The sequence below is a fragment of the Dryobates pubescens genome, chromosome 40 (assembly GCF_014839835.1).
Source record: "Dryobates pubescens isolate bDryPub1 chromosome 40, bDryPub1.pri, whole genome shotgun sequence".
Lineage (NCBI taxonomy): Eukaryota > Metazoa > Chordata > Aves > Piciformes > Picidae > Dryobates > Dryobates pubescens.
The window spans coordinates 1,715,937-1,781,643 of NC_071651.1; the positions used below are offsets into that span (position 1 = coordinate 1,715,937).

Sequence of the window (65,707 nt, forward strand, 5' to 3'; positions counted from 1 at the left end):
ATGGGTTGGGATGGGATGGGATGGGTTGGGATGGGATGGGCTGGGTTGGGATGGGATGGGTTGGGTTGGGTTGGGATGGGCTGGGTTGGGTTGGGATGGGTTGGGATGGGATGGGATGGGCTGGGTTGGGATGGGATGGGATGGGATGGGATGGGATGGGCAGGGTTGGGTTGGGATGGGTTGGGATGGGCTGGGTTGGGTTGGGATGGGTTGGGATGGGATGGGTTGGGTTGGGTTGGGATGGGTTGGGATGGGTTGGGTTGGGCTGGGCTGGGCTGGGCTGGGTTGGGTTGGGTACCAGAGGGGGGAGGCTGTGGGGGCAGGAGGCACAGCCTGGGCTGGCTTCTGCCCCCTGCCCCTCGGGCTGCAGATGCCAGCAGGGCTCCAGGGCAGGCTGGGGGGGGTGTGGGGGGGCTGGGGGCTCCCCTAGAAGCACTGAGCAGCGGGCAGGGGGCAGGGCCGGGGCCGGGCAGCGGCGCCCAGGGCGGCTCCAGGCGCGGCGGAGCCGGGGCAGAGGCTCCTGGGGGGCAGCTCCAGCCCCTGGGGCTTCACCTCCCCTTCACTGCTTCCTCTGGCAAACAGCTTGGAGCTCCTCAGGGTGCTGGCAGAGGCTGCAGGGGAGGGCAGGAAGAGGAAGAGGAGGGTGAGGAGGGGGGAGGCCGGCAGGCAGCCCCGGGAGCCGCGGCGCAGGGCACCGAGGGAGGCACTTACGGAGCTTGGGCCTGGCCTGCAGGCTGCTGATGGCTGTGGGGATTGGCTGCTCCATGCTGTGGGCACAAGGACAGAGGCTGAGGCACAGGGGGCAGGGGCAGCTGGGCCCTCAGGAGCTGCTTCTGCCCTGCCACAGCGGGGCAGGGCCTGGCCCAGGGCTGCCCAGGGAGGTGCTGGGGGAGTCCCCATGCCTGGAGGGGCTCCAGCCCCCTGTGGCCATGGAGGGGTTGGGTTGAGGTTGGCCTGGGTGACCTGGGAGGTCTCTTCCAACCTTTGTGATTCTCTGCTCCTGAGCTCTGCTGGGCCAGGGCTGGAGCTTGGCCTGGCTGAGCCAAGCCCAGGGCTGAGCCATGGAGGACATCTCAGCAGCATCTGGGCTGCTGGAACCCTCCAAGGTGGGGAGCAGAAGGGAAGCCTCAGAGCAGGAGGCTCCAGAGCAAGGAGCTCCAGAACAAGGAGGCTCCAAAGCAGGAGGCTCCAGAGCAAGGGGGCTCCAGAGTAAGAGGCTCCAGAGGAAGAGGCTCCAGAGGAAGAGGCTTCAGAGCAGGAGGCTCCAGAGCAAGGAGCTCCAGAACAAGGAGGCTCCAGAGCAGGAGGCTCCAAAGCAAGGAGCTCCAGAGCAAGGAGCTCCAGAACAAGGAGGCTCCAGAGCAAGGAGGCTCCAGAGGAAGAGGCTCCAGAGGAAGAGGCTCCAGAGCAAGGGGGCTCCAGAGCAAGGGGGCTCCAGAGCAAGGAGCTCCAGGGCAGGAAGGCTCCAGAGCAGGAGGCTGGAGGAGGCTGCTCTTTGGTCTTTCTTTCACCTGCTTTGACCTCCCCCAGCAGGCTGCCAGCCTGGGGGCTGTGCCCTCTGCAGGGGCCAGGCCTCCTCACCTGCTCTCCTCCCCTTCCACCAGCTTCCTGTAGGTGAGGATCTCCACATCCAGGGCCAGCTTGATGTTCATCAGCTCCTGGTACTCCTTCACCAGGTGAGCCAAGTCCTCCTTGCTCTTCTGGAGGGCCTCCTCCAGCGTGGCCAGCTTGGCCTTGGCATCCTTGAGGGCTCCCTCGCCCTGCTCCCCGGCCTCCCTGATGTGCTCCTCCAGGTACAGGCACTGGGGGGGCAAGAAGGGAGCAAGGGAGGGGGTGGGGGGTGAGGGCTGCTGCAGCTCCTGGCCTGCCTGCCAGGGCTCTCTCAGCACCCCCCAGGACACACCTGGCTCTGCTGGGACACGATGCAGGACCTCAGCTTCTGGATCTGGATGTTGAGGTCTGCGATCTCCCGGCGGCTGTCCAGGAGGTGACCTCCGCAGCTCCCTGCCTGGCAGCTTCCCTCCTTCAGCTGCAGGAGAGGTGCAAGGGGGAGGCAGGGAGGGCTCAGGAGGCCTGGGGCCACCTCTGGGGGACCCCCAGCACAAGAAGGATCCATCCAGAGGGAGCTGGGCAGGCTGCAGAGGTGGCCCCAGGCTGTGTGCTGGGGTTGGGATGCTGCAGCATCAGCACTGCCCACAGGCAGCAGGGGCCAGAGGAGGCCCTCAGGGCTTGAGGGGTTGAGGGGTTGGGATGCTGGAGGGAAGGAAGGGACCCAGAGGGAGCTGGGCAGGCTGCAGAGGTGGCCCCAAGCTGTGTGCTGGGGTTGGGATGCTGGAGGGAGGGAAGGGATCCATCCAGAGGGAGCTGAGCAGGCTGCAGAGGTGGCCCCAAGCTGTGTGCTGGGGTTGGGATGCTGGAGGGAAGGGAGGGATCCATCCAGAGGGAGCTGAGCAGGCTGCAGAGGTGGCCCCAAGCCAGGCTCAGCAGGGCCCAGGGCAAGGTTCCTGCAGCTGGGGCAGGGCAGGGGCAGCACAGAGCCAGGCTGGGGGAGGAGGGGGCTGGGGGCAGCCTGCAGGGGAAGGCCTTGGGGGTGGCAGTGGCTGACAGAGTCCCCAGGAGCCAGCAGTGGTCACTGGCAGCCCAGAAGCCAACCCTGAGCTGGGCTGCAGCAGCAGGAGGCAGAGCAGCAGCACAGGGAGGGGATTCTGCCCTCTGCTCTGCTCTGCCCTCCCCTGCAGCACTGCCCCCAGCCCTGGGACCCCCAGCACAGGGAGGAGCTGCAGCTGCTGGAGAGGCTCCAGAGGAGGCCACCAAGAGCAGCAGAGGCTGCAGAGCCTTCCCCTGTGGGGCCAGGCTGGGAGGCTTGGGGCTGTGGAGCCTGAAGAAGAGAAGGCTGCAGGGAGAGCTCAGAGCAGCTGCCAGGAGCTGCAGAGGCTCCAGGAGAGCTGGGCAGGGACTTGGGATGAGGGCTGGGGAGGGGCAGGGTGAGGGGAGATGGATTGGAGCTGGGAGAGGAGAGATTGAGAGGGGAGAGGAGGAAGTGAGGCTGGGGAGAGCCTGGCACAGGCTGCCCAGGGAGGCTGTGGCTGCCTCCTGCCTAGGGGTGTCCCAAGGACAGGACCTCCACCAGAGATCCCCTCCAGCCCCAGCTCTGCTCTGTGCCTCCAGCCCCAGCTCTGCTCTGTGCCTCCAGCCCCAGCTCTGCTCTCTCCTTCCCTCCAGCCCCAGCTCTGCTCTCTCCCTCCCCACCTTGCTGGCTGCTGGAGCCCCCAGGCTGCTCTCTCTCCCCCTCCTGCCCCAGCTCTGCTCTCTACCTTCCTCCTGGTGAGGGCCTCAGCCTCCTCCCAGCTGCGCAGGGCCAGGGCCTCGTACTGAGCCCTCACTTCCTCCACGATGCTGCTCAGGTCCAGCTTGCAGGAGCTGTCGATGCCCAGCACCACTGAGATGTCCTTGATCTCTGTCAGCAGCTCCTCCAGCTCCTGCAGCAAGAGAGGAGAGCTCTGAGACAGCCCAGCAGAGCTGGGGGCCAGGGGGCAGCAGGAGCCTGGAGGTGCTGAGGAGGCTTCAACCTCTCAACTTGAGGCTGGGCAGAGCCTGGCACAGGCTGCCCAGGGAGGCTGTGGCTGTGCCCTCCCTGGGGGTGCTCAGGGCCAGGCTGGATGAGGCCCTCAGCAGCCTGGGCTGGGGGGAGGGGTCCCTGGGCATGGCAGGGGCTTGGAGCTGGCTGAGCCCTGAGCTCCCTTCCAACCCAGCCCCACTCCAGGAGCTGTCAGAGAAGCCTTGGGAAGAGCCCTTGGAGGGCATCCAGTCCAAACACTTAGGGAAGATGCTCTGAGAGCCCAGGGTGGAATGGCCTGGATGGGAAAGACCAAGGTCTGCTCCCCCAGCCCAGCTCTGCCCTCCCCCAGCCCAGCTCTGCCCTCCCCCCAGCCCAGCTCTGCCCTCCCCCAGCCCAGCTCTGCCCTTCCCCAGCCCAGCTCTGCTCCCCCCAGCCCAGCTCTGCCCTCCCCCAGCCCAGCTCTGCCCTTCCCCAGCCCAGCTCTGCCCTTCCCCCATCCCAGCTCTGCCCTCCCCCAGCCCAGCTCTGCCCTTCCCCAGCCCAGCTCTGCCCTCCCTCCATCCCAGCTCTGCTCCCCCCCAGCCCAGCTCTGCCCTCCCCCAGCCCAGCTCTGCTCCCCCCCAGCCCAGCTCTGCCCTTCCCCAGCCCAGCTCTGCCCTTCCCCCATCCCAGCTCTGCCCTCCCCCAGCCCAGCTCTGCCCTTCCCCAGCCCAGCTCTGCCCTCCCTCCATCCCAGCTCTGCTCCCCCCCAGCCCAGCTCTGCCCTTCCCCAGCCCAGCTCTGCCCTCCCCCAGCCCAGCTCTGCCCTCCCCCAGCCCAGCTCTGCCCTTCCCCAGCCCAGCTCTGCCCTCCCCCAGCCCAGCTCTGCCCTTCCCCAGCCCAAGGACACAAAGTTCCTGGGGGCTCAGGGAGATCTTCTCCCTTTCCACAGCTCCTTCCAAGGAATCTCAGAACCAGAAGGATTTGGCTTGGGGAAGCTCTCTGAGGTCACCCAGGCCAACCTCAGCCCAACCCCTCCATGGCCACAGGGCTCTGGAGCCCCTCCAGGCCTGGGGACTCCACCACCCCCTCCCTGGGCAGCCTGGGCCAGGCTTGCAGAACCCTTCCAGGGCAGAAGTTTCTCCTCAGGGCCAAGCTGAGCCTGCCCTGGGGCAGCCTGAGGCCATCTCCTCTGCTCCTGGCCCTTGTCCCCAGAGCCCAACCCCCCCTGGCTCCAGGCTCCTCTCAGGCACTGGCAGGGAGCCAGGAGGTCTCCCCTCAGCCTCCTCTCCTCCAGCCTCAACCTCCCCCCAGCTCCCTCAGCTGCCTCCTGTCCCCCCAGGCCCCCTCCCCACTGCCTTTCACCTGCTCATAGATGGTTTTCTTCAGCTCCATCAGCTCCTGGAGCCCACTGAGCTTGACCTCCAGCTCTGTCCTGTGCAAGGTGCTGACATCCAAGTCCTGCAGGGGAAGCAAAGGGCAGGAGCCAGGAGCTTGAGGCAGCTGGGAGAAGCCTTCTCCACTGTCCTCCTCTCCCCCTGCTTGCAGCTCAGGACCCTTGGGCAGGAAGGGAGCTCCAAAGCTCCTCCAAGTCCAACCCTCCCTGCAGGCAGCAGGGGTGGCCCCAGCCAGAGCAGGCTGCTCAGAGCTCCTCCAGGACTCACCTTGGAGGTCACAGGATCAACACTTTGGGTTGGAGAAGCTCTCTGAGAGCAGCCAGGCCTGCACCAACCTCAACCCAACCCCTCCATGGCCACCAAACCCTGGCCACAAGAGCCATGGCCACAGGGCTCTGGAGCCCCTCCAGGCCTGGGGACTCCACCAGCACCTCCCTGGGCAGCCTGGGCCAGGCCCTGACCACTCTGCAGGGCAGAAATTGTTCCTCATGGCCAAGCTGAGCCTGCCCTGGGGCAGCCTGAGGCCAGCTCCTCTCCTTCCATCCCCACATCTCTGCCTCTTCCACACCCCTCCAGGCATGGGGATTCCACAGCCTCCCTGGGCAGCCTGTGCCAGGCTCTCCCCAGCCTCACTTCCTCCTCTCCCCTCTCAATCTCTCCTCTCCCAGCTCCAATCCATCTCCCCTCACCCTGCCCCTCCCCAGCCCTCATCCCTGGTCCCTGCCCAGCTCTCCTGGAGCCTCTGCAGCTCCTGGCAGCTGCTCTGAGCTCTCCCTGCAGCCTTCTCCTCTCCAGGCTCCACAGCCCCAAGCCTCCCAGCCTGGCCCCACAGGGGAGGCTCTGCAGCCTCTGCTGCTCTTGGTGGCCTCCTCTGGAGCCTCTCCAGCAGCTCCAGGTCCTCCCTGTGCTGGGGGTCCCAGGGCTGGTTCCAGATTCTATCAACTTCTTCCTGATGCCCAACCTCAGCCTCCCCTGCTCCAGTTTCAAACCCTTGCTCCTTGGCCCTCTTAGCAAGACCTCCCTGGGCAGCTCCCTGGGCACCTCCTGGGCACCTCCTGGGCAGTTCCTGGGCAGCTCTCTGGGCACCCCTTTGGGCAGCTCCTGGGCAGCTCCTGGGCAGCTCCCTGGGCACCTCCTGGGCACCCCTTTGGGCAGCTCTCTGGGCAGCTCCTGGGCACCCCTTTGGGCAGCTCCTGGGCCTCTCCTGGGCACTCCTTTGGGCAGCTCTCTGGGCACCTCCTGGGCACTCCTTTGGGCAGCTCCTGGGCCTCTCCTGGGCACCTCCAGGGCAGCTCCCTGGGCACCTCCTGGGCACCCCTTTGGGCAGCTCCTGGGCAGCTCCCTGGGCAGTTCCTGGGCAGCTCTCTGGGCAGCTCCTGGGCAGCTCCCTGGGCACCTCCTGGGCACTCCTTTGGGCAGCTCCTGGGCAGCTCCCTGGGCACCTCCTGGGCACCCCTTTGGGCAGCTCTCTGGGCAGCTCCTGGGCACCCCTTTGGGCAGCTCCTGGGCCTCTCCTGGGCACTCCTTTGGGCAGCTCTCTGGGCACCTCCTGGGCACTCCTTTGGGCAGCTCCTGGGCCTCTCCTGGGCACCTCCAGGGCAGCTCCCTGGGCACCTCCTGGGCACCCCTTTGGGCAGCTCCTGGGCCTCTCCTGGGCACCCCTTTGGGCAGCTCTCTGGGCAGCTCCTGGGCACTCCTTTGGGCAGCTCCCTGGGCAGCTCCTGGGCACCCCTTTGGGCAGCTCTCTGGGCACCTCCTGGGCACTCCTTTGGGCAGCTCCTGGGCAGCTCCCTGGGCAGTTCCTGGGCACCTCCTGGGCACTCCTTTGGGCAGCTCCTGGGCCTCTCCTGGGCACCTCCTGGGCAGCTCCCTGGGGGGCTCCTTTGGAGACCTTTCTCTTCCCTCCTTCTGCCTCTTGGGCTTTTGTGCTTTGATTGCTTCGGAGCTCCGGTGGAAGCCTCCCGGCCGGGGCAGGACAGAGGAGGGAGCAGGCAGGGCTGGGCCACCCCCACTGCTCTTTTGTTCCCCACAAAGCTCCCTGAATGCTCCTTGAATGCTCCCTGAATGCTCCTTGAAAGCTCCGCTGCAGCCACCGGGGAGCTGCCCTGCGCTGGCTGCCCAGGGTGTGAGGGGCAGAGGCTGCAATCAGCTGCAGCCAGCAGCAGCTCGGGGGGAGGTTTCCTCTCTGCCTCCTGCCCCTCTGCATTCCTCCTGCCCTGGGCTTTTCCTGCCAGGGCACCAAGAGCCTCCCTTGGCCAGGCAGCGGCTGCCAGGCAGCAGAGCAGAGCCAGCTCTGTTACCAGCTCCCAGCCTCTGGTGGCAGCCTGAGGCAGCACAGAGGGAGCCTGGGGTGCAAAGACCTCCAGGTCAGGCCTGGGTGGTGCAGTTGGTGCAGCCAAGGGAGGGTTAGGTTGGACATGAGGAGCAAAGCCCTCAGTGCAGGAGGGGTCAGGGACTGGCTGCCCAGGGAGGTGCTGGGGGAGGCCCCATGCCTGGAGGGGTTTGAAAGAGGCAGAGATGTGGGGATGGAAGGAGAGGAGATGGCCTCAGGCTGCCCCAGGGGAGGCTTGGGTTGGCCATGAGGAACAATTTCTGCCCTGCCAGAGGGATCAGGGCCTGGCCCAGGCTGCCCAGGGAGGTGCTGGTGGAGGCTCCATGCCTGGAGGTGTTCCAGACCCCTGTGGCCATGGCTCTTGTGGCCATGGAGGGGTTGGGGTTGGACTGGATGACCTCAGAGGTCTTCTCCAACCCAAACCATTCCCTGAGAAGAGCTGGGGGACCTCTCAGCAGCCACAAGTGGCCCAGGCTGTGCTGGGGACTCTGAACCACTCTGCTGCCCTCCCACAAGACCACAGAACCTCTCTGGTGCAAGGACTCCACCACCTCAGAGGCCTTGTTCTAACCAGAACAATTCTGCTGAGCAGAGTGGAGCAGAGCTGAGCTGAGCAGAGCTGAGCAGAGCTGAGCTGAGCTGAGCTGAGCTGAGCAGAGCAGAGCAGAGCAGAGCAGAGCAGGGCAGAGCTGAGCTGAGCAGAGCAGAGCAGGGCAGAGCTGAGCTGAGCTGAGCTGAGCTGAGCTGAGCAGAGCTGAGCAGAGCAGGGCAGAGCTGAACAGAGCAGGGCAGGGCAGAGCTGAGCTGAGCTGAGCTGAGCTGAGCAGAGCAGGGCAGAGCAGAGCAGGGCAGAGCTGAGCTGAGCTGAGCTGAGCAGAGCAGGGCAGAGCTGAGCTGAGCTGAGCTGAGCTGAGCAGAGCAGGGCAGAGCTGAGCTGAGCTGAGCTGAGCTGAGCTGAGCAGAGCAGGGCAGAGCAGAGCAGGGCAGAGCTGAGCTGAGCTGAGCTGAGCTGAGCAGAGCAGGGCAGAGCTGAGCTGAGCTGAGCTGAGCTGAGCTGAGCAGAGCTGAGCAGAGCAGGGCAGAGCTGAACAGAGCAGGGCAGGGCAGAGCTGAGCTGAGCTGAGCTGAGCTGAGCAGAGCAGGGCAGAGCAGAGCAGGGCAGAGCTGAGCTGAGCTGAGCTGAGCAGAGCAGGGCAGAGCTGAGCTGAGCTGAGCTGAGCTGAGCAGAGCAGGGCAGAGCTGAGCTGAGCAGAGCTGAGCTGAGCTGAGCAGAGCTGAGCTGAGCTGAGCCGAGCTGAGCTGAGCTGAGCCGAGCTGAGCAGGGCAGAGCTGAGCAGGGCAGAGCTGAGCAGGGCAGGGCAGGGCAGAGCTGAGCTGAGCAGGGCAGAGCAGGGCAGAGCTGGGCAGAGCTGAGCTGAGCAGAGCAGAGCTGAGCAGAGCAGAGCTGAACAGAGCAGAGCTGAACAGAGCAGAGCAGAGCAGAGCAGGGCAGAGCTGAGCAGAGCAGAGCTGAGCTGAGCTGAGCAGAGCAGGGCAGAGCAGAGCAGAGCAGAGCTGAGCTGAGCTGAGCAGAGCAGGGCAGAGCAGGGCAGAGCAGGGCAGAGCTGAGCTGAGCAGAGCAGAGCTGAGCAGAGCAGAGCTGAGCAGAGCAGAGCTGAACAGAGCAGAGCTGAACAGAGCAGAGCAGAGCAGGGCAGAGCTGAGCTGAGCTGAGCTGAGCAGAGCAGGGCAGAGCTGAGCAGAGCAGAGCTGAGCTGAGCTGAGCAGAGCAGGGCAGAGCAGAGCAGAGCTGAGCTGAGCTGAGCAGAGCAGGGCAGAGCAGGGCAGAGCAGGGCAGAGCTGAGCTGAGCCGAGCCAGGCAGAGCAGCACAGAGCCAAGCCGGCTCCTGGCTAGCTCTGGGCTGCCCCAGCTGGGCCTGGGCTCATCCTGGCTCTGCTGTGAGGGCCCAGAGGTGGTGCTGAGCAGTTCTCTGGCCGCTGACCTTCTTGAGCTCCATGAAGGTGTACTCCATGCCACTGCAGAGGCGAATCTCGTCCTCGTACCTAGGGGGGGGAGGAAGAGAGCAGTGAGGAGCTGCAGGGGGAGGAAGCCTCTGGGATGCTGCAGGATGTCCTTCAGCCCCCCCAGAAGGGCTGGAATCGAAGCTCCCTCCTTTGGCTGGGGGGGCTCAGCTCCCTGGCACAGCACAGACAGCCAGGGGCTGGGAGGGTTGGGGCTTGGAAGAGAAGGCTGCAGGGAGAGCTCAGAGCAGCTGCCAGGAGCTGCAGAGGCTCCAGGAGAGCTGGGCAGGGACTTGGGATGAGGGCTGGGGAGGGGCAGGGTGAGGGGAGATGGATTGGAGCTGGGAGAGGAGAGATTGAGAGGGGAGAGGAGGAAGTGAGGCTGGGGAGAGCCTGGCACAGGCTGCCCAGGGAGGCTGTGGCTGCCTCCTGCCTGGGGGTGCTGAGGGCCAGGCTGGATGAGGCCCTGAGCAGCCTGGGCTGGAGGGAGGTGTGGGCTTGGAGCTGGCTGAGCTCTGAGCTCCCTTCCGACCCAGCAGTGTGAGCCAGCAGTGTGCCCAGGTGGCCAAGAAGGCCAAGGGCAGCCTGGGCTGGGTCAGGAGCAGTGTGGGCAGCAGGAGCAGGGAGCTGATCCTGCCCTGTGCTCAGCACTGCTGAGGCCACAGCTGGAGTCCTGTGTCCAGCTCTGGGCTCCTCAGTTCAGGAAGGACATTGAGAGGCTTGAACCTGGCCAGAGAAGGACAACAAAGCTGGGGAGGGGGCTGGGGGAGGGGGCTGGGGAGGGGGCTGGGGCACAGCCCTGTGAGGAGAGGCTGAGGGAGCTGGGGTTGCTTAGCCTGCAGAAGAGGAGGCTCAGGGGAGACCTCATTGCTGTCTCCAGCTCCCTGCAGGGAGGTTGCAGCCAGCTGGGGGTTGGGCTCTTCTCTCTAGCAACCAGCCCCAGAACAAGAGGACACAGTCTCAAGCTGTGCCAGGGGAGGTTTAGGCTGGAGGTGAGGCGAAAGTTCTTCCCAGACAGAGGAATTGGCCATTGGGATGTGCTGCCCAGGGGGGTGGTGGAGTCCCCAGCCCTGGAGGTGCTCAGGAGGGGACTGGATGTGGCACTTGGTGCCACATGAGGTCTGTGGGGACAGCTTGGACTCGATGATCTTTGAGGTCTCTTCCAACCTTGGTGATTCTGTGATACCCAACCCCATTCCATGGCTCTTGGAGTCCTGCAGGGCACTGGGCTGGAATGGTCCAACTGCTGCCCTGCTCCATCCTGCCAGCAGCTGAGGAGGTCCTGTCCTTGGGACACCTCCAGGGAGGAGGCAGCCACAGCCCCCTCAGGGGGGTCACAGCTCTTCCATGGCACCTCAGGCCCCTCCTAGCCCAAGGTGCAGTTGGCATTGCCAGGCTGGGAGTGCAACCCTTCAGAGGTGGCACCAAAGTGACCTGGGGCAGGCTGAGAAGATCAGGGGGGAGCTCAAAGGGGAAGGGACCCCTGAGGCTGCCAGGGGCTGGGAAGGGACCTCTGAGGCTCATCCAGTCCAACCCCCTGCCAGGGCAGGAGCACAGCACCCAGCACAGGGCCCCCAGGCACACATCCAGGTGGTGCTGGGAGGCCTCCAGGGAAGGAGGCTCCACAACCTCCCTGGGCAGCCTGCTCCAGGGCCCCGGGAGCCTCCCGGTGCAGAAGTTCCTCCTGGTGCTGAGGGGAAACCTCCTGCCGGCCCCAGGCTCCCCAGCTGGGCACCGCTGAGGCTCTTCCCCTCCCAGCTGGGCACTGCTGAGGCTCTTCCCCTCCCAGCTGGGCACCACTGAGGCTCTTCCCCTCCCAGCTGGGCACTGCTGAGGCTCTTCCCCTCCCAGCTGGGCACTGCTGAGGCTCTTCCCCTGCCAGCTGGGCACCGCTGAGGCTCTTCCCCTCCCAGCTGGGCACCGCTGAGGCTCTTCACCTCCCAGCTGGGCACTGCTGAGGCTCTTCCCCTCCCAGCTGGGCACCGCTGAGGCTCTTCCCCTCCCAGCTGGGCACCGCTGAGGCTCTTCCCCTCCCAGCTGGGCACCGCTGAGGCTCTTCCCCTCCCAGCTGGGCACTGCTGAGGCTCTTCCCCTCCCAGCTGGGCACTGCTGAGGCTCTTCCCCTGCCAGCTGGGCACCGCTGAGGCTCTTCCCCTCCCAGCTGGGCACCGCTGAGGCTCTTCACCTCCCAGCTGGGCACTGCTGAGGCTCTTCCCCTGCCAGCTGGGCACCGCTGAGGCTCTTCCCCTCCCAGCTGGGCACCGCTGAGGCTCTTCCCCTCCCAGCTGGGCACCGCTGAGGCTCTTCCCCTCCCAGCTGGGCACTGCTGAGGCTCTTCCCCTCCCAGCTGGGCACCGCTGAGGCTCTTCCCCTCCCAGCTGGGCACCGCTGAGGCTCTTCCCCTCCCAGCTGGGCACCGCTGAGGCTCTTCCCCTCCCAGCTGGGCACCGCTGAGGCTCTTCCCCTCCCAGCTGGGCACCGCTGAGGCTCTTCCCCTCCCAGCTGGGCACCACTGAGGCTCTTCCCCTCCCAGCTGGGCACCGCTGAGGCTCTTCCCCTCCCAGCTGGGCACCGCTGAGGCTCTTCCCCTCCCAGCTGGGCACCGCTGAGGCTCTTCCCCTCCCAGCTGGGCACTGCTGAGGCTCTTCCCCTCCCAGCTGGGCACCGCTGAGGCTCTTCCCCTCCCAGCTGGGCACTGCTGAGGCTCTTCCCCTCCCAGCTGGGCACCGCTGAGGCTCTTCACCTCCCAGCTGGGCACTGCTGAGGCTCTTCCCCTCCCAGCTGGGCACCGCTGAGGCTCTTCCCCTCCCAGCTGGGCACCGCTGAGGCTCTTCCCCTCCCAGCTGGGCACTGCTGAGGCTCTTCACCTCCCAGCTCCAGCTGGGCACTGCTGAGGCTCTTCCCCTCCCAGCTGGGCACTGCTGAGGCTCTTCCCCTCCCAGCTGGGCACCGCTGAGGCTCTTCCCCTCCCAGCTGGGCACCGCTGAGGCTCTTCCCCTCCCAGCTCCAGCTGGGCACTGCTGAGGCTCTTCCCCTCCCAGCTGGGCACCGCTGAGGCTCTTCACCTCCCAGCTGGGCACCGCTGAGGCTCTTCCCCTCCCAGCTGGGCACTGCTGAGGCTCTTCACCTCCCAGCTGGGCACCGCTGAGGCTCTTCCCCTCCCAGCTGGGCACCGCTGAGGCTCTTCCCCTCCCAGCTGGGCACTGCTGAGGCTCTTCCCCTCCCAGCTGGGCACCGCTGAGGCTCTTCACCTCCCAGCTGGGCACCGCTGAGGCTCTTCACCTCCCAGCTGGGCACCGCTGAGGCTCTTCCCCTCCCAGCTGGGCACTGCTGAGGCTCTTCACCTCCCAGCTGGGCACCGCTGAGGCTCTTCCCCTCCCAGCTGGGCACTGCTGAGGCTCTTCACCTCCCAGCTGGGCACCGCTGAGGCTCTTCACCTCCCAGCTGGGCACCGCTGAGGCTCTTCCCCTCCCAGCTGGGCACTGCTGAGGCTCTTCCCCTCCCAGCTGGGCACCGCTGAGGCTCTTCCCCTCCCAGCTGGGCACTGCTGAGGCTCTTCACCTCCCAGCTGGGCACTGCTGAGGCTCTTCCCCTCCCAGCTGGGCACCGCTGAGGCTCTTCCCCTCCCAGCTGGGCACTGCTGAGGCTCTTCCCCTCCCAGCTGGGCACTGCTGAGGCTCTTCACCTCCCAGCTGGGCACCGCTGAGGCTCTTCCCCTCCCAGCTGGGCACCGCTGAGGCTCTTCCCCTCCCAGCTGGGCACTGCTGAGGCTCTTCACCTCCCAGCTGGGCACAGCTGAGGCTCTTCCCCTCCCAGCTGGGCACTGCTGAGGCTCTTCCCCTCCCAGCTGGGCACCGCTGAGGCTCTTCCCCTCCCAGCTGGGCACCGCTGAGGCTCTTCCCCTCCCAGCTGGGCACCGCTGAGGCTCTTCCCCTCCCAGCTGGGCACCGCTGAGGCTCTTCCCCTCCCAGCTGGGCACCGCTGAGGCTCTTCACCTCCCAGCTGGGCACTGCTGAGGCTCTTCCCCTCCCAGCTGGGCACCGCTGAGGCTCTTCACCTCCCAGCTGGGCACTGCTGAGGCTCTTCCCCTCCCAGCTGGGCACCGCTGAGGCTCTTCCCCTCCCAGCTGGGCACCGCTGAGGCTCTTCCCCTCCCAGCTGGGCACTGCTGAGGCTCTTCACCTCCCAGCTCCAGCTGGGCACTGCTGAGGCTCTTCCCCTCCCAGCTGGGCACTGCTGAGGCTCTTCCCCTCCCAGCTGGGCACCGCTGAGGCTCTTCACCTCCCAGCTGGGCACCGCTGAGGCTCTTCCCCTCCCAGCTGGGCACTGCTGAGGCTCTTCCCCTCCCAGCTGGGCACCGCTGAGGCTCTTCACCTCCCAGCTGGGCACCGCTGAGGCTCTTCCCCTCCCAGCTGGGCACTGCTGAGGCTCTTCCCCTCCCAGCTGGGCACCGCTGAGGCTCTTCCCCTCCCAGCTGGGCACTGCTGAGGCTCTTCCCCTCCCAGCTGGGCACTGCTGAGGCTCTTCACCTCCCAGCTGGGCACCGCTGAGGCTCTTCCCCTCCCAGCTGGGCACCGCTGAGGCTCTTCCCCTCCCAGCTGGGCACTGCTGAGGCTCTTCACCTCCCAGCTGGGCACCGCTGAGGCTCTTCCCCTCCCAGCTGGGCACCGCTGAGGCTCTTCACCTCCCAGCTGGGCACCGCTGAGGCTCTTCCCCTCCCAGCTGGGCACCGCTGAGGCTCTTCCCCTCCCAGCTGGGCACCGCTGAGGCTCTTCACCTCCCAGCTGGGCACTGCTGAGGCTCTTCCCCTCCCAGCTGGGCACCGCTGAGGCTCTTCACCTCCCAGCTGGGCACTGCTGAGGCTCTTCCCCTCCCAGCTGGGCACTGCTGAGGCTCTTCCCCTCCCAGCTGGGCACCGCTGAGGCTCTTCCCCTCCCAGCTGGGCACTGCTGAGGCTCTTCACCTCCCAGCTGGGCACTGCTGAGGCTCTTCCCCTCCCAGCTGGGCACCGCTGAGGCTCTTCCCCTCCCAGCTGGGCACTGCTGAGGCTCTTCCCCTCCCAGCTGGGCACTGCTGAGGCTCTTCACCTCCCAGCTGGGCACCGCTGAGGCTCTTCCCCTCCCAGCTGGGCACCGCTGAGGCTCTTCCCCTCCCAGCTGGGCACTGCTGAGGCTCTTCACCTCCCAGCTGGGCACCGCTGAGGCTCTTCCCCTCCCAGCTGGGCACCGCTGAGGCTCTTCCCCTCCCAGCTGGGCACCGCTGAGGCTCTTCCCCTCCCAGCTGGGCACCGCTGAGGCTCTTCCCCTCCCAGCTGGGCACCGCTGAGGCTCTTCACCTCCCAGCTGGGCACTGCTGAGGCTCTTCCCCTCCCAGCTGGGCACCGCTGAGGCTCTTCACCTCCCAGCTGGGCACTGCTGAGGCTCTTCCCCTCCCAGCTGGGCACCGCTGAGGCTCTTCCCCCTCCCAGCTGGGCACCGCTGAGGCTCTTCCCCTCCCAGCTGGGCACTGCTGAGGCTCTTCACCTCCCAGCTCCAGCTGGGCACTGCTGAGGCTCTTCCCCTCCCAGCTGGGCACTGCTGAGGCTCTTCCCCTCCCAGCTGGGCACCGCTGAGGCTCTTCACCTCCCAGCTGGGCACCGCTGAGGCTCTTTCCCTCCCAGCTGGGCACTGCTGAGGCTCTTCCCCTCCCAGCTGGGCACCGCTGAGGCTCTTCACCTCCCAGCTGGGCACCGCTGAGGCTCTTCCCCTCCCAGCTGGGCACCGCTGAGGCTCTTCCCCTCCCAGCTGGGCACTGCTGAGGCTCTTCCCCTCCCAGCTGGGCACCGCTGAGGCTCTTCCCCTCCCAGCTGGGCACTGCTGAGGCTCTTCCCCTCCCAGCTGGGCACTGCTGAGGCTCTTCACCTCCCAGCTGGGCACCGCTGAGGCTCTTCCCCTCCCAGCTGGGCACCGCTGAGGCTCTTCCCCTCCCAGCTGGGCACCGCTGAGGCTCTTCCCCTCCCAGCTGGGCACTGCTGAGGCTCTTCACCTCCCAGCTGGGCACCGCTGAGGCTCTTCCCCTCCCAGCTGGGCACCGCTGAGGCTCTTCCCCTCCCAGCTGGGCACCGCTGAGGCTCTTCCCCTCCCAGCTGGGCACCGCTGAGGCTCTTCCCCTCCCAGCTGGGCACCGCTGAGGCTCTTCACCTCCCAGCTGGGCACTGCTGAGGCTCTTCCCCTCCCAGCTGGGCACCGCTGAGGCTCTTCACCTCCCAGCTGGGCACTGCTGAGGCTCTTCCCCTCCCAGCTGGGCACCGCTGAGGCTCTTCCCCTCCCAGCTGGGCACCGCTGAGGCTCTTCCCCTCCCAGCTGGGCACTGCTGAGGCTCTTCCCCTCCCAGCTGGGCACCGCTGAGGCTCTTCACCTCCCAGCTGGGCACCGCTGAGGCTCTTCCCCTCCCAGCTGGGCACCGCTGAGGCTCTTCCCCTCCCAGCTGGGCACCGCTGAGGCTCTTCACCTCCCAGCTGGGCACCGCTGAGGCTCTTCCCCTCCCAGCTGGGCACTGCTGAGGCTCTTCCCCTCCCAGCTGGGCACCGCTGAGGCTCTTCCCCTCCCAGCTGGGCACTGCTGAGGCTCTTCACCTCCCAGCTGGGCACTGCTGAGGCTCTTCCCCTCCCAGCTGGGCACCGCTGAGGCTCTTCCCCTCCCAGCTGGGCACTGCTGAGGCTCTTCCCCTCCCAGCTGGGCACCACTGAGGCTCTTCACCTCCCAGCTGGGCACCGCTGAGGCTCTTCACCTCCCAGCTGGGCACCGCTGAGGCTCTTCCCCTCCCAGCTGGGCACCGCTGAGGCTCTTCCCCTCCCAGCTGGGCACCGCTGAGGCTCTTCCCCTCCCAGCTGGGCACCGCTGAGGCTCTTCCCCTCCCAGCTGGGCACCGCTGAGGCTCTTCCCCTCCCAGCTGGGCACCGCTGAGGCTCTTCCCCTCCCAGCTGGGCACCGCTGAGGCTCTTCACCTCCCAGCTGGGCACCGCTGAGGCTCTTCACCTCCCAGCTGGGCACTGCTGAGGCTCTTCCCCTCCCAGCTGGGCACCGCTGAGGCTCTTCCCCTCCCAGCTGGGCACCGCTGAGGCTCTTCCCCTCCCAGCTGGGCACCGCTGAGGCTCTTCCCCTCCCAGCTGGGCACCGCTGAGGCTCTTCCCCTCCCAGCTGGGCACTGCTGAGGCTCTTCCCCTCCCAGCTGGGCACTGCTGAGGCTCTTCCCCTCCCAGCTGGGCACAGCTGAGGCTCTTCCCCTCCCAGCTGGGCACTGCTGAGGCTCTTCAGCTCCCAGCTGGGCACCGCTGAGGCTCTTCACCTGCCCCTTGCCCTTTGCCTGCTGTCCCAGGCCCTGCAGCAGGGCAGGAGGAGCCTCACCGGGCAGGTTCCTCCGCTCCCCAGCTCCCCAGCTGCCAGCACCTCCCTGCTCGGCTTAATTACAGCCTGCCAGCAGCTCCCTTCCTGCTCCTCAGCCCCAGCCCAGGCTGCCCCAGCCCGCAGGAGCATTGCTGGCCTCTGACATCACCTGGGCTGGTTGACCAAGCCCCCAAACCACCTCTGCTCTGCTGCCTGCAGCCCAGCAGGCTCAGCCAGCCCGACGGCTCCCCGGCGGTGACTCAGCCGAGGCTGCAGCACTCCACAAACACATTGCACCAGCGATCTGCCGGCAGATAAAGGCAGGGGGGTGGCAATCCACCCCAGCGAAGCTCAGCTGCTCCAGGCAGGCTTGGGAGGGCTGTCTGGGCACCTTGGGGCTCTCAGAGAGCTTCTCCAACCCAACCATTTCTCTGATCCTCCTCTCAAGCCACTGGGAGCTCAGCACTGCCCAGTGCCAGTCCCCTTTGCCTCTGAGCAGGGAATGCCTCAGTGGGTAGGGGGATGGAGGGGAGGTCACAGCTCAGGCAAAGCCAGGGGTGTCCCCCCCCTCCCCACCCTGCTCTGGGAGGGCCTCCAAGGCTGCTTGGAGTGCTGGGGATGGAGCTGAGCCTTGGTGGCCTGCAGCTCAAGCAGCTTTCCTCTGCTGGAGCCAGGGAATGGGGCAGGCAGGCAGGAGCTGGCAGCAGGCTGCAGAGCTTGAGCCACAGGCTGGCTTGGGCTGGGAGGGACCTCCAAGAGCAGCCAGTTCCAAGCCCCCTGCCATGCCCAGGGACACCTCCCCCCCAGCCTGGCCCTCAGCACCTCCAGGGATGAGGAGAACTCCTCTGGGGAACCCATTCCAGAGCCTCAGCACCCCCAGAGCAAACAACTTCTGCCCCATGGCCTTAACTCTCGCTCCAAACCTCCTGTGCTACCACCACAGCCCCTGCTAAAGGTTCCTCTCCCAGCCCCAAGCCATCTCCCCTCACCCTGCCACCCCCAGCCCTTGTCCCAAGTCCCTCCCCAGCTCTCCTGCAGCCTCTTCAGCTCCTGGCAGCTGCTCTGAGGTCTCCCTGGAACCTTCTCCCCCAGTCCCAGCTCCCTCAGCCTATCCCTGCAGGACCTTCAGGAGTTTCCCTGCTCCAGGGGGGATGCCCAAGCTCCAAGTCCCTCCCCAGCCCTCCTGGAGCCCTTTCAGCTCCTGGGAGCTGCCCTGAGCTCTCCCTGCAGCCTCTTCAGCTCCTGGCAGCTGCTCTGAGCTCTCCCTGCAGCCTTCTCCCCCAGCCCCAGCTCCCCTTGTAGGACCTTCAAGAGTTTCCCTGCTCCAGGGGGGGCTGTGGGTGCCCAGGCTGCAGGCTGCTCCCCCAGGAGCTTGCTGGGTGTGAGGCACTCAGCTGGGTCCCTGCTCCTCCCAGGAGGGGGTGTGGGTCCCTGCCTCCCTTTGCAGCCACCCTGAGCTGCTGATTCACCCCAGAGCCTCCTGCACAGAGCTGGAAGGTGCTTGGGCTGAGCTCTCTGCAGCTCTCTGTCCCTGGGCAGCAGGGGCAGGTTTGGGCTCCTCCTGCAGCGAGGTCTATCCGAGGCAGCTGGAGAGGACTTCCCTCAGCCTCAGCCCAGCCTTGGCTCTGCTGTGCCACACAGCAGGGGTGGAAGGCTCCAGAGGGCTGTGGAGGCAGCTGGGTGGGACTGGGAGGGGGGAAGGAGCTGCTCTGTGGCCTCACCTGTGGCATGCAGCTGAGCCCTGGAGATGAGAGCAGCTTTGCCTCCTTCCATGGGCCCTGGGCACAGCTCAGGGGCAGCTCCCAGCTGGAGATCTCCAAGCTCTTGGCAAGAGCAGCCCCTGAGCACCTGGCAGCTGGTCCCCAGTGCTGGAGCCATGGAATTGGATGGGTTGGGAGAGACCTCCCAAGGTCATCCAGGCCAAGCAGCAACCCAGCCCCAGCAGGGCCACAGGGTCCTGGAGCCCCTCCAGGCATGGGGACTCCACCAGCACCTCCCTGGGCAGCCTGGGCCAGGCCCTGACCACCCTGGCAGGGCAGAAATTGCTCCTCATGAGCTCTGAGCTCCCTTCCAACCCAGCCCCACTCCAGGAGCTGTCAGAGAAGCCTTGGGAAGAGCCCTTGGAGGGCATCCAGTCCAAACACTTGGGGAAGATGCTCTGAGAGCCCAGGGTGGAATGGCCTGGATGGAAAAGACCAAGGTCTGCTCCCCCCAGCCCAGCTCTGCCCTCCCCCAGCCCAGCTCTGCTCCCCCCCAGCCCAGCTCTGCCCTTCCCCAGCCCAGCTCTGCCCTCCCCCAGCCCAGCTCTGCCCTTCCCCAGCCCAGCTCTGCCCCAAGGACACAGAGCTGCTGGGGGCTCAGGGAGATCTTCTCCCTCTCCACAGCTCCCTCCAAGGAATCACAGAAGGATTGGGGTGGGAAAAGCCCTCCAGGATCACCCAACCCCTCCATGGCCACAGGGCTCTGGAGCCCCTCCAGGCTTGGGCACTCCACCAGCACCTCCCTGGGCAGCCTGGGCCAGGCTTGCAGAACCCTTCCAGGGGAGAAGTTTCTCCTCAGGGTCAACCTGAAGCACTCTGGGTGCACCCTGAGGCCATCTCCTATCCTCCTAATGCTTGTTCTAAGGGAGAAGAGCCCCAGCCCCAGCTGGCTCCAGCCCCCTCGGGCTGCCTGCAGGGGTGGGGGGCAGGCTGGGTGCAGCCCCTGCCCAGAGCCCCCCAGGGAGCAGAGCAGGAGCCACCCTGAGGCCATCTCCTGTCCTGCCCCCTTGTTCCTTGGCACAGGAGCCCCAGCCCCAGCTGGCTCCAGCCCCCTCAGGCTGCCTGCAGGGGTGGGGGGCAGGCTGGGTGCAGCCCCTGCCCAGAGCCCCCCCAGGGAGCAGAGCAGGAGCCACCCTGAGGCCATCTCCTGTCCTGCCCCCTTGTTCCTTGGCACAAGGGCCCCAGCCCCAGCTGGTTCCACCAAGCCCAGGCTGCTCTGTGCTCAGGGCTGGCCTGGAGCCCCTGCAGCCCTCCCCAGCCCCCTCCCTGGGCTGGCCACCTACTTGCTTCTGAAGTCATCCATGGTGTCCAGCACCCTTGTGAGCTCCAGCTCCAGGTTCCCCTGCTCATAGCTGAGAGCCTTCATCTCCTGGCTCATTTTGCTCATGTACTGCTCATAGATGGCTTTGATGTCAGACTCAGAGTGGGAATTGGCTTGGTCCTTCAGGAAGTTCCACCTCGTGGTCAGGACCTTGTTCTGTTGCTCCAAGCATTGCACCTGCAGGAGGAGAAGGGTTCAGAGGTGGCAGCAAGAGCAAGAGCCTCCCCCCAATCCCACCCCCCCAAAAAGCAGGCAGGGCAGGAGGCACTGATCAGTGCTGGGCCCCCAAATCCTGATCAATATCTTCATTGATGATCTGCAGGAGGGGATGGAGTCCATCAGCAGGGAGCTTGCAGAGGGCACCAAGCTGGGGGCAGGAGTGGAGCTGGGAGAGGGTAGCAGAGCTCTGCAGAGGGCCCTGGGCAGGCTGGGCAGAGCCCAACAGGATGGCACTGAGCAGGGCCCAGGGCCAGGGGCTGCACTTTGGCCACAGCAACCCCAGGCAGTGCTGCAGGCTGGGGGCAGAGGGGCTGAGAGCAGCCAGGCAGAGAGGGAGCTGGGGGGAGTGGGGGAGAGCAGCTGAACAGGAGCCAGCAGTGTGGCCAGGGGGCCAAGAAGGCCAAGGGCAGCCTGGGCTGGGTCAGGAGCAGTGTGGCCAGCAGGAGCAGGGAGCTGATCCTGCCCTGTGCTCAGCACTGCTGAGGCCACCCCTGGAGTCCTGTGTCCAGCTCTGGGCTCCTCAGGGTAGGAAGGAGGTTGAGCTGCTGGAAGGGGTCCAGAGAAGGGCAACAAAGCTGGGGAGGGGTCTGGGGCACAGGGCTGGGGAGGGGGCTGGGGCACAGCCCTGTGAGGAGAGGCTGAGGGAGCTGGGGTTGCTTAGCCTGCAGAAGAGGAGGCTCAGGGGAGACCTCATTGCTCTCTCCAGCTCCCTGCAGGGAGGCTGTAGCCAGGTGGGGGTTGGGCTCTTCTCCCAGGCACCCAGCACCAGAACAAGAGGACACAGCCTCAAGCTGTGCCAGGGGAGGTTCAGGCTGGATGGTAGGAAGAAGTTCTTCCCAGCCAGAGGGATTGGCCCTGGGGCTGTGCTGCCCAGGGAGGTGCTGGAGTCCCCATCCCATGCCTGGAGCTGCTCCAGAGCCCTGTGGCCATGGCACTTGGTGGCCATGGCTCTTGGTGGCCATGGAGGGGTTGGGCTGAGGTTGGCCTGGATGCTCTCAGAGAGCTTCTCCAACCCAACCATTTCTCTGATCCTCCTCTCAAGCCACTGGGAGCTCAGCACTGCCCAGTGCCAGTCCCCTTTGCCTCTGAGCAGGGAATGCCTCAGTGGGTAGGGGGATGGAGGGGAGGTCAAAGCTCAGGCAAAGCCAGGGGTGTCCCCCCCCTCCCCACCCTGCTCTGGGAGGGCCTCCAAGGCTGCTTGGAGTGCTGGGCATGGAGCTGAGCCTTGGTGGCCTGCAGCTCAAGCAGCTTTCCTCTGCTGGAGCCAGGGAATGGGGCAGGCAGGCAGGAGCTGGCAGCAGGCTGCAGAGCTTGAGCCACAGGCTGGCTTGGGCTGGGAGGGACCTCCAAGAGCAGCCAGTTCCAAGCCCCCTGCCATGCCCAGGGACACCTCCCCCCCAGCCTGGCCCTCAGCACCTCCAGGGATGAGGAGAACTCCCCTGGGGAACCCATTCCAGAGCCTCAGCACCCCCAGAGCAAACAACTTCTGCCCCATGGCCTTAACTCTTGCTCCAAACCTCCTGTGCTACCACCACAGCCCCTGCTAAAGGTTCCTCTCCCAGCCCCAAGCCATCTCCCCTCACCCTGCCACCCCCAGCCCTTGTCCCAAGTCCCTCCCCAGCTCTCCTGCAGCCTCTTCAGCTCCTGGAAGTTACTCTGAGCTCTCCCTGGAACCTTCTCCCCCAGTCCCAGCTCCCTCAGCCTGTCCCTGCAGGACCTTCAGGAGTTTTCCCTGCTCCAGGGGGGATGCCCAAGCTCCAAGTCCCTCCCCAGCCCTCCTGGAGCCCTTTCAGCTCCTGGGAGCTGCCCTGAGCTCTCCCTGCAGCCTCTTCAGCTCCTGGGAGCTGCTCTGAGCTCTCCCTGCAGCCCTTCTCCCCCAGCTCAGGCAGCTCAGGGCCTCATCCAGCCCTGAACACCTCCAGGGAGGGAGCAGCCACAGCCTCCCCGAGGTGAAGGCTGAAAATCCACTCAGGGACTTCATCTCCTCTCCTTCAGAGGGGCAGGAGCAGGAGCAGGAGCAGGAGCAGCAGCAGGAGCAGCAGCAGGAGCAGGAGCAGGAGCAGGAGCAGGAGCAGGAGCAGCAGCAGGAGCAGCAGCAGGAGCAGCAGCAGCAGCAGGAGCAGGAGCAGGAGCAGGAGCAGGAACAGGAGCAGGAACAGGAGCAGGAACAGGAGCAGGAGCAGCAGCAGGAGCAGCAGCAGGAGCAGGAGCAGCAGGAGCAGGAGCAGGAGCAGGAGCAGGAGCAGGAACAGGAGCAGGAACAGGAGCAGGAGCAGGAGCAGGAGCAGGAGCAGGAGCAGGAGCAGCAGCAGGAGCAGAAGCAGGAGCAGAAGCAGCAGGAGCAGGAGCAGGAGCAGGAGCAGGAGCAGGAGCAGCAGCAGCAGCAGGAGCAGCAGCAGGGAGCAGCAGCAGGAGCAGCAGCAGGAGCAGCAGCAGGAGCAGCAGCAGCAGCAGGAGCAGCAGGAGCAGGAGCAGGAGCAGCAGCAGCAGGAGCAGGAGCAGCAGCAGCAGGAGCAGCAGCAGGAGCAGGAGCAGCAGGAGCAGGAGCAGGAGCAGGAGCAGGAGCAGCAGCAGCAGCAGCAGCAGGAGCAGGAGCAGGAGCAGGAGCAGGAGCAGCAGGAGCAGGAGCAGCAGGAGCAGGAGCAGCAGCAGGAGCAGGAGCAGGAGCAGCAGGAGCAGGAGCAGCAGGAGCAGGAGCAGGAGCAGGAGCAGGAGCAGCAGGAGCAGCAGCAGCAGGAGCAGGAGCAGCAGGAGCAGGAGCAGGAGCAGGAGCAGGAGCAGGAGCAGGAGCAGGAGCAGGAGCAGGAGCAGCAGGAGCAGGCTCAGCCCTCTCTCCCAGCAGGATTGCACCATGGGGAAGCTTGAAGCATGACTCAGAGCCCTGGTTTCTGTTGCCCAGCCTGGTGGCAGCTCCAGAGCAGGAGGGGAACCTTAATGACAGCCTCCAGGTGAGGTCCAGGCGTGCGTGGAGCGGGGCCACACCACAGCCTCCCCCCCTGGCCCTCTGCCCTCCTCCTGCCCAGGGCCTGCACAGCGCTGGGGAGCAGCTGGCAGCCTCCAAGCCTCTGGGCCCAGCTCAATTAGTTATCTAATTGCTACCTCCCAGGGCTCAGGGCACAGCACCCAGCTGGGGCACGCTCTGGCTGCGGGGCTGGGAGCTGACTCCAGCAGTGGCCTTCCCCTCCCCCCTGCCACAGAGGTGATGCAGAGAGGCCTAAAAGCAGGGGGGAGGCACCCTGGGGGTCCCCAGGTGCAGCCCCCCTGCAGGCAGCTAGGGCAGGTTGCCTGGCCTGGGATGGTGGCAGGCAGGGGACAGCTCCCACCCCAGGGCTGCCTGGGCCAGGGTCCCACCAGCCTCATGGTGCAGAGTTTCCTCCTGATGCCCAACCTGAAGCTGCCCTCTCCCAGCTCCAATCCATCCCCCCTCACCCTGCCCCTCCCAGCCCTTGTCCCAAGTCCCTCCCCAGCTCTCCTGGAGCCCCCCCTCCAGCTACTGGAAGGCTAAGGTCTCCCTGGAGCCCTTCTCATCTCCAGCCCCAAGCCTCCCAGCCTGGCCCCACAGGGGAGGCTCTGCAGCCTCTGCTGCTCTGGAGCCTCTCCAGCAGCTCCAGCTCCTCCCTGTGCTGGGGGTCCCAGAGCTGGACCCAGCCCTGCAGGTGAGGTCTCCCCAGGGGTCAGGATCTGCTCTCCCCATCTCCTGGCCACATCCAGCCCTGCTGCTGTGCCCTGTGTGGGCTCTGCCAGGCTCTTGTCCTCCTGCTGGCCTCCAGCTTTGACTTCCAGTGGCCAGAGTCCCAGCAGGGTGGGGGCTGGAAGGGACCTGTGGGATCCTCCTCTCCTTCAGCCCCCTTCCTGCAGCAGCCTCAGCCCAGGGCAGGGGGCCCAGGGTGGGCTCCAGGTGGGTTGGGAAGCTCTGCAGAGGAGGAGACTCCACAGCCTCTGTGAGCTGCCTGCTCCAGCCCCAAAGCTGCTCCTGGGGGAAGCACTGAGGAGGAAGGCTCCCAGCTGCTGCTGCTGCCTGGGGGGGGAGAGACCTCCTCCTGCCCCAGGGGCTGCTGCTCTGAGCAGAGGCAGGAGCAGAGTGGCCAAGCAAAGCCTCCGTGGTGCTCAGGCAGCTCTCAGCAGCTGGGATGAGAGCTTTGGGCTCCTCCAGGCCTCCACAGGGGGCTGGGGACAGCCCAGCAGCTGCCCAGGCTGCTGAGACCCCCGGGGGGGGTCCTGCAGCAGAGCCAGGAGGGGACACTGCAGGTGCCACAAGCAGGGCCTGGGGCTGCCAGGGGATGCCAAGGAGGGGAGGGGGCTGGGGATGCCAAGGGGGGGAGGGGAAGCTGGGGGTGCCAAGGGGGGGGAGGGGAAGCTGGGGATGCCAAGGGGGGGGAGGGGAAGCTGGGGATGCCAAGGGGGGGAGGGGAAGCTGGGGATGCCAAGGGGGGGAGGGGAAGCATCCTGCTGGAGGTGCTGTGGAGTGAGCTGCTCAGGCTGCAGCCCCCCCTGGGCTCCTGGGGACCCCCCTGGGCTCCTGGGGCTGGGGACCCCCCTGGGCTCCTTCCTCAGGCTGCAGCCCCCCCTGGGCTCCTGGGGCTGGGGACCCTCCTGGGCTCCTTCCTCAGGCTGCAGCCCCCCCTGGGCTCCTGGGGCTGGGGACCCCCCTGGGCTCCTGGGGCTGCAGCCCTCCCTGGGCTGCTGAGCAAAGGGACAAGGCCCCCCCTGGCCTGGCAGTGTCCTCCCCTCTGGGGACCCTCTCTTTGGCATGGAGGAGTCCTGAGGCTGCAGCTTGCCCCTGGATGTGCCCCTGGCAGCTGCAGCCTTTGCAGCTACCTGCAGGAGCTGCCAGCACTGCTCTCAGAGCCACCCAGCTCAGCTGCTGAGACCTCCAGGTGCCCACCAGCCCCTGCCCCCAGGCTGCCAGCTGTGCCCCCCCAGTGCCCAGCCCAGGGGCTCCATCCCTGCCCTGCTGCTGCTGCCCACAGCACTACTGCTGCAGCCCAGGCTGCTGGTGGCCTCCTTGCCCCCCTGGGCCCCCCCTGGCTCCTCTCCAGCTGCTGACACCAACCCTCCCCCAGCTCCATTTCCCTTGGGGCAGCTCCCAGCCCCTCTGCCCCCAGCCTGCAGCCTTCCTGGGGTGGTTGTGAGCCAAGGGCAGCCCCCAGCCCTTGGCCTTGGTGAACCTCATCCCATCCATGAGATGATTCCTATGGCTCCAGCCTGGCCTGGGCCCTCTGCAGAGCCTCCAGCAGCTCAGCTCCCCCCCAGCAGCTCAGCTCCCCCCCAGCTTGGTTCCATCCCCAGCTGCCTGAGGGCTCCTCCATAGAACCACAGAGCTGTGAGGGCTGGAAGGGAGCTCAGGGCTCAGCCAGCCCCAACCCCCTGCCATGGGCAGGGAGCCCTCACACCACAGCAGGTTGCTCACAGCCACCTCCAGCCTGGCCCTCAGCACCTCCAGGGCTGAGGCTTCCAGCACCTCCCTGGGCAGCCTGTGCCAGGCTCTCAGCACCCTCCTGGGGAACAACTTCTTCCTCACAGCCAAGCTGAGTCTCCCCACTTCTAGTTCTGCTCCATCCCCCCCAGTCCTCTCCCTCCCTGACAGCCTCCAAAGTCCCTCCCCAGCTCTCCTGCAGCCCCCTGCAGCCCCTGGGAGGCCACCAGAAGGTCTCCTGGGAGCCTTCCCTTCTCCCTCCCCTGCTGGAGGCAGGCACTGAGCAGAGCCTGGGGAGCTCCCAGCCCTGCCTGCTGCCCCCCCAGCCCTGCCTCCTGCCCCTCCAGCCCTGCCTGCTGCCCCCCCAGCCCTGCCTGCTGCCCCCCCAGCCCTGCCTGCTGTCCCTCCAGCCCTGCCTCCTGCCCCCCCAGCCCTGCCTGCTGTCCCCCAGCCCTGCCTGCTGTCCCTCCAGCCCTGCCTCCTGCCCCCCCAGCCCTGCCTGCTGTCCCCCAGCCCTGCCTGCTGCCCCCCCCAGCCCTGCCTGCTGCCCCCCCCAGCCCTGCCTGCTGTCCCCCAGCCCTGCCTGCTGCCCCCCAGCCCTGCCTGCTGCCCCCCCAGCCCTGCCTGCTGCCCCCCCAGCCCTGCCTGCTCCCCCCCAGCCCTGCCTGCTGCCCCTCCAGCCCTGCCTGCTGCCCCCCCAGCCCTGCCTGCTGTCCCCCCAGCCCTACCTGCTGCCCCCCCAGCCCTGCCTGCTGCCCCCCCAGCCCTGCCTGCTGTCCCCCAGCCCTGCCTGCTGCCCCCCCAGCCCTACCTGCTGCCCCCCCAGCCCTGCCTGCTGTCCCCCAGCCCTGCCTGCTGTCCCCCAGCCCTGCCTGCTGCCCCCCCAGCCCTGCCTGCTGCCCTCCAGCCCTGCCTGCTGCCCCCCCAGCCCTGCCTGCTGCCCTCCAGCCCTGCCTGCTGCCCCTCCAGCCCTGCCTGCTGCCCCCCCAGCCCTGCCTGCTGTCCCTCCAGCCCTGCCTGCTGCCCCCCCAGCCCTGCCTGCTGCCCCTCCAGCCCTGCCTGCTGTCCCCCAGCCCTGCCTGCTGCCCCTCCAGCCCTGCCTGCTGTCCCCCAGCCCTGCCTGCTGCCCCCCCAGCCCTGCCTGCTGCCCCTCCAGCCCTGCCTGCTGCCCCCCAGCCCTGCCTGCTGCCCCCCCAGCCCTGCCTGCTGCCCCTCCAGCCCTGCCTGCTGCCCCCCTAGCCCTGCCTGCTGCCCCTCCAGCCCTGCCTGCTGTCCCCCAGCCCTGCCTGCTGCCCCTCCAGCCCTGCCTGCTGTCCCCCAGCCCTGCCTGCTGCCCCCCCAGCCCTGCCTGCTGCCCCCCAGCCCTGCCTGCTGCCCCCCCGGCCCTGCCTGCTCCCCCCCCAGCCCTGCCTGCTGCCCCCCCAGCCCTGCCTGCTGTCCCCCAGCCCTGCCTGCTGCCCCCCCAGCCCTGCCTGCTGCCCCCCAGCCCTGGCACTTGGGCTGCCGTGAAGCAGTCCCCAGGCGATTGCCTTCCGTTCAGGCAGCAGCGGCGGCGGCAGGAGGGCTCTGCAGGGACCTGCCTGGGCTGCAGTTGTTGTTTTCCTTCGGGAATGCTTTCTGCCTCCTCCTGGCTCCCTCCGGAGATGAAAGCGACCCCTCCTTGGCTCCCCACCCCCCCCCGGCGCGGGGAGGTGGGCGGGGGGCTCCCCCTTCCCTTCCCTTCCCTTCCCTTCCCTTCCCTTCCCTTCCCCCTCCTGCCAACCGCATCGCCCCGGAGCAGCATTTCCAACCCCCTCGGAGCGGCTGCAGAGGAGTTGGAGCTGCTGCCGGCAGCTCCCCGGCAGGGCCCTCCAGCCCGGGAGCCCCCCCGGGGCCCGAGGGGAGGGCAGAGCTGCTGAGCCTCCACCGGGTGGGCACAGGGGGGTGGGCACAGGGGGGGGTATGGGCACACGGGGGGGGTGGGCAGAGCTGCTGATCCTCCACGGGGTGGGCACGGGGGGGGGATGGGCACGGGGGGGTGGGCAGAGCTGCTCATCCTCCATGGGGTGGGCACGGGGGGGGGATGGGCACGGGGGGGGTGGGCACGGGGGGGGATAGGCAGAGCTGTTGATCCTCCTTGGGGTGGGCACGGGGGGGGATGGGCACATGGGGGTGGGCAGAGCTGCTCATCCTCCACGGGGTGGGCACGGGGGGGGGCAGAGCTGCTCATCCTCCTTGGGGTGGGCACAGGGGGGGATGGGCACAGGGGGGTGGGCAGAGCTGCTGATCCTCCTTGGGGTGGGCACGGGGGGGGGCAGAGCTGCTGATCCTCCATGGGGTGGGCACAGAGGGGTGGGCACAGGGGGGGTGGGCAGAGCTGCTGATCCTCCTTGGGGTGGGCACAGGGGGGTGGGCACAGGGGGGTGGGCACGGGGGGTGGGGGGTGGCCTGGGCTGCCTGCTGGCACTGCCCCTGCTCGTGGAGCAGCTTCCCCTTGGAGCTGCTGCTGGCCCTCCTCAGAAGCAGGGAGCAGCAAAGCAGTCACTAATTGGCTAATTAGCCTAAGAGCCAGAGCCTGGCACGGATTGGCTGAAGGCCTTAATGAGTCTCCTGGCGCTGGTCAGTGGCTGCCTGCCCAGCACCATCCTGGGCCCTGTGGTCCTCAGCATCTTAGTTCCTGCTTCCCTACCACCATCCTCATCCTCAGCATCTTAGTATCTGCTTCCCCAGCACCATCCTGGGCCCTGTGGTCCTCAGCACCTCAGTGGCTGCCTCCCCAGCACCATCCTTGCCCTCAGCAGCTCAGAGTCTGCCTCCCCAGCACCCTCCTGGTCCCTGTGGTCCTCAGCACCTCAGTGGCTGCCTCCCCAGCACCCTCCTGGTCCCTGTGGTCCTCAGCACTTCAGTGGCTGCCTCCCCAGCACCATCCTTGCCCTCAGCACCTCAGAGTCTTCTTCCCCAGCACCATCCTTGCCCTCAGCACCTCAGTGTCTTCTTCCCCAGCACCATCCTTGCCCTCAGCACCTCAGTGGCTGCCTCCCCAGCACCATCCTTGCCCTCAGCAGCTCAGAGTCTGCCTCCCCAGCACCCTCCTGGTCCCTGTGGTCCTCAGCACCTCAGTGGCTGCCTCCCCAGCACCATCCTTGCCCTCAGCACCTCAGTGGCTGCCTCCCCAGCACCATCCTTGCCCTCAGCACCTCAGAGTCTGCCTCCCCAGCACCATCCTGGTCACTGTGGTCCTCAGCACTTCAGTGGCTGCCTCCCCAGCACCATCCTTGCCCTCAGCACCTCAGTGGCTGCCTCCCCAGCACCCTCCTGGTCCCTGTGGTCCTCAGCACCTCAGTGCCTGCCTCCCCCCACCCCCCTCTTGCCCCCCAGCCCTTCACCTTCTCGATGAGGGTCACAAACTGGTTGTTGAGCAGCTTGAGGTCCTCCTTCTCCTGCTGCCTCACGGCCTGGAAGTCGGTGTCGATGTCGAGGTGCACCGGGGCCAGGAGCGCGGCGAGGGCAGGGTAAGAGGAGCCCTGGCAGCCTCCTTCCCCGGGGGCGCCGAGAGCCGCGCAGCAGCCCAGGCGCTCCGGGGAGCCGGCGCCGCGCAGCTCCCGGCGGCGCAGGGAAGCGCCGGAGAAGCCTGGGCAGGGGTCGGTCATGGCCGGGCCGCTCGGCTCCGCGATCCCCGGGCGAGGGAGGGCTCCGCGGCGCCGGGCGAGGGAGGGCTCCGCGATCCCCGGGCGAGGGACGGCTCCGCGATCCCCGGGCGAGGGAGGGCTCCGCGATCCCCGGGCAGCCGCAGGGCTGAGGGCTGCGGCAGGGCAGGGCAGGCTGCGGAGCTCGGCTGGGTGTGAGCCGCTCAGCTCCCGGCCGGGGCAGTGAGCTCCGAGCACCTGTTCCCCAGTGTTCATTAAACGGGGCAGGGAGTGCCTCTGATGTCATCCGGGGCAACCTCTTGGCTCCTCTCTCCTTCTCTTCCCTTCCCCTCCTCTGTCTGCTCCTCTCCTCTCTCTCTCTCTCTCTCTCCAGCGGCTTCTTTGCGTGGGGAGGGCAAAGGAAGCCAAAGAGAAACCAACTCCCTGAGCAGCTTCTTCCCAGGCTTCCTCTGAGCACCCCAGGGAAGCTCCTGGTGCTCCTCTCAGCACCCCAGGGAAGCTTCTGCTGCTCCTCTGAGCCCCCCAGGGAAGCTTCTGCTGCTCATGGTCCTCCTCTGTCTGCTCCTTTCCTCTTTCTCTCTCCAGCAGCTTCTTTGTGTGGGGAGGACAAATGAAGCCAAAGAGAAACCAACTCCCTGAGCAGCTTCTTCCCAGGCTTCCTGTGAGCACCCCAGGGAAGCTCCTGGTGCTCCTCTGAGCACCCCAGGGAAGCTCCTGCTGCTCATGGTCCTTCTCTGGCCACCTCACAGAGGCTTCTGGTCCTCTTCTGAGCACCTCAGGGAAGCTTCTGCTGCTCATGGTCCTCCTCTGGCCACCTCACAGAGGCTTCTGCTGCTCCTCTGAGCACCCCAGGGAAGCTTCTGCTGCTCATGGTCCTCCTCTGTCTGCTCCTTTCCTCTCTCTCTCTCCAGCAGCTTCTTTGTGTGGGGAGAGCAAAGGAAGCCAAAGAGAAACCAAAGCCCTGAGCAGCTTCTTCCCAGGCTTCCTCTGAGCACCCCAGGGAAGCTTCTGCTGCTCCTGGTCCTCCTCTGGCCACCTCACAGAGGCTTCTGCTGCTCCTCTGAGCACCCCAGGGAAGCTCCTGCTGCTCATGGTCCTTCTCTGGCCACCTCACAGAGGCTTCTGGTCCTCTTCTGAGCACCTCAGGGAAGCTTCTGCTGCTCCTGGTCCTCTGCTCTCACTCAGCAGAAACCTAAGCAGAAGGAACCCCAAGTCTGACACTGTGGTGCTCAGAGGGACAGGGAGGGACTGAGGGAGAGGGATGGAGAGGGGGACTGGGATGGGCAGGGATGGACAGGGATGGATTGAGGGACTGGGATGGGCAGGGATGGACTGAGGGACTGGGATGGGCAGGGATGGACTGAGGGACTGGGATGGGCAGGGATGGACAGGGATGGATTGAGGGACTGGGATGGGCAGGGATGGACAGGGATGGACTGAGGGACTGGGATGGGCAGGGATGGACTGAGGGACTGGGATGGGCAGGGATGGACAGGGATGGACTGAGGGACTGGGATGGGCAGGGATGGGCAGGGATGGACTGAGGGACTGGGATGGGCAGGGATGGACAGGGATGGACTGAGGGACTGGGATGGGCAGGGATGGACAGGGATGGACTGAGGGATGAGGCTTGGGGCCAGGGCTGGCCTTGGGGCCAGGTCTCCTCTGGCCAAAGTGAGGACCTTCCATGGTGTGGGAAAGCTGCTGCTGGGTTCCAGGCTCCTCCTGCCCCAGGCTGGAGCCCAGCTGGGGATTCCCCAGCAGGTGAGGAGAGAGCTTGGCTCAGCCCCAGCCCTGCTCCAGCACCAAGCAGCTGCTGCTGCAGGAAGGTTTCTGCCTTGGGAAGGACTTTGGGAGCAAGCTGCCCCCTCCCAGCAGGCTTCACCTCCTCTCCAGGCCAACAGCAAGGGGCAGGATGTCTCCACCTTGCCAGGAGAGCCCTCCCAGCTCCACCAAGGGACCCCTTGGCAGGACCTCCCTATCCTGAGGGAGGATTTGAAGGCTCCAACCCCAAGTTCCCAGCTGGGAGAAGCCAGAGCTGGGAGCTGCTGCAGGCTGAGCTGAGCTCTATCTGCTCCTGGGCTGCTCCTTGTGGCTTTGTGGTTGCAGCACCTCAAGGGCTGCTGATTAGCATCAGGTCATGAGGTCAGGGGGCAGGATTGGAGCCTCAGCTGGTGCTGAGGGCAGCTGGATGGCTCCTGAGGGAAGAGCTCTCAGGGGGAGGGAGATGGAGGTGGGAGGGAGATGGAGGGGGGAAGGAGGATGGGACCTGGGCTGGGACCTTGCCTGGGACCTTTCCAAGGGCATCCTGCAGGGCCAGCTCCAGCCAGAGCCCAGGGCCAGCTCCAGGCTGATCTTCAGCACCTCCTGGGATGGAGCCTCAGCCACAGCCTCCCTGGGCAGCCTGTGCCAGGCTCTCCCCAGCCTCACTTCCTCCTCTCCACTCTCAATCTCCTCTCTCCCAGCTCCAATCCATCTCCCCTCATCCTGCCACCCCCAGCCCTTGTCCCAAGTCCCTCCCCAGCTCTCCTGGAGCCTCTTCAAGCCCTCTCAGTGTGCCTTCAACCCAGGGTGGCTGTCTCTGGGCTGCAGCTGCAGCTCCCTGCCTCAGCCAGGCTGCAGCTCCCTGCCTCAGCCAGGCTGCAGCTCCCTGCCTCAGCCAGGCTGCAGCTCCCTGCCTCAGCCAGGCTGCAGCTCCCTGCCTCAGCCAGGCTGCAGCTCCCTGCCTCAGCCAGGCTGCAGCTCCCTGCCTCAGCCAGGCTGCAGCTCCCTGCCTCAGCCAGGCTGCAGCTCCCTGCCTCAGCCAGGCTGCAGCTCCCTAATTGCTGTTTGTGAGGTGTGGGTGATGTCTGCAGCCCAAACAAGGAAGCAGCCTTTGCCCTGAGGAATCCAAAGGATGGAGGTGAAGCAAGAGAGGGCCAGGCCTGAGGCAGCAGTGGAGGTGAGGAGTGGCCCAGCAGGGCTGCTGCAAGCTCTGCAGGCACACGAGGAGCATCCGGGGCCGAGGGACACAGGGCAGGGAAGGGCTCAGGCTGAGGCCACAGGCAGGGCAGCTGCAGGCTGCAGCTTCCAGGCAGCCAGGGACAGTCCCCAGGAGTTCACTTCAGGCTTTGGAAGCCCCAACAGGAGCAGAAGTGAGGCTGGGCTGGGAAAGGTTGGGTTGCTCACATCTGGCTGCTGGCCCTGGTCCTGTGCTCCGAGCCTGGAGGTGTTCCAGGCCAGGTGGGATGGGGCTGGGGCAGCCTGGGCTGGCAGGAGGGGTCCCAGCCCATGGGAAGGGGTTAGAGCTGGATGAGCTCTGAGCTCTCAGCCTGGGCTGGCAGGAGGGGTCCCTGGCAGGGGCTTGGAGCTGGATAAGCTCTGAGCTCCCAGCCTGGGCTGGCAGGAGGGGTCTCAGCCCATGGGAAGGGGTTAGAGCTGGATGAGCTCTGAGCTCTCAGCCTGGGCTGGCAGGAGGGGTCCCAGGCAGGGGGCTGGAGCTGGATGAGCTCTGAGCTCCCAGCCTGGGCTGGCAGGAGGGGTCCCAGGCAGGGGGCTGGAGCTGGATGAGCTCTGAGCTCCCAGCCTGGGCTGGCAGGAGGGGTCCCTGGCAGGGGGCTGGAGCTGGATGAGCTCTGAGCTCCCAGCCTGGGCTGGCAGGAGGGGTCCCTGGCAGGGGGCTGGAGCTGGATGAGCTCTGAGCTCCCAGCCTGGGCTGGCAGGAAGGGTCCCAGGCAGGGGGCTGGAGCTGGATAAGCTCTGAGCTCCCAGCCTGGGCTGGCAGGAGGGGTCCCAGGCAGGGGGCTGGAGCTGGATAAGCTCTGAGCTCCCAGCCTGGGCTGGCAGGAGGGGTCCCTGGCAGGGGACTGGAGCTGGATGAGCTCTGAGCTCTCAGCCTGGGCTGGCAGGAGGGGTCCCTGGCAGGGGGCTGGAGCTGGATGAGCTCTGAGCTCCCAGCCTGGGCTGGCAGGAGGGGTCCCAGGCAGGGGGCTGGAGCTGGATGAGCTCTGAGCTCCCAGCCTGGGCTGGCAGGAGGGGTCCCTGGCAGGGGGCTGGAGCTGGATGAGCTCTGAGCTCCCAGCCTGGGCTGGCAGGAAGGGTCCCAGGCAGGGGGCTGGAGCTGGATGAGCTCTGAGCTCCCAGCCTGGGCTGGCAGGAAGGGTCCCAGGCAGGGGGCTGGAGCTGGATAAGCTCTGAGCTCCCAGCCTGGGCTGGCAGGAGGGGTCCCAGGCAGGGGGCTGGAGCTGGATGAGCTCTGAGCTCCCAGCCTGGGCTGGCAGGAAGGGTCCCTGGCAGGGGGCTGGAGCTGGATAAGCTCTGAGCTCTCAGCCTGGGCTGGCAGGAGGGGTCCCTGGCAGGGGGCTGGAGCTGGATGAGCTCTGAGCTCCCAGCCTGGGCTGGCAGGAGGGGTCCCTGGCAGGGGGCTGGAGCTGGATGAGCTCTGAGCTCCCAGCCTGGGCTGGCAGGAGGGGTCCCTGGCAGGGGGCTGGAGCTGGATGAGCTCTGAGCTCCCAGCCTGGGCTGGCAGAGAGGAGCCCAACCTCTGCTGTCTGCAGCAGACAGACCTCACCTCCCAGGAATGCACAGAAGGGTTTGGAAGGCAGGATTGGACCTGCCCACAGCTGCCTCAGGCTCAGGAAGGTTTCTAAGCCTCCTGCTGGGCTCCTGCTCCTGGAGGAGGCTTCAGGCAGGGAAGGGGAAAGCCAACCCCAACCCACCCCAAGGTCCCAGGGGTGATGCAGTGCTGCTGACCTCACTTCTGTCCTCTGAGGGTGCTGCAGGCTCTCCCCACCCCACAAAGAGGCTGGGATGGCCCTGGCCATGCCTGGGGCTGGGGAAGCAGCTGCTGGATTTCTGCTGCCCCCTCCTTGGCCCTCCCCAGGCAGGCCTCTTGGTATCAGCTCCCAAATCAAGAGCCTCTGCTCCAGCTCAGGACCTGTGCTTTGTGCTCCCAGCTGCAGGCTGTCCCCAGCTGCAGCTCTCTGTGTGCTGTTGGCTGCCCAGCAGCAGGGAAGGGCTGGAAGGGACCCTCCCAAGGGCATCCTGCAGGGCCAGCTCCAACCAGAGCAGGCTGCCCAGGGCCAGCTCCAGGCTGATCTTCAGCACCTCCTGGGATGGAGCCTCAGCCACAGCCTCCCTGGGCAGCCTGTGCCAGGCTCTCCCCAGCCTCACTTCCTCCTCTCCACTCTCAATCTCCTCTCTCCCAGCTCCAATCCATCCCCCCTCGACCTGCCACCCCCAGCCCTTGTCCCAAGTCCCTCCCCAGCCCTCCTGGAGCCTCTTCAAGCCATCACAGGGTGGCTTCAGCCAGCTCACAGGGTGGCTTCAGCCCTCTCAAAGTGGCTTCAGCCCTCACAGAGTGGCTCCAACCATCTGAAGGTGGCTTCAACCATCACAGGGTGGCTTCAGCCTGCTCAAGGTGGCTTCAGCTGTCCCCAGGTGCAGCTCTCTGTGTGCTCTTGGCTGTCCAGCAGCAGGGAATGCACTGGGCTGGAAGGGACCCTCCCAAGGGCACCTTGGGCAACCCTCTGCAGGCAGCAAGGAGCTCCCAGACCACAGCAGGCTGCTCAGAGCCTCCCCTTGGATGTCTTCAGGGATGGGACCTCCACAGCCTCCCTGGGCAGCCTGTGCCAGGCTCTCCCCAGCCTCACTGCAAAGAATCTCTTCCTCCTCTCCACTCCTCTCCCAGGCCAAGGAGCAAGGGGCAGAGAGTGGAGGACAGGAGGAGAAAGCAGCTTGGGGTGAGGCTGCTGGAGGCCTGGAGCAGGCTGCCCAGAGAGGCTGTGGAGAGCTTCCAACCCCCCCTGGGCACTGTGCCCCTGGGCAAGCTGCTGGGGCTGCCCTGCTGGGGCAGGGGGGGTTGGGGCTGGGGGAGCTCCAGAGGTCCCTTCCAGCCCAGCAGGACAGCTGCTGTGTAGGGGTTGGGTGCTGGGCTCCCCTCTGGGGCTCCCCTCTGAGCTCCCTTCTGGGACTCCCCTCTGTAGCTCCCCTCTGGGCTCCCCTCTGGGCTGTCCTTGGGGCTCCCATTTGGGGCTCCCCTCTGGAGCTTCCCTCTGTAACTCCCCTCTGAGCTCCCCTGCGAGCTCCCCTCTGGGCTCCCCTCTGGGCTCCCCTCTGAGGTCCTCTCTGTAACTCCTGAGCTCCCCTCTGGGCTCCCCTCTGTAACTCCTGAGCTCCCCTCTGGGCTCTCCTCTGTAACTCCTGAGCTCCCCTCTGGGCTCCCCTCTGGGCTCCCCTCTGGGCTCCCCTCTGTAACTCCTGAGCTCCCCTCTGAGCTCCCCTCTGGGCTCCCCTCTGGGCTCCCCTCTGTAACTCCTGAGCTCCCCTCTGAGCTCCCCTCTGGGCTCCCCTCTGGGCTCCCCTCTGAGGTCCCCTCTGGGCTCCCCTCTGTAACTCCTGAGCTCCCCTCTGAGCTCCCCTCTGGGCTCCCCTCTGGGCTCCCCTCTGTAACTCCTGAGCTCCCCTCTGGGCTCCCCTCTGGGCTCCCCTCTGAGCTCCCCTCTGTAACTCCTGGGCTCCCCTCCGGGCTCCCCTCTGTAACTCCTGAGCTCCCCTCTGAGCTCCCCTCTGGGCTCCCCTCTGGGCTCCCCTCTGAGCTCCCCTCTGTAACTCCTGAGCTCCCCTCTGGGCTCCCCTCTGAGCTCCCCTCTGTAACTCCTGGGCTCCCCTCTGGGCTCTCCTTGGGGCTCCCCTCTGGAGCTCCCCTCTGTATCTCCTGAGCTCCCCTCCGGGCTCCCCTGCGCGCCGCCTGCAGCCGGCAGGCTCTGCCCGCGCCGTGGTGCCAGCGAGGGAGGCTGCGGCACGGCCTGGGCTGCCCTCTAGGCAGCAGCACAGCCCCGAGGGGCGCAGGCAGCACCCCGAGCCCGCACCCAGGGGCAGAGGCAGGATGCGGCCCCGCCTTGGGCTGCCCCTGCGCCGCACTGCGCAGCCCTGAGCCCCCTGCAGAGAGCCCTCCGCAGCCTGGGGCCTGAGCCCGGACTCGTCCTGGGCTGTCTGAGCTGCCCGGGGCCCAATCCGGCACGGCTGAGTCACGTCTGCTCTGCACCGCCGGCTGGGGGCTGAGCACCGCCGGCAGGGAGCTGAGCACCGCCGGGCGGGGAGCTGAGCACCGCCGGGCCGGGAGCTCAGCACCGCCGGCAGGGAGCTGAGCACCGCCGGGCCGGGAGCTCAGCACCGCCGGCAGGGAGCTCAGCACCGCCGGGCGGGGAGCTGAGCACCGCCGGCAGGGAGCTCAGCACCGCCGGCAGGGAGCTGAGCACCGCCGGGCCGGGAGCTCAGCACCGCCGGCAGGGAGCTCAGCACCGCCGGGCGGGGAGCTGAGCACCGCCGGGCCGGGAGCTCAGCACCGCCGGCAGGGAGCTCAGCACCGTCGGGTGGGGGCTGAGCACTGCCGGGCTGGGAGCTGAGCACCGCCGGGCGGGGAGCTGAGCACCGCCGGCAGGGAGCTGAGCACCGCCGGCAGGGGGCTGAGCACCGTCGGCAGGGAGCTGAGCACCGCCGGGCCGGGAGCTCAGCACCGCCGGCAGGGGGCTGAGCACCGCCGGCAGGGGGCAGAGCACCCCTGAGAGGAGCCTGGCTCCATCCCCTGCCCCCAGCCCTTAGCTGTTGCTCAGCTTCCATCTGATCCTGCAGGACACTGCTCCAGAACTCAGCTTGGAGCCTTCCCAGGGAAAGCCAAACGCCAGGCACAGCTCTGGCCTCTCAGAGAGGTTGTGGAGCCTCCTCTGGAGCCTTTCAACACCACCCCCCCAGGATGTGTCCCTGTGTGCCCTGCCCTGGGTGACCCTGCTCTGGCAGAGGGCCAGGGAAGGGCTGGAGAGAGGCCAGAGGAGGCTGGGAAGCTGCTGGGGGGCCTGGAGCAGCTCTGGGAGGAGCAGAGGCTGAGAGCCCTGGGGCTGAGAGCCTGCAGCAGAGCAGCCCCAGAGGGGCTCTGAGCAATGCTCAGCAAGAGCTGAAGGAGCTGGGGGGGGGGGGGGGGGCCGGGCCAGGCCAAGGGGCACAAAGTGGAGCCCAGGAGGTTGCAGCTGAGCAGGAGGAGAAAGCAGCTTGGGGTGAGGCTGCTGGAGGCCTGGAGCAGGCTGAGCCCAGAGAGGTTGTGGAGCCTCAGCAGATGCCAGCCCCAGCCTCTTGCCCCCCCCCCCAGCTCCTTCAGCTCTTGCTCAGAGCCCCTCTGGGGCTGCTCTGCTCCCCAGGGCTCTCAGCCCTTGCTCCTCACAGAGCTGCCCAAGCTGCAGCCTCCTGGGCTCCACTTGGTGCCTGGCCCTGGGCAGCACTCCCAGCCCCATCCTGATGACCAGGGTTGGAGCAGAGGAGCTTCAAAGCTCCCTTCCACCCACCCCCTGCCCCCCCAGCGTGCTGCAGAGCTGACCTCAGCCTTGCTCACTGCTCTTCCTCTCCTCCTCTTCCTGCCAAGCCTCTCTCCCTCCCTCCTCCCACCCTGTCCACCTTCCCCAGGTGGAGCTGGTGGCTGGAGGTGGCTTTGGGGCTCTGGCAAGGGCTGAGGGAGGAGCAGCTGGGTGCTGAGCTGGAGCAGCTGGGTGCTGAGCTGGAGCAGCTGGGTGCTGAGCTGGAGCAGCTGGGTGCTGAGCTGCTCCCCCCAGCAGCAGGCAGGGCCGTGGGGGGCTCCAGCTCCGTGCAACCTCCAGCTTGGAAGCTTCCCTCCCTTCCCTACAGCCCTGGGAAGTGCCACTGGGTGTCCTGGGCAGGGCCCTGGTAATTAGGCTTAATTACTGTTGTCATCCTGGAGTGTATTGATTGGGAGGGGGCCCCGCAGAGCCACCGCACCCTCTGCTGCCATCAGCACCCAGGGCTGGGCTGCTCCTCCAGGGCCAAGGCTGCAGTCCTGCCCTTTGCTCTCCCAGGAAAGCCTGGAAGCAAGCCCCAGGCAGGGGGAAGACCAGAGGAGAGTCAGAGGATGAATGGCAGAGGCTGGAAGGGACCCCTGGAGAGCATCCAGCCCAACCCCCCCCAGCCAGAGCAGCAGCACCCAGGGCAGGGCACCCAGCAACACAGCCAGGGGGGGTGGGAAGCTCTCCACAGCCTCTCTGGGCAGCCTGCTCCAGGCCTCCAGCAGCCTCACACCAAACAACTTTCTTCTCCTGCTGCTCAGCTGCAGCCTCCTGGGCTCCACTTTGTGCCCCTTGGCCCTGGGCAGCACTCAACAGAGCCTGGCCCCAGCCTCTTGCCCCCCTCAGACCTTTGTCAGCATGGCTCAGATCTCCTCTCAGCCTTCTCAGAGGAGATCCTGGAAGAGAGATTTGAGTTCAGGATTGCAGATCCCAGAGCCCCAGCATGGAGGGGCTGGAAGGGAGCTCTGGAGCTCCCCCAGCCCCAGCAGGGCAGCCCCAGCAGCTTGCCCAGGGGCACAGTGCCCAGGGGGGGTTGGAAGCTCTCCACAGCCTCTCTGGGCAGCCTGCTCCAGGCCTCCAGCAGCCTCACCCCAAGCTGCTTTCTCCTCCTGCCCTCCACTCTCTGCCCCTTGGCCTGGCCCTGGGCACCACTCAGCAGATGCCAGCCCCAGCCTCCTGCCCCCCCCCAGCTCCTTCAGCTCTTGCTGAGCATTGCTCAGAGCCCCTCTGGGGCTGCTCTGCTGCAGGCTCTCAGCCCCAGGGCTCTCAGCCTCTGCTCCTCCCAGAGCTGCTCCAGGCCCCTCAGCAGCTTCCCAGCCTCCTCTGGCCTCTCTCCAGCCCTTCCCTGGCCCTCTGCAGCTGGGGAGCCCAGGGCTGGGCACCACTGGGCAGAGCCTGGCCCCATCCTGCTGCCACCTAGCCCTGAAGTATTGATCAGCACTGATCAGATCCCCACCCCCCCTCAGGCTGCTCTGTGGAGTTGGGGACTTCAGTTTTGTGCCCTGCACACCCCCAAGGCTCTCTGGAGGCTCTCCTGAGCCTGCTGGAGTCCCCACCCCTGGGGTGACTCTCCCTGGGGATGGTAAATCCCCACCCTGATTGCCTGGATAAGGTCAAGGGGCTGGAAATCCACATGGACATCACCCCCAGGGGATGGGATCCCCATGGATATCACCCCCAGGGGATGGGATCCCCATGGATATCACCCCCAGGGATGGGATCCCTATGGACATCACCCCCAGGGGATGGGATCCTCATGGACATCACCCCCAGGGGAGGGGATCCCCATGGATATCACCCCCAGGGGATGGGATCCCCATGGACATCACCCCCAGGGGATGGGATCCTCATGGATATCACCCCCAGGGATGGGATCCCCATGGATATCACCCCCAGGGGAGGGGATCCCCATGGATATCACCCCCAGGGATGGGATCCCCATGGACATCACCCCCAGGGGATGGGATCCCCATGGACGTCACCCCCAGGGATGGGATCCTCATGGAGGCAGCTCCTTGCTGCCTCCCCCCCACTCCAAACCCACCACTGAGGACCCCTCCCCAGCTCCAGCTGCTTGTCCTCTTGGCTGGCAGCCTCAGAGAGCACAGGGCTGCAGCCCAAGGCTGTTGAGAGCACAGAGCCACTCCAGCACCCCCAGGAGCACCTTGGGGGTCCCTTCCCACCCCTCAGGACACTGCTGCTGGGCTCTCCCCTCCCCTCACTCCCTCCTGCAGCTGCAGCCCAGGAGCCTCCTGAGCTGTTTGCAGAGGGAGTGCCCAGGCTGCAGCCATGGGAACCAAACCTCTGCCCTGTTGCCAGGAGCTCCTGGGCCAAACAAGCAGAGCCAGGCCGGGCAGGGGAGCTGCAGGGGCTCCTGCCTGGGTGCTGCTGGGGACAGCAGCAGAGCTTCCTGAGCCTGACTCACGCTGGAGGCATCTCAGCTATGGACCCTCCCTCCCTCCAGCCTAGTCCAGAGGCAAACTGGAGCTGCTTGGGGGGAGGGGGGGTTTGTGTCCTGCCCTCTGCCCCCACCCCTGACCCCCTCCCAGTGAATCAGAGGATCTGCAGGCCAGGAATCCTGGAGGAATGGCTACAGCCAGAGCTCTAATGGGGGATAGTCCTCATCAGGGGTGAAAGTGGAGGCTCCCTCCCACAGCTGAAGCCTTCAGCAGGAGCAAAGAAAGGCAGAAAGCAGCTCCAGCCCCGGGGGGAGAGGTCTCAGGGCTGAGGTGGAGCTGGGAGTGCTGAGCTGGCTTGGGCTGCAGGTGGCTTCCCTCAGGAGGAGGACAGAAAATCCTCTGCCTTGGCCCCAGAGCATCACACAGAGGAGTGTGGCCAGCAGGGCAAGGGAGGTGCTGCTGGCCCTCTGCTCTGCCCCCCCTGGGAGGCCACAGCTGGAGGAGACCTGGGGCAGGATCCCATCCCCTGGGGGTGATGTCCCTGAGGATCCCATCCCTGGGGGTGATATCCATGGGGATCCCATCCCTTGGGGGTGATATCCATGGGGATCCCATCCCTGGGGGTGATATCCATGGGGATCCCATCCCTGGGGGTGACATCCATGAGGATCCCATCCCTGGGGGTGACATCCATGGGGATCCCATCCCCTGGGGGTGATGTCCATGGGGATCCCATCCCCTGGGGGTGATGTCCATGGGGATCCCATCCCCTGGGGGTGATGTCCCTGAGGATCCCATCCCCTGGGAGTGATATCCATGGGGATCCCATCCCCTGGGAGTGACATCCATGGGGATCCCATCCCCTGGGGGTGATATCCATGGGGATCCCATCCCTGGGGGTGATATCCATGGGGATCCCATCCCCTGGGGGTGATGTCCATGGGGATCCCATCCCCTGGGGGTGATGTCCATGGGGATTTCCAGCCCCTTGACCTTATCCAGGCAATCAGGGTGGGGATTTACCATCCCCAGGGAGAGTCACCCCAGGGGTGGGGACTCCAGCAGGCCCAGGAGAGCCTCCAGAGAGCCTTGGGGGTGTGCAAGGCACAAAACTGAAGTCCCCAACTCCACAGAGCAGCCTGAGGGGGGTGGGGATCTGATCAGTGCTGATCAATACTTCAGGGCTAGGTGGCAGCAGGATGGGGCCAGGCTCTGCCCAGTGGTGCCCAGCCCTGGGCTCCCCAGCTGCAGAGGGCCAGGGAAGGGCTGGAGAGAGGCCAGAGGAGGCTGGGAAGCTGCTGAGGGGCCTGGAGCAGCTCTGGGAGGAGCAGAGGCTGAGAGCCCTGGGGCTGAGAGCCTGCAGCAGAGCAGCCCCAGAGGGGCTCTGAGCAGTGCTCAGCAAGGGCTGAAGGAGCTGGGGGGGGGCAGGAGGCTGGGGCTGGCATCTGCTGAGTGGTGCCAAGGGGCAGAGAGTGGAGGGCAGGAGGAGAAAGCAGCTTGGGGTGAGGCTGCTGGAGGCCTGGAGCAGGCTGCCCAGAGAGGCTGTGGAGAGCTTCCAACCCCCCCTGGGCACTGTGCCCCTGGGCAAGCTGCTGGGGCTGCCCTGCTGGGGCTGGGGGGGCTCCAGAGGTCCCTTCCAGCCCCTCCAGGCTGTGAGTCAGTGACTTCTGAGTCCCTTGACTCCTGGTCTGAGTTGCCAGCACTGATGTGACCTCTGTGGGCACTCAGATGGTGCAGGGCAGGCTGGCTCAGGTCAGATGCAGCTACCTCCAGCCTCCCCCTCCCCCAGTGGTCACCCCCAAAGCACAGAGCAGTTGCAGAGCCATCCTGCCCCTGGCCAAGCTTCTCCAGCCAGCCCCTGCCTGACCCTTCCCAGCTTGGAGGCTGCACCTGGACCCCCCCTGGCTGCCCACTGCTGCTGGTCCTCCCCCACCCCCTGTGCTGCTCCGCTCCTGGCTCAGGCTCAGCCCAGCTGAGGCTGCAGCCCGGGGGGAGGAGAGCTTCCCCTGCTCCTCTGCTCATGAAACTCAGCTGCAAACAAAGGGTTCCCCATCCAGAGCAGGTGGAAACCGTGAGGGCAGCCTCACAGCACCCAGGGGAACACCACCAGGGGGTGGGAGCTGTGGCAGCAGCAGGGCACAGGGGGAGGGCTGGAGTCTGTGGGCTCGGGGCCCAAGGGACAGCACCAAGTGAACCACCATGGGATGGGGTTGGGCTGGAAGGGAGCTCAAGGCTCAGCCAGCTCCAAGCCCCTGCCATGCCCAGGGACCCCTCCCCCCAGCCCAGGCTGCTCAGGGCCTCATCCAGCCTGGCCCTCAGCACCCCCAGGCAGGAGGCAGCCACAGCCTCCCTGGGCAGCCTGTGCCAGGCTCTCCCCAGCCTCACTTCCTCCTCTCCCCTCTCAATCTCTCCTCTCCCAGCTCCAATCCATCTCCCCTCACCCTGCCCCTCCCAGCCCTCATCCCAAGTCCCTGCCCAGCTCTCCTGGAGCCTCTTCAGCTCCTGGCAGCTGCTCTGAGCTCTCCCTGCAGCCTTCTCTTCTCCAGGCTCCACAGCCCCAAGCCTCCCAGCCTGGCCCCACAGGGGAGGCTCTGCAGCCTCTGCTGCTCTTGGTGGCCTCCTCTGGAGCCTCCCCAGCAGCTCCAGGTCCTCCCTGTGCTGGGGGCCCCAGGGCTGGGGGCAGTGCTGCAGGGGAGGGCAGAGCAGAGGGGCAGAATCCCCTCCCTGTGCTGGGGGTCCCAGGGCTGGGGGCAGCGCTGCAGGGGAGGGCAGAGCAGAGGGGCAGAATCCCCTCCCTGTGCTGGGGGTCCCAGGGCTGGGGGCAGTGCTGCAGGGGAGGGCAGAGCAGAGCAGAGGGCAGAATCCCCTCCCTGTGCTGTGCTCCCCCTGCAGCCTTCTCTCCTGCAGCCTCCCCAGAGAGGCCAAGGAGCAGTGGGCACAAATTTGACCCTCAGAAGTTCCACCTGAAGCTGAGGAGGAGCTGCTTGCCTTGGGGGCTGGTGGAGCTGCCCTGAGGGGGGGTGGTGGCTCCAGATGTGCCACCTCTGGAGCCGTTCCAGAGCCTCCTGGCTGCCAACCTGCGCAGGGCTGCCCTGGGGGTGCCGGGGGGGGGGGGGGGAGGGCAGGGCTGGGAGCTGGCTGCTCTCCAGAGGTCCCTCCCAAGCTGTGTGTGTGACTCAAGGGCTGCAGAGCAGCCTTCCAGCCCGGGGTTTACAGCAGGAGGGTTCCTGTTGGCAAGGCAAAGAGCTGCAGCCTGGAGCCAACCTTTGGCCGGCTGCAGGCTGGGGATCAAGAGCTGCCCGCGGGGAGCTGCCTCCACCCTGCTGCACTTTACAGCCCCAGCACCACAGGCAGAGATAAAGCTGATGGCAGAGGGGCTCCTCCCTCAGCATGGCCCCCCGGGGGGGCAGTGCCTGCCTTTGGCACGGGCAGGGAACGGCTCTGCCTCCCCTCCCCTCCCCCCACCTCTGCTGGGCACTGGGGAGGCCACAGCTGGCAGCCTGGGGGCAGGGCTGGGACCTGCAGGGCCAGGAGGGCTGCAGCAGGGCCAGGGGAGGGCAAGGGAGCTGGGGAAGGGGCTGGGGGAGGGGGCTGGGGAGGAAAAGATGAGGGAGCTGGGGGGGTTGAGGCTGGAGGGGAGGAGGCTGAGGGGAGACCTCCCGGCAGCCCCAGAATGGTTCTGAGAGCCCCAGCAGGGTACTGAGCGCCCCAGCAGGGTTCTGAGAGCCCCAGCAGGGTTCTGAGAGCCCCAGCAGGGTTCTGGCAGCCCCAGCAGGGTACTGAGAGCCCCAGCAGGGTTCTGAGAGCACAGAATGGTTCTGAGAGCCCCAGCAGGGTTCTGGCAGCCCCAGCAGGGTACTGAGCGCCCCAGCAGGGTTCTGAGAGCCCCAGCAGGGTTCTGAGAGCCCCAGCAGGGTTCTGGCAGCCCCAGCAGGGTACTGAGAGCCCCAGCAGGGTTCTGAGAGCACAGAATGGTTCTGGCAGCCCCAGCAGGGTTCTGAGAGCCCCAGCAGGGTTCTGGCAGCCCCAGCAGGGTACTGAGAGCCCCAGCAGGGTTCTGGCAGCCCCAGCAGGGTTCTGGCAGCCTCAGCAGGGTACTGAGAGCCCCAGCAGGGTACTGAGAGTCCCAGAAGGGTTCTGAGAGCCCCAGCAGGGTTCTGGCAGCCCCAGCAGGGTTCTGGCAGCCTCAGCAGGGTACTGAGAGCCCCAGCAGGGTACTGAGAGTCCCAGAAGGGTTCTGAGAGCCCCAGCAGGGTTCTGGCAGCCCCAGCAGGGTACTGAGCGCCCCAGCAGGGTTCTGAGAGCCCCAGCAGGGTTCTGAGAGCCCCAGCAGGGTTCTGGCAGCCCCAGCAGGGTACTGAGCGCCCCAGCAGGGTTCTGAGAGCCCCAGCAGGGTACTGAGAGCCCCAGCAGGGTTCTGGCAGCCCCAGCAGGGTTCTGGCAGCCTCAGCAGGGTACTGAGAGCCCCAGCAGGGTACTGAGAGTCCCAGAAGGGTTCTGAGAGCCCCAGCAGGGTTCTGGCAGCCCCAGCAGGGTACTGAGCGCCCCAGCAGGGTTCTGAGAGCCCCAGCAGGGTTCTGAGAGCCCCAGCAGGGTTCTGGCAGCCCCAGCAGGGTACTGAGAGCCCCAGCAGGGTTCTGAGAGCACAGAATGGTTCTGGCAGCCCCAGCAGGGTTCTGAGAGCCCCAGCAGGGTTCTGGCAGCCCCAGCAGGGTACTGAGAGCCCCAGCAGGGTTCTGGCAGCCCCAGCAGGGTTCTGGCAGCCTCAGCAGGGTACTGAGAGCCCCAGCAGGGTACTGAGAGTCCCAGAAGGGTTCTGAGAGCCCCAGCAGGGTTCTGGCAGCCCCAGCAGGGTACTGAGAGCCCCAGCAGGGTACTGAGAGCCTCAGCAGGGCACTGAGAGCCTCAGCAGGGCACTGAGAGCCCCAACAGCAGTCCTAGTGGGACACCTCCCCCCCTCCAGGAGACCACCACAGCAGTTAGGACACTCATTCGGTAATGACTCAGTGCTGAGCACTTCGGAGCAGCAGTGACAAAGGAGGACCTGAGCTGTGCAAACACAGAGCCCCAGGGCACTCCCAGCTGCAGAAAGCTCCCAGCCCTAACAGCCCAACCAGAGCAGGCAGCAGGAGACAGCCCAGGGGGAACCAGCTGCAGAGCTGCAAACCAGAGCTGTCCTCAGCCCCCCTGCCCTGCTCTGCTCTGCTCAGCTGCAGAGCTTCCAGCCCTCAATGTCCTGCTGGCAGTGAAGCCCCAAAGCTGAACCCAGCACTCAAGAAGGGATGGGGACTCCACCAGCACCTCCCTGGGCAGCCTGGGCCAGGCCCTGACCACTCCTGCAGGGCAGAAGTTTCTCCTCATGGCCAACCTGAACCTATTCTGGGGCAGCCTGAGGCCATCTCCTCTGCTCCTGGCCCTTGGCCCCAGAGCCCAACCCCCCCTGGCTCCAGGCTCCTCTCAGGCACTTGCAGGGAGCCAGGAGGTCTCCCCTCAGCCTCCTCTCCTCCAGCCTCAGCTGCTCCTCCCGAGCTCCCTCAGCTGCTCTTCCCCAGCCCTCTCCCCCAGCCCCCTCCCCAGCTCCCTTGCCCTTCCCTGGCCCTGCTGCAGCCCTCCTGGCCCTGAGGAGCCCAAGGCTGCCCCCAGGCTGCCAGCTGTGCCCCCCCAGTGCCCAGCCCAGGGGCTCCATCCCTGCCCTGGCCATGCCTTAGGTATTCTGCTGAGAAGATGAAGTTGTCTGCAGGGCAGAGAGCTTCTGAGCTCCACCTCCAGCATCCTCACTCTGGCTGCTGCTGCTTGGGCTCTACCCACACAGGATCCCAGCTGCTGGGCTTGGGAGGGACCTCTGGGGAGATTCCAGCTCCAAACCCCCTGGCACAGCAGTGGCACCCAGGGCAGCCAGCACAGGTTGGCATCCAGGTGGCTGTGGAATGGCTCCAGAGGAGGAGACTCCATCAACCCCTCTGGCAGCCTGCTCCAGGCCTCCACCACCCAGGGTTGAATTTGAGCTGTGGATGGAGAGAGCAGAAGCAGCTCCAGGGCTGGGTCTGAGCTGGGGATGGGCACAGGGCAGAAGCAGCTCCAGGGCTGGGTCTGAGCTGGGGATGGGCACAGAGCAGAAGCAGCTCCAGGGCTGGCTCTGAGCTGGGGATGGGCACAGGGCAGAAGCAGCTCCAGGGCTGGCTCTGAGCTGGGGATGGGCACAGGACAGAAGCAGCTCCAGGGCTGGGTCTGAGCTGGGGATGGGCACAGAGCAGAAGCAGCTCCAGGGCTGGGTCTGAGCTGGGGATGGGCACAAGGCAGAAGCAGCTCCAGGGCTGGGTCTGAGCTGGGGATGGGCACAGAGCAGAAGCAGCTCCAGGGCTGGGTCTGAGCTGGGGATGGGCACAGAGCAGAAGCAGCTCCAGGGCTGGCTCTGAGCTGGGGATGGGCACAGAGCAGAAGCAGCTCCAGGGCTGGCTCTGAGCTGGGGATGGGCACAGGGCAGAAGCAGCTCCAGGGCTGGCTCTGAGCTGGGGATGGGCACAGAGCAGAAGCAGCTCCAGGGCTGGGTCTGAGCTGGGGATGGGCACAGAGCAGAAGCAGCTCCAGGGCTGGCTCTGAGCTGGGGATGGGCACAGGGCAGAAGCAGCTCCAGGGCTGGGTCTGAGCTGGGGATGGGCACAGGGCAGGAGCAGCTCCCAGAAGCAGCTCCTCAGCACCTTCACAACCCTTTGCTGTGCCCCTCTCAAGCTCTTCCCTTCCCTTCCTGAGCTGGGGGAGCCCAGAAGTGGCCCCAGGCCTCCAGCTGTGGCCTCAGCAGGGCAGAGCAGAGGGCAGCAGAACCTCCCTGAGCTGCTGGCCACACTTCCCCAAGCTCCAGATCCAGCTCTGACTGGGACCTGCAGAGGGACTGCTTGCTTGGCAGGGTGGGTGGCAGGGCCCTGGGAGGCAGCAGCAGGGCTGCTGGTGGCTTCCCTCTGCCTCCTGAGCTCTCTTTGTGTTGCTTGTGGTCCAGCCAGCAGAAGCTGAACTTTGAATGGGAGACAAACTCATCCCTGCCCAAAACCTGGGCTGCTGCCTGAGATTAGCTCTGCCTGGATCTGCTCCTTGATAGTGCCAAAGGAGGCTGAAGTTCAGTCCCCTTGCTGCTGGACTCTGTGTTCCTGCCCAGCTTGGCCTTTATCAGGCTTTATCGACCAGCAGCTTTGGGCTCCACCTGCCAGGATCCTCTCTGCTTTGTCTCTTGGGTTGTGCAAAGAGGGAAAAAACAACAGAACAACAAAAGGATTCCTGTGGTGTGCTGGGGAGGAGCTGAGCCTGGAATGCAGCCAGGGGAAAGCAGCAGCAGTGCTGGGAGAAGACCTTCCTGCAGGGCTCCCAGGTTCAGCTGCAGCCCTGGGCCCCTCAGGGCAGCCCAGAGACCATGGAAGGGGTTTGGGAAGGAAGGGAGCTCAGAGCTCAGCCAGCTCCAAGCCCCTGCCCTGCCCAGGGCCTCATCCAGCCTGGCCCTCAGCACCTCCAGGCAGGAGGCAGCCACAGCCTCCCTGGGTGCCAGGCTCTCCCCAGCCTCACTTCCTCCTCTCCCCTCTCAATCTCTCCTCTCCCAGCTCCAATCCATCTCCCCTCACCCTGCCCCTCCCAGCCCTCGTCCCAGGTCCCTGCCCAGCTCTCCTGGAACCTCTTCCATCCCCTGGTGCTAGAAGCTGCTCTGAGCTCTCCCTGCAGCCTTTTCCCTGCAGCCTTCTCTTCTCCAGGCTCCACAGCCCCAAGCCTCCCAGCCTGGCCCCACAGGGGAGGCTCTGCAGCCTCTGCTGCTCTTGGTGGCCTCCTCTGGAGCCTCCCCAGCAGCTCCAGGTCCTCCCTGTGCTGGGGGTCCCAGGGCTGGGGGCAGTGCTGCAGGGGAGGGCAGAGCAGAGCAGAGGGCAGAGTCCCCTCCCTGTGCTGCTGCTCTGCCTCCTGCTGCTGCAGCCCAGCTCAGGGTTGGCTTCTGGAGCCGCAGGAAGATCTCTGTGGCCCTGGGAGGACCTGGAGCTACCTAAAGCAGGGGAAGGCTTTGCCTTGTTGCCATGAGGTGAGCCCTGGGCCGAATGCAGCAGCCAGCAGCAGCCAGCAGCAGCCTGCTGTGCCCTCCCTGGGCTTTGTTGCTGGTGGCAGCTGAGCCAGGGCAGGGCAGGGAGGATCCCTCCCTCCTGTGCCTCTCTCTCTGGCTTTGTCTTCCCCTTTTCCCTCCCTTAAAACAAAAGAGTTTCCTGCTGGCAGCTGCTGGCTGCAGCCAACTGCTCTCCTCCTCCTCCTCCTCCTCCTCCTTCTCCTCCTCCTCCTCCCCCACCCCGAGGAGGAAGCAAATTCTTGGGGTAGGCTGTGGCCAGGGCAGGCTGTGGCCAGGGTATGCAACCAGCCCTACCTGGGCTGTGGTGCTGGGGGGGAAGAGCTGAGGGGGGAACCCATTCAGGCCAGACTTTGGAATCTCCTGGAGGATTTATGAGCTGATAAGGAAGAGCTCTGTCCCCTTCAAAGCTGCTGGGGAATGCAGGGAGCTCATAAAGCTGAGCTCTGTCTCTGCCTCTCCCCCCCAGCAGCTCAGGAATGCCAGCAGAGAGCTCCTGTGTGTGTGTGGGGCCTGGCACGTTGGGGGCTGCCTTGGGCAGGGGGCTGGGATCCGCCTCAGCCTCCTTCCCTTCCTCCCTGGCAGGAGAGGGAAGGCAAAGACCTGGGGGCCAGGGGCTGGCTGCAGCATCTCTGACAGCAGTGGCTCGGAGGGGACCCTCAGAGCTCTGCTCCCCACCTGCAGGCAGCCTGCTCCCTGCTGGGGGCTTGGAGCAGAGGAGCTGCAGAGGTCCCTTCCAGCCCAGGTGATTCCATGAGTCTGGGATGCCACAGGCCTATGAGGCCATGATTCCATGACTCAATGACTCCATGGTTCTGTGATTCCATGACTCCATGGTCCCATGGTTCCATTATTCCATGCTTCCATGACTCCATGTTTCCATTATTCCATGAATCCATGGTCCCTTGATTCCATCACTCCATGGTTCCATGATTCCATGACTCCATGATCCCAGGACTCCATGGTTCCATGATTCCATCATTCCATGGTTCCATGGTCCCATGATTCCATGACTCCATGGTTCCATTATTCCATGGTTCCATCATTCCATGGTTCCATGGTCCCATGGTTCCATGACTCCATGACTCCATCATTCCATGGTTCCATGAATCCATGGTCCCTTGATTCCATCACTCCATGGTTCCACCATTCCATGACTCCATGGTTCCATGATTCCATGACTCCATGATCCCAGGACTCCATGGTTCCATGATTCCATCATTCCATGGTTCCATGGTCCCATGATTCCATGACTCCATGGTTCCATTATTCCATGGTTCCATCATTCCATGGTTCCATGACTCCATGGTCCCATGACTCCATCACTCCATGGTTCCATGAGTCCATGAATCCATGACTCAATGATTCCATGACTCCATGGTTCCATGATCCATCACTCCATGCTTCCATGCCTCCATGGTTCCATGCTTCCATGCCACCTCCAACCGGATCAGCTTGCCCAGGACCCCCTCAGGTTTGACCTTTGGTGTCCCCAGGGGTAGGACCTCCCTGCCCCAGCCTCCAGGTGCTGCTGGCAGCTCTGTCCCCAAGGCTGCAGCTCCACTGGCTTAGCTTCATCCAGGCTTAGCTTCAACCAGGCTTGGCTTCATCCAGGCTTGGCTTCATCCAGGCTTAGCTTCAACCAGGCTTGGCTTCAACCAGGCTTGGCTTCATCCAGGCTTGGCTTCAACCAGGCTTGGCTTCAACCAGGCTTGGCTTCATCCAGGCTTGGCTTCAACCAGGCTTGGCTTCAACCAGGCTTGGCTTCATCCAGGCTTGGCTTCATCCAGGCTTGGCTTCATCCAGGCTGGACCTGGAGCTGAGCTCAGAGCCCACAGCTCCTTCCTGGCAATGAGCTGAGAGCTGCTGCACCTTCCCCACCGCCTCCAACATCCACTCAGGCAAGTGGGGAGGGATGGAGAAGCCTTCAGGAGGGGCTCCAAGGTGAGGCTCAGCAGGGCTCTGGGCAAACCTGATCTGGTGGAGGATGTCCCTGCTGAGTGCAGGGGCTTGGACTGGGTGAGCTTTGGAGGTCCCTTCCAACCCAGAGCATTCCAGGAGTCCATGAAATGAGGGCTGGAGATGGCTTTTGGAGGTCCCCTTCCACCCAGAGCATTCCAGGGGTGCCTGAAGTGGGGACTGGAGATGACTTTTGGAGGTCCCCTCCAACCCAAACCATTTTATGACTGAAATGAGGACTGGAGATGACTTTTGGAGCTCCCCTTCCACCCAGCCCCTTCCAGGGGGGCACGAAGTGGGCACTGGAGATGACCTCTGGAGGTCTCCTCCCCAAACCATTCCATGAGGTGGGGACTGGAGATGACCTCTGGAGCTCCCCTTCGACCCAGCCCCTTCCAGGGGGGCACGAAGTGAGCCCTGCACGGATCCTGTCCCCACTCTCCGCCGACGGACCCCAGGGGAGCTCCTGCCGCGGGTCCGTGCGGCAGAGCCCAGGGGAAGGAAGGCAGCGCCGAGGGCAGGGGCAGGAAGGCAGCGCCGAGGGCAGGGGAAGGGCAGCGCCGAGGGCAGGGGAAGGAAGGCAGCGCCGAGGGCAGGGGCTGCGGCGCCGGGCGGCTCCCCGGCCCTTCCCCCGGCCCTGCCCTTCCCTCCCCTCCCCACCTGGCGGAGCGCAGGAGGCTGGCGGGGGGTGGGCAGGCGGCCAGGCACTCCCTGCCCTGCCGGGCAGTAAAACGATCCCCGGGCCGCCCCGGGGCCGAGCCCGGCAGCTTCCCCGCGGGATAAAAGGAGGAGCGGCCGGGAGCAGCCCCTCGCTTCCCCCCCGGCTCCTCTCGCCGCTCTCGCCAAGGCTCGCAGGACCCCCACCCAGGACCACCCCCCCGCCCCGGCAGCCGTCATGTCCCGCTCGGTCAGCTTCAGCTCTCGCTCCGTGGCCCTGCCAGGGGTCAGCCAAGTGAGGGTCAGCAGCGTCTCGTCCGGCCGCGGGCTGGGAGGGGGCTCGGGGCTGAGCCGGGCAGGGGGCTTCGGCAGCTCCAGCCTCTACAGCCTGGGCTCCGGCGGCAAGAGGATCGCCCTGGGAGGGGGCAGCTCCTACAGCGTCCGCTCCAGCTACGGGGGGCTGGGGCTGGGGGGCGGCCTCGGCCCGGCGGGGGGGATCCAGGAGGTGACCATCAACCAGAGCCTCCTGACCCCCCTCAACCTGGAGATCGACCCCAACATCCAGCGGGTGCGCAAGGAGGAGAAGGAGCAGATCAAGAGCCTCAACAACAGGTTCGCCTCCTTCATCGACAAGGTGAGGAGCCGCCGAGGGCGCGGGGGGAGGCGCCCAGGGGCGCGGGCAGGTGCTGGGAGCTCTGTGGGACCCCCTCTGAAGCAGTGAGCCCCAAAGCTCGCTTAGCCCAAGGGGGGTCCCACAGACGGACCCTTGGGGAGGTGCTCAGGGGTGCAGGGAGGTGCTGGGAGCTCTGTGGGACCCCCTCTGAAGCAGGAGTGAGCCCCAGAGCTTGCTGAGCCCAATGGGGGGGTCACAGACTGACCCCTGGGGAGGTGCTCAGGGGTGCAGGGAGGTGCTGGGAGCTCTGTGGGACCCCCTCTGAAGCAGGAGTGAGCCCCAAAGCTCGCTTAGCCCAAGGGGGGTCCCACAGACAGACCCTTGGGGAGGTGCTCAGGGGCGCAGGGAGGTGCTGGGAGCTCTGTGGGACCCCCTCTGAAGCAGGAGTGAGCCCCAGAGCTTGCTGAGCCCAATGGGGGGGTCACAGATGGACCCCTGGGGAGGTGCTCAGGGGTGCAGGGAGGTGCTGGGAGCTCTGTGGGACCCCTCTGAAGCAGGAGTGAGCCCCAGAGCTTGCTGAGCCCAATGGGGGGGTCACAGATGGACCCTTGGGGAGGTGCTCAGGGGCGCAGGGAGGTGCTGGGAGCTCTGTGGGACCCCCTCTGAAGCAGGAGTGAGCCCCAGAGCTTGCTTAGCCCAATGGGGGAGTCACACATGGACACTTGGGGAGGTGCTCAGGGGCACAGGGAGGTGCTGGGAGCTCTGTGGGACCCCCTGTGAAGCAGGAGGGAGCCCCAGTCCTTGCTTAGCCCAGTGTGGGGGTTCACAGATGGGCTCAGGGATACCTCCCTAGCAGCATGGTGGGGTGCTGGGAGGGGCTGCAGCTCTGCTGGCAGAGGTGTGGGACCCCCTGTGAAGCAGGAGGGACCCCCAGGGCTTGCTTGGCCCCTGGGATGGGCTGAGGGGGAGCTCCTCAGGAGGTGCTGGAGCCAGGGCTCTGGTCAGAGCTCAGCCCCCAGTGAAGGGCTTTGCCCTGTGCTTTGTGCCCCTGTGGCTGCAGGTCACATCTGCACCACCAGGAGCAGACCACCCCCCCCCCTCAGGGAGGCTGGGGGGGCTCTGGGTTGGGGGGAGACATCTTCCTCTAGGTCAGAGCTGGCTGAGGCTGTCTGCACTGCCCTGCAGCTCTGGGGCTGCTCTGCCCTGCACTCATCCATCCCCTGCCTGCTCTCACCTTCAGCTCTGGCATCCTCAGCAGGCAGGGAAGCCACAGCTGGCCTCTGGGGGCTGGGGGCTGGCCAGTGCCAGGCAAGCAGAGTCTGCTTAGCTTTGGCTCAGACACAGCCCTAAGGCCAGCCCCAGGCTGCTGTGCTCCCCCCTGGGCTGGAGGAGCTCCAGAGCTCAGCTGCTTCCCTCCTGGGCTGGAGGAGCTCCAGAGCTCAGCTGCTTCCCTCCTGGGCCGGAGGAGCTCCAGAGCTCAGCTGCTTCCCTCCTGGGCCGGAGGAGCTCCAGGGCTCAGCTGCTTCCCTCCTGGGCCGGAGGAGCTCCAGAGCTCAGCTGCTTCCCCCCTGGGCCGGAGGAGCTCCAGGGCTCAGCTGCTTCCCTCCTGGGCCGGAGGAGCTCCAGGGCTCAGCTGCTTCCCCCCTGGCTTTTATGGCTCTCCAGGGCTCAGCTGCTTCCCTCCTGGGCCGGAGGAGCTCCAGAGCTCAGCTGCTTCCCTCCTGCTCTGGAGGAGCTCCAGAGCTCAGCTGCTTCCCTCCTGGGCTGGAGGAGCTCCAGAGCTCAGCTGCTTCCCTCCTGGGCTGGAGGAGCTCCAGAGCTCAGCTGCTTCCCTCCTGGGCTGGAGGAGCTCCAGAGCTCAGCTGCTTCCCTCCTGGGCTGGAGGAGCTCCAGAGCTCAGCTGCTTCCCTCCTGCTCTTTATGTCCCTCCAGAGCTCAGCTGCTTCCCTCCTGGGCTGGAGGAGCTCCAGAGCTCAGCTGCTTCCCTCCTGCTCTTTATGTCCCTCCAGAGCTCAGCTGCTTCCCTCCTGCTCTGGAGGAGCTCCAGAGCTCAGCTGCTTCCCTCCTGCTCTTTATGTCCCTCCAGAGCTCAGCTGCTTCCCTCCTGGGCTGGAGGAGCTCCAGAGCTCAGCTGCTTCCCCCCTGGCTTTTATGGCTCTCCAGGGCTCAGCTGCTTCCCTCCTGCTCTTTATGTCCCTCCAGATCTCAGCTGCTTCCCACAAGCCACCCAAGCCCTGCAGATGCCATCCCCACCCCTCCCATCCCCCCAGGCCCCCCCAAACCCTGTGGTGTCAGCTCCCCCCCCGTCCCCTTTGCCTTCCCCATCGACCTCTTGCTCGCTTCCAGGTGCGCTTCCTGGAGCAGCAGAACAAGATGCTGGAGACCAAATGGAGCCTCCTCCAGGACCAGAAGACCTCCAGGAGCAACATAGGGCCCATGTTTGAGGCCTACATCTCCAACCTGAGGAGGCAGCTGGACGCCCTGCTGGGGGACAAGGGGCGGCTGGAGGGGGAGCTGAAGACCATGCAGGACCTGGTGGAGGACTTCAAGACCAAGTAATTGCAGCTGCTGCCCAGCTGGGGGCGCTCCTCCTGAGGGCAGCTGGCTTGGGGGCTTGGCAGGGGGTGGCCCCAGCTACCCTGGCAGTGAGGGAGAGCTTTGCTCCAGCCAGGAGTTAGGGCTCTGCTGCAGGGAAGCTGGGCGTGGTCCTCAGTGGGTGTGGTCCTCAGTGGGCGTGGTCCTCGCTGGGTGTGTTTTCAGTGGCTGGTGTGGTCCTCATTGGGTGTGGTCCTCATTGGGTGTGGTTTCAGAGGCTGGTGTGGTCCTCAGTGGATCTTGAGGTCCTCATTGGGTGTAGTCCTCATTGGGTGTGGTCCTCATTGGGTGTGGTTTCAGTGGCTGGTGTGGTCCTCATTGGGTGTGGTCCTCAGTGGCTCCTGTGGTCCTCATTGGGTGTGGTTTCAGTGGCTGGTGTGGTCCTCATTGGGTGTGGTCCTCATTGGGTGTGGTTTCAGTGGCTCCTGTGGTCCTCATTGGGTGTGGTCCTCAGTGGCTCCTGTGGTCCTCATTGGGTGTGGTTTCAGTGGCTCCCGTGGTCCTCATTGGGTGTGGTCCTCATTGGGTGTGGTCCTCCCTGGCTCTGTGGTCCTCAGTGGTTCCTATAGTCCTGCCGGGGTGTGGTCCTGCCGGGGTGTGGTCCTCAGCGGCTGCATCCTGCTGGTTTGTTTGGTGCCTCCCCAGGATGCTTTGGGCTGGAAGGGTTCTGGGAGCAGCAGCAGGGCTCAGGGCTGGGCCTGGGGGCTTGGTTCATGCCCAGGGGAAAGGGACAGCACCAAGTGAATCCCCATGGAGTGAGCTGGGCTGGGAGGGAGCTCAGGGCTCAGCCAGCTCCAAGCCCCTGCCCTGCCCAGGGACCCCTCCCCCCAGCCCAGGCTGCTCAGGGCCTCATCCAGCCTGGCCCTCAGCACCCCCAGGCAGGAGGCAGCCACAGCCTCCCTGGGCAGCCTGTGCCAGGCTCTCCCCAGCCTCACTTCCTCCTCTCCCCTCTCAATCTCTCCTCTCCCAGCTCCAATCCATCTCCCCTCACCCTGCCCCTCCCCAGCCCTCATCCCTGGTCCCTCCCCAGCTCTCCTGGAGCCTCTGCAGCTCCTGGCAGCTGCTCTGAGCTCTCCCTGCAGCCTTCTCCTCTCCAGGCTCCACAGCCCCAACCCTCCCAGCCTGGCGCCACAGGGGAGGCTCTGCAGCCTCTGCTGCTCTTGGTGGCCTCCTCTGGAGCCTCCCCAGCAGCTCCAGGTCCTCCCTGTGCTGGGGGTCCCAGGGCTGGGGGCAGTGCTGCAGGGGAGGGCAGAGCAGAGCCCAACCTGATGCCCAACCTCAGCCTCCCCTGCTGCAGTTTCAAACCCTGCAGCTCCCTGGCCCTCAAACCCTCTTAGCAAGACCTCCCAGGGCACCTCCCAGGGCACCTCCCAGGGCACTCCTGGGCAGCTCTTGGGCAGCTCTCTGGGCACCTCTTGGGCAGATCTGGAGGCAGTGCTGCAGGGGAGGTCTGAGCAGAGCTTGAAGCCAGCTGCCATGAGGAGTGGCTGAGGGGCTGGGGTGGTTTCACCTGGAGCAGAGGAGGCTGAGGAGGTGCTCCAGGCTTGGTGCTTTGGCCTGGCCATGCCAGCTGGGGGCCCTGGGCAGCCCATGGGAGCTGAGCAGGGTGGGGGGTGGTAGGTGAGCTGCTGCTTGGTTCGTGGGGAGGTGGCAGAGCCCTTTCTCAGCAGCCTTGCAGCCCAGCCCCTGGCACCTGGGAGGAGGCCAGGGAAGCAAGTAGCCTTTTGTGCCAACCTGAGCCCAGCCCAGGTGCCCAGGGGAATGCCTGCAGTGAGAGGGGAACAAACAAGAGGGGAAAGAAAGGCAGGAGGGAGCTGGCAAGGTGCTGGAGCAGGAACTGAAACCAAACAGCTCTGATAATGCCTGGGGTGTGGTGAGGGAAAGTCAATAGCCAGGGGTTCCCAAGGAGCTCCATGGCCAGGATGAGGCCCCCAGGCCTGGAGCTGCTTCTGCTCTGTGCCCATCCCCAGCTCAGACCCAGCCCTGGAGCTGCTTCTGCCCTGTGCCCATCCCCAGCTCAGACCCAGCCCTGGAGCTGCTTCTGCCCTGTGCCCATCCCCAGCTCAGACCCAGCCCTGGAGCTGCTTCTGCCCTGTGCCCATCCCCAGCTCAGACCCAGCCCTGGAGCTGCTTCTGCCCTGTGCCCATCCCCAGCTCAGAGCCAGCCCTGGAGCTGCTTCTGCCCTGTGCCCATCCCCAGCTCAGACCCAGCCCTGGAGCTGCTTCTGCCCTGTGCCCATCCCCAGCTCAGACCCAGCCCTGGAGCTGCTTCTGCTCTGTGCCCATCCCCAGCTCAGACCCAGCCCTGGAGCTGCTTCTGCCCTGTGCCCATCCCCAGTTCAGACCCAGCCCTGGAGCTGTTTCTCCCCTGCCCATCCCCAGCTCAGACCCAGCCCTGGAGCTGCTTCTGCCCTGTGCCCATCCCCAGCTCAGACCCAGCCCTGGAGCTGCTTCTGCCCTGTGCCCATCCCCAGCTCAGACCCAGCCCTGGAGCTGCTTCTGCCCTGTGCCCATCCCCAGCTCAGACCCAGCCCTGGAGCTGTTTCTCCCCTGCCCATCCCCAGCTCTTGTTGGCCTCTGTGCAAGGCAGGAGCTCAGAGCTGGTTTGCACCCAGAGGAGCTGCAAGGTGCACAGGGCTGTGCTGATTCCTTCAGCTCTGAGATCCATGGAGAAGCAAACTCTGTGCAGGAGGCTTTGGGAGGCAAGCAGCTGACAGGCTGGGGGAGGCCACAGGCTGAGGAGGTCTCAGGATTGGGGAGGCCACAGGCTGAGGAGACCACAGGCTGAGGCAGTTCCTGAAGGCTCATGGAAGGAGAAGGGACTTGGGGGGACTCTGAGCCGGGTTTGCCTTGCTCCCAGCTCCCCCTAACCCCCCCCTAGCCCCCCTCACCCCCCCCCAGCCCCCCAGCTCCTGCCAGCTCTGCCCCCCCTGCAGGTACGAGGATGAGATCAACAAGCGCACGGCGGCGGAGAACGAGTTCGTGGTGCTGAAGAAGGTGAGGAGCAAGGCTGCTGCCTGGGGCTGCTCACAGCCTCCTGGCAGCCTCTCTCCTTCCCCCTTCTGCCCCTGCAGCCTCTGCTCCCCCCCTCAGCCCCGGGGGAGCCACAGGGGAAGAGCCTCCCTGCTCCGTCGGGGGCGGCGCAGCCTCGGTGGGAGGCTGGGGGGGGGGGGGAGGGGCAGGGCTGGGGACCTCCTGGGCTGTGCCTTTGCCTTTCTTTGGGCCATTGCCTGAGGCCTCCTCCAGACTGGCAGTGGATTTGCAGCACAGGTCCAGGAGAGCCTCCAGAACCTGGAATCATAGAAGTGGTTGGGTTGGCAAAGCCCTCCAGGGTCAGCCAGGCCAACCTCAGCCCAACCCCTCCATGGCCACAGGGGGCTGGAACCCCTCCAGGCATGGGGACTCCACCACCTCCTCCCTGGGCAGCCTGGGCCAGGCTTGCAGAACCCTTCCAGGGCAGAAGTTTCTCCTCAGGGCCAAGCTGAGCCTGCCCTGGGGCAGCCTGAGGCCAGCTCCTCTTGTGCCATCACTTAGGACAGGAGATCTCAGCCCCCAGCTGGCTCCAGGCTCCTCTCAGGCACTTGCAGGGAGCCAGGAGGTCTCCCCTCAGCCTCCTCTCCTCCAGCATCAACCCCCCCAGCTCCCTCAGCTGCTCCTCCCTCCCCAGCCCTCTCCCCCAGCCCCTTCCCCAGCTCCCTTGCCCTTCCCTGGCCCTGCTGCAGCCCCTGGTGCCCATGAGCCAGGCCAGTCCTTGGCACACTGGGAGAGGGCTCCTGGGGCCCTGGGTGGGCAGAGCTGGGCTGCAGGCAGCCTGGGGCCCCTGCTGGGCTCGTGGCTGCTTTCTGGCCTCGGTCACCCAAGTGATGGCAGCCCCCCTGGGCTCTTGCCTAGGACGTGGATGCTGCCTACATGAACAAAGTGGAGCTGGAGGCCAAGGTGGATGCCCTGACCGACGAGATCAACTTCCTGAGGTCCCTCTACGAGGCGGTAAGGTCCCTCCTGCTCCCCTGCCCGCTGCTGGGCAGCGGCACCAGCGCCTGAGGGACAGCCAGGGGTGACCTCAGCTGTGCCCAGAGCTGAGAGGGGTGCCCCCCCTTTCCCTCTGCCCCCCTTTCCCTCTGCCCCCCTTTCCCTCTGCCTCCCCTCCTCCTGCCCCCCTTTCCCTCTGCCTCCCCTCCTCCTGCCCCCCTTTCCCTCTGCCTCCCCTCCTCCTGCCCCCCTCTCCCTCTGCCTCCCCTCCTCCTGCCCCCCTCTGCCTCCCCTCCTCCTGCCCCCCTCTCCCTCTGCCTCCCTTCCTCCTGCCCCCCTCTCCCTCTGCCTCCCTTCCTCCTGCCCCCCTCTCCCTCTGCCTCCCCTCCTCCTGCCCCCCTCTCCCTCTGCCTCCCCTCCTCCTGCCCCCCTTTCCCTCTGCCCCCCTTTCCCTCTGCCCCCCTTTCCCTCTGCCCCCCTTTCCCTCTGCCTCCCCTCCTCCTGCCCCTCTTTCCCTCTGCCTCCCCTCCTCCTGCCCCCCTTTCCCTCTGCCCCCCTTTCCCTCTGCCCCCCTTTCCCTCTGCCCCCCTTTCCCTCTGCCCCCCTTTCCCTCTGCCCCCCTTTCCCTCTGCCTCCCCTCCTCCTGCCCCTCTTTCCCTCTGCCTCCCCTCCTCCTGCCCCCCTCTCCCTCTGCCTCCCCTCCTCCTGCCCCCCTCTCCCTCTGCCTCCCCTCCTCCTGCCCCCCTCTCCCTCTGCCTCCCCTCCTCCTGCCCCCCTCTCCCTCTGCCTCCCTTCCTCCTGCCCCTCTTTCCTTCTGCCTCCTCTCCTCCTGCCTCCTTTTCCCTCCCCTCATTCTTCCTTAGCCTCCTCCCCCCCTGCCTCCCTTTCGCTCTGCCTCCTCTCCCCCTGCCTCCCTTTCCCTCCTCTCCCCCTGCCTCCCTTTCCCCCTGCCTCCTTTTCCCTCCCCTCATTCTTCCTTAGCCTTTCCCTCCCCCTGCCCCCCTCAGCCTCCCCTGCCGCTTCCTCCCCGCCGGGGCTGCGGCTGGGCTCCGCCGCTGAGGCTGCTGCTTCCCTCTCCGCCGCAGGAGCTGCAGGAGCTGCAGGCTCAGGTCTCTGACACCTCTGTGGTGCTCTCCATGGACAACAGCAGGAACCTGGACCTGGACAGCATCATCGCCGAGGTGAAGGCTCAGTACGAGGAGGTGGCCAACCGCAGCCGCGCCGAGGCCGAGTCCTGGTACCAGAGCAAGGTGAGGCAGGGAGCCAGGGGGTGGGGGGCAGGGGCAAAAGGAGAGGTTTGAGCTGGGTCTGCATCACCTTCTCCCTCCTCCTCCTCCCCCCCTGGTGTGCTGCAGTACGAGGCCCTGCAGGTGACGGCCGGGAAGCACGGAGACGACCTCCGGAACACCAAGAACGAGATCACCGAAATCAACCGAATGATCCAGAGGCTGCAGGGGGAGATCGAGGGGGCCAAGGCCCAGGTGAGCTCCTGCCCTGCCTCCCCTGCCCTGGGCAGTGGAGGATAGGAGCCCAAGAATGTTAGGAGCTTGGAAGGGAACCCCAGGAATGAGATCCAGAGGCTGCAGGGGGAGATGGAGGGAGCCAAGGCTCAGGGGAGCTCCTGCCCTGCCTCCCCTGCCCTGGGCAGTGGAGGATAGGAGCCCAAGAATGTTAGGAGCTTGGAAGGGAACCCCAAGAATGAGATCCAGAGGCTGCAGGGGGAGATCAAAGGGGACAAGGCCCAGGTGAGCTCCTGCCCTGCCTCCCCTGCCCTGGGCAGGGGGAGAGGGTTGGAAGGGAGCAGCAAGAATGAGATCCAGAGGCTGCAGGGGGAGATGGAGGGAGCCAAGGCTCAGGTGAGCTCCTGCCCTGCCTCCCCTGCCTTGGGCAGGGGGGCACAGGGGCACAGAAGGGTAGGGGGTTGGAAGGGAACCCCAGGAATGAGATCCAGAGGCTGCAGGGGGAGATGGAGGGAGCCAAGGCTCAGGGGAGCTCCTGCCCTGCCTCCCCTGCCCTGGGCAGGGGGAGAGGGTTGGAAGGGAGCAGCAAGACTGAGATCCAGAGGCTGAAGGGGGAGATGGAGGGGGCCAAGGCTCAGGGGAGCTCCTGCCCTGCCTCCCCTGCCCTGGGCAGTGGAGGATAGGAGCCCAAGAATGTTAGGAGCTTGGAAGGGAACCCCAAGAATGAGATCCAGAGGCTGCAGGGGGAGATGGAGGGGGCCAAGGCTCAGGGGACCTCCTGCCCTGCCTCCCCTGCTGCTGGAGGCACAGAAGGGTAGGGGCTTGGAAGGGAGCACCAAGAATGAGATCAACCTCAAGATCCAGAGGTCTCAGGGGGAGATCAAGGGGGACAAGGCTCAGGTGAGCACCTGCCCTGCCTCCCCTGCTCTGGGCAGGGGGAGAGGGTTGGAAGGGAGCAGCAAGACTGAGATCCAGAGGCTGCAGGGGGAGATGGAGGGAGCCAAGGCCCAGGTGAGCTCCTGCCCTGCCTCCCCTGCTCTGGGCAGAGGGGCACAGGGGCACAGAAGGGTAGGGGGGTTGGAAGGGAACCCCAAGAATGAGATCAACCTCAAGATCCAGAAGCTCCAACACCCAGCTGGGTTTGGGATGGCTTCAGAGGTGGAGACTTCACCTCTCTGGTGGTGCTCCAGCACCTTTCAATTAAGGGAGTTCCTGGATCCCTGGAATGCTGTGGGTTGGACAGGACCTCAAAGGTCCTCCAGCTGCAAGGAGATGGGGAGGGCAGGGACACCTCCCCCCAGACCAGGTCGCTCAAGGCTTCATCCAGCAGCAGCAGCAAGAGTCCTGGGGGGGGTCATAGAATCCTCTGGGCTGGGAATCCCTCAGCCCAACCATCCTCCAGGGCTGGGGCTCACCCACAGCCCCCAGCAGCACAGCTCTGCTGCTCTGAAACCCCTCCAGAGGCTGCCCCCCTCCCTGTGGCCCTGCATCTGGCAGCAGCAGCTTGGGGGTGGCTGCCGTGGGTCACCTCAAGAGCTGCCACAGCTCTGCTGGAGGGGAGCAGCTCCTGTGGGCCAGGGGCTGCTGAGGGACAGCTGAGCACAAGCCCTGAGGGAGCTGGGAGCACAGGAGGGAAGGGATCCAGGGCCAGGCTGCACCTCCCAGGCACACACACTCGTGGAGTCACAGGGTGGTGAGGTTGGAAGGGACCTCTGGAGAGCATCCAGACCAAGCCCCCTGCTCCAGCAGGGGCACCCAGAGCAGCTCACACAGGAACACAGCCAGGAGGGGGCCTTGAAAGCCTTCCAGAGAAGGAAACTCCCCAAGAACACATCCAGGGGGGGTTGGAAGCTCTCCACAGGAGGAGACTCCACCACCTCTCTGGGCAGCCTGCTCCAGGGCCTCCAGCAGCCTCAAAGTCAAGAAGTTTCTCCCTGAAGTCCAGGTGGAGCCTCCTGGCTTCCAGTTTGTGTCCCTTGCTCCTGGCCCTGGGCACCACTGAGGAGATCCCAGCCCCATCCTCAGCTCCCTTCAGGCATTCAGATGCACTCCTTGCAGCCTCCTGCTCCTGGGCCCACTGCCCACTCCCTGCTCTGCAGGTGGCACCAGGGCTGGGCACAGAGGAGGACTTCCCAGCCCCATCCTCAGCTCCCTTCAGGCATTCAGATGCACTCCTTGCAGCCTCCTGCTCCTGGGCCCCCTGCCCACTCCCTGCTCTGCAGGTGGCACCAGGGCTGGGCACAGAGGAGGACTTCCCAGCCCCATCCTCAGCTCCCTTCAGACATTCAGATGCACTCCTTGCAGCCTCCTGCTCCTGGGCCCACTGCCCACTCCCTGCTCTGCAGGTGGCACCAGGGCTGGGCACAGAGGAGGACTTCCCAGCCCCATCCTCAGCTCCCTTCAGGCATTCAGATGCACTCCTTGCAGCCTCCTGCTCCTGGGCTCCCTGCCCACTCCCTGCTCTGCAGAAGGTGGCACCAGGGCTGGGCACAGAGGAGGACTTCCCAGCCCTGGGGGACCTTCTGTTTGCTTTCTCCAGGGGCCCTCCAGGCCTTTATCTGAGGGCTGGTGGAAAGCAGAGCAGGGAGCACTGCCTGGGGCCCTGCTGAAGCCTGGCTGTGGATCAGCAGGGTGCAGAGAGCTGGAGATAAGCCTCTGTGACTCAGCCCTCGGTGTTTATTTGGTTTCAGGGCAGGGAGGCTTCAGCACACACTGAGCAGAAGCCAAGAGCTGCCCAACAGCAGGGCCCTTGAATGATGGATGAGGCTCCAAAGCACCAATGTTCCCCCTGGGCCCTTCCTGCCAAACAGGAGGCTCCATGGAGCTGCAGGGGCCACAGCTGAGGGTGGAACACAGCAGGTTCCACCTCAGCATCAGGAGAAACCTCTTTGGTGAGAGGCTGCAGGAGGCCTGCAGCAGGCTGCCCAGAGAGGTTGTGGAGTCTTCCTCTCTGGAGGCTTCCAAGCCCTACCTGGCTGTGTTGCTGTGTGCCCTGCCCTGGGTGCCCCTGCTCTGGCAGGGGGTTGGCCTGGGTGCTCTCCAGAGGTCCCTTCCAGCCCCACAGGGGTGCTCTGGGGCAGCTCTGGGCTGCTGCTTAAGGCCAGGGGTGCTCAGGGGAGCAGCTGGCTGTGAACAAGCCCTGGGGAATAATCAGGGAGTCCTGGAGTGGGTTGGGGGTGGAAGGGAGCCCAAAGCTCAGCCAGCTCCAAGCCCCTGCCCTGCCCAGGGACACCTCCCCCCAGCCCAGGCTGCTCAGGGCCTCATCCAGCCTGGCCCTCAGCACCTCCAGGCAGGAGGCAGCCACAGCCTCCCTGGGCAGCCTGTGCCAGGCTCTCCCCAGCCTCACCCTCAAGACTTTCTTCCTCCTGATGTCCAAACTTCCTCTACCCTGCTCCAGCTCCAATCCATTGCTCCTCATCCTGGCACTGCAAGGGAAGAGTTAGGTTGGGTCCTGCTCCAGCTCCAATCCATTGCTCCTCATCCTGGCACTGCAAGGGGAGAGTTAGGTTGGATCCTGCTCCAGCTTCACTCCATTGCACCTCCTTTGCATCCTGTGTGGCACAGTGTCGCCTGTGTCCACCTCTCCTGACCCAGGCTGAGCCTTGTGTGCCCCTTGTGTGTGGCTCTGAGCAACCTGATCCAGTCTGAGGTGTCCCTGTCCATGGCAGGGGGGGTTGGAGCTGGCTGAGCCTTGAGGCTGGAGCTGGCTGAGGCTGGAGCTGGCTGAGCCTTGAGGCTGGAGCTGGTTGAGGCTGGAGCTGGTTGAGGCTGGAGCTGGTTGAGGCTGGAGCTGGCTGAGCCTTGAGGCTGGAGCTGGCTGAGCCTTGAGGCTGGAGCTGGCTGAGCCTTGAGGCTGGAGCTGGTTGAGGCTGGAGCTGGCTGAGCCTTGAGGCTGGAGCTGGCTGAGCCTTGAGGCTGGAGCTGGCTGAGCCTTGAGGCTGGAGCTGGCTGAGCCTGGAGCTGGCTGAGCCTTGAGGCTGGAGCTGGCTGAGCCTTGAGGCTGGAGCTGGCTGAGCCTTGAGGCTGGAGCTGGCTGAGCCTGGAGCTGGCTGAGCCTTGAGGCTGGAGCTGGCTGAGCCTTGAGCCTGGAGCTGGCTGAGGCTGGAGCTGGCTGAGCCTGGAGCTGGCTGAGCCTTGAGGCTGGAGCTGCCTGAGGCTGGAGCTGGCTGAGCCTTGAGGCTGGAGCTGGCTGAGCCTTGAGGCTGGAGCTGGCTGAGCCTTGAGGCTCCTTCCACCCCTGACAGTTCCATGTCCCATGGGCACCAGTGCCCTCCAGAGGAGGTGAGATGCCCACTGCTGTACCCTGCTGTGCCCCTGCAGCGTGCCAAGCTGGAGGCTTCCATCGCTGAGGCCGAGGAGCGCGGGGAGCTGGCAGTCAAGGACGCCAAGGCCAAGCTGGCAGAGCTGGAGGCTGCCCTGCAGAAGGCCAAGCAGGACATGGCCAGGCAGCTGAGGGAGTACCAGGAGCTGATGAACGTCAAGCTGGCCCTGGACATCGAGATTGCAACCTACAGGAAGCTGCTGGAGGGAGAGGAGAGCAGGTGAGGAGAACCTGTGGGGCTTGGAAGGATGCAGCTCTTTGTCCCCATCCCTTGGGGGCACTGTGAGGAGCCAGCTCCAGGTCCTCCAAGGACAGAGAGAGGAGGAAAGCCTTGGTTGAAACTGAGTTTGGGGCCTGAAAAGTCATAGGATCAGAGAATGAGTTGGGTTGGGTTGGGTTGGGTTGAGTTCAGTTGGGTTGAGTTGGGCTGAATTGGATTGGGTGGGGTTGGGTTGGGTTGGGTTGAGTTGGGTTGTGTTGAATTGGGTTGGATTGGGTTGGATGAGTTAGATTGGGTGGAGCTGAGTTGGGTTGGGTTGAATTGGGTTGGATTGAGTTGGTCGGGTTGGGTGGAGTGGGTTGACTTGATTTGTGTTGGGTTGAGTTGGGTTGGGTGGAGTGGGTCGAGTTGGGTTGGATTGGGTCAGGTTGGGTTGGATTGGGTCAGGTTGGGTTGAGTTGGGTTGGATTGGGTCAGGTTGGGTCAGGTTGGGTTGGATTGGGTCAGGTTGGGTCGGATTGGGTTGGATTGGGTCAGGTTGGGTCGGATTGGGTTGGATTGGGTCAGGTTGGGTCGGATTGGGTTGGATTGGGTCAGGTTGGGTTGGATTGGGTCAGGTTGGGTTGGATTGGGTTGGATTGGGTCAGGTTGGGTTGAGTTGGGTTGGATTGGGTCAGGTTGGGTTGAGTTGGGTTGGATTGGGTCAGGTTGGGTTGAGTTGGTTGAGTTGGGTTGGGTGGAGTTGGGTTGGGTTGAGTTGGATTGGGTGGGGTTGGGTGGAGTTGGTAGAGTTGGGTTGGATTGGGTGGGGTTGGGTTGAGTTGGGTTGTGTTGAGTTGGATTGGGTGGGGTTGGGTTGGGTGGGGTTGGTCGAGTTGGGTTGGGTGGGGTTGGGTTGGGTGGGGTTGGGTTGGGTTGGTCGAGTTGGGTTGGGTTGAGTTGGATTGGGAGGGGTTGGGTCGGGTTGGGTGGGGTTGGGTCGGGTTGGGTTGAGTTGGTTGGATTGGGTGGGGTCGAGTTGGGTTGGGTGGAGTTGGGTTGGGTCGAGCTGGGTTGGGTGGAGTTGGGTTGGGGTAGTTTGTGTTGGGTTGGGTCGGGTTGGGTTGGGTGGAGTTGGGTTGGGTTGGGTGGAGTTGAATTGGGTTGGTTTGGGTTGGGTTGGGTGGAGTTGGGTTGGGTTGGGTGGAGTTGAGTTGGGTTGGTTCGGGTTGGGTTGGGTTGGGTGGAGTTGAATTGGGTTGGGTTGGGTTGGGTGGAGTTGGGTTGGGTCGGGTTGGGTTGGGTGGAGTTGAATTGGGTTGGTTTGGGTTGGGTTGGGTGGAGTTGGGTTGGGTGGAGTTGGGTTGGGTGGAGTTGGGTTGGGTCGGGTTGGGTTGGGTGGAGTTGGGTTGGGTTGGGTTGGGTGGAGTTGGGTCGGGTTGGGTTGGGTGGAGTTGAGTTGGGTTGGGGGAAAATTTGGTATTTAGGGAGGCAAATTTGTTACTTTGGGGAAAATTTGGTACTTTGGGAGCAAATTTTGGTTATTTTGGGGGGAAAATGTGGCACTTTGGGTGGGAAATTTGATCCTTTGGGAGGAAAAGTTGGTGTTTTGGGTGGAAAATTTGGTCCTTTGGGAGGAAGATTTGGTCCTTTGGGAGGAAGATTTGGTCCTTTGGGAGGAAGATTTGGTCCTTTGGGGGCAAAGGCTGTGGAAAATGTGGAAGTTTTCCACTTGCTGCTGGCTGCAGTGGCAGAAAAGCTCCCAGCAGCTCCAACCCCCCCTGGGCTTAGGACTAAGCCTCTGTGCCCTGCCAGCACCCCCAGGCTGAGAGCAGAGCTGGCAGCTGCAGGGCCACAGGCAGCACTGAGCAGCTCTGAGGCCTCTCTGCCATTGTCCTCACCCTCAGCCCTGGGGGGGATGACTGAATAAGGCCAACCCTAACCCCTCCTCCTCCTCCTCCTCTCTGTGTTCTGCTTCCCCCCCAGGCTGGCTGGAGATGGAGTTGGCAACGTCAACATCTGTGAGTTGAGCCTGGGACTGCTGGGCTTTGGCTCCCAGCCCTGTGCCTGCAGAAGGTGCAGCTGGAGAGCAGCTGGGGCTGCAGGCAGGAGCCTCACAGTGTCCTGCCTCAGCTCCTTGCCTCCCAGG

General features: G+C 65.6%; 2 protein-coding genes across 2 annotated transcripts in view; one reads left to right on the top strand and one right to left on the bottom strand.

The window, feature by feature from the left end:
- Positions 1 to 426: 426 nt before the first annotated feature.
- LOC104305573 (keratin, type II cytoskeletal 80) lies at positions 427 to 29,228 on the bottom strand. The gene is made up of 9 exons (XM_054177346.1): positions 28,713 to 29,228; positions 19,675 to 19,889; positions 9,250 to 9,310; positions 4,904 to 4,999; positions 3,315 to 3,479; positions 1,904 to 2,029; positions 1,582 to 1,802; positions 712 to 767; positions 427 to 611 (listed from the first exon to the last, which is right to left on the bottom strand). The coding sequence occupies exons 1-9, from the start codon at positions 29,226 to 29,228 to the stop codon at positions 427 to 429; spliced, it is 1,641 nt and encodes a 546-aa protein (XP_054033321.1).
- Positions 29,229 to 50,624: 21,396 nt separating this feature from the next.
- Positions 50,625 to 65,707, top strand: part of LOC104301053 (keratin, type II cytoskeletal cochleal) — a 16,288-nt gene continuing 1,205 nt past the window's right edge. Inside the window, exons 1-8 of the mRNA XM_054177401.1 lie at positions 50,625 to 51,035; positions 53,361 to 53,569; positions 56,546 to 56,606; positions 57,501 to 57,596; positions 58,664 to 58,828; positions 58,934 to 59,059; positions 63,359 to 63,579; positions 65,545 to 65,579. Of these exons, the coding sequence (XP_054033376.1) occupies positions 50,640 to 51,035; positions 53,361 to 53,569; positions 56,546 to 56,606; positions 57,501 to 57,596; positions 58,664 to 58,828; positions 58,934 to 59,059; positions 63,359 to 63,579; positions 65,545 to 65,579 (1,309 nt within the window). The 5' untranslated portion in view covers positions 50,625 to 50,639. The remainder of the gene's footprint in view (positions 51,036 to 53,360; positions 53,570 to 56,545; positions 56,607 to 57,500; positions 57,597 to 58,663; positions 58,829 to 58,933; positions 59,060 to 63,358; positions 63,580 to 65,544; positions 65,580 to 65,707) is intronic.

Bases quoted from the DNA above. Each gene is read 5' to 3' on its own strand.
- LOC104305573 (XM_054177346.1), bottom strand. From the start codon at position 29,228: ATGAACACTGGGGAACAGGTGCTCGGAGCTCACTGCCCCGGCCGGGAG. The intron at 5,000-9,249 runs GTCAGCGGCCAG...CTTCCCCTGCAG, and splicing joins CCTTCATGGAGCTCAAGAAG to GACTTGGATGTCAGCACCTT. The intron at 2,030-3,314 runs GTAGAGAGCAGA...CCTCTCCTGCAG, and splicing joins AGGCCCTCACCAGGAGGAAG to CTGAAGGAGGGAAGCTGCCA.